Genomic DNA, 72089 nt, shown 5'->3' with positions numbered 1-72089 from the left:
ATAAGCCTGGCTTGGGTTGGACTTGCAGGAAGTAACATCACAGCTCTTCCAGGAAGAGCTCCAGATTATCTCATCTGCTGATACAAGCCACATTGCCTTGCCACAAAGGTGAGGCAATGCACAGAAACCATCTTCCCCTGGCATATAACAGCTGAATCACTTGTCGACCTTTTCCTGAGAGTAAACAGTACACTGTTGATCTGATATCTGGCTTGAGGCATTCTCTTGTTGGGCATTATACCTGCCTTGATACCAAAGCAACAGGTCTATTTTCTGTTGATATTGCTGGGTACTTATAACAGTAATATTTAATAATATCAATCAGCTGAACTACTTCCTTCTCCTTAGAAAAGACTGGGAATCAACAAGAATATGACTGTATCAAGAGCCATGATCTAGTTAATCTAGCAGCAAGTAAACTGATAAACTGGTAACCCTCTAGAAAACTATGATTCACCTCGTCCTTGTTTTATGCTTTTATAAAGCTAATGTAAAATTAATAGTATATGCTAATCCTGTTTGCAAAAACTTTTTACAAAACCTAGTGAAATGACAGTAAAGTTTACATAAAACAAAAATAAAGCAACAGTTCAGGTTTTAAATTAAATACCACATGATTAACTTAGCTACAATATGTAATAATCTCATCTGTTACAATAGATCTCTCACCCTAACAATCTGACTCACTCTATAATCTGAGATAAGACTTTGGATTTCACATTATAATTCTCACGCTGTGATTATATTACTAAGAAGAGTTCATACAAATATTTTCTTTTATTAACCCCCAGGTTCCTCAATGGGATATCATAACACTTGGCTAACATTTGCAAATCACCAGCATAAATCAAACCTCTCAGTCAAGAATCACAACTCTACCACTGTTCTCCCCCTTTGGAGGTGTAACCACACACTCTTTTTAACTCAAGGGCAAGTATAAAACACATGCAAGACCAGAAGGAATGAAAATGCTGATTCTGTGGTCATTTAAAAAATATGTTATGATTCTTTTTACTGTGTAAAAATAACTTGTCTTGGCATGCACTAACAGCCTCAGTACTTTTGTGGTTCATATGTTCTCTGCAATGGCATGTTGTTCCTCTAATTAAGAGCTGATATTATCTTCATTTCACCATTTCTCCTATCTGATTTAGTTAGAATGTGTATATACTGCGTGCTCAGAAAATTTATTTCAGAGGGTGCTAAATGACTACACATGGAGCGGTGAAACATATTCTGAGGTCCATTTTTCTGCTTTCCTTTTAGACTTCACCACTTTTTGTTACACAGGTGTAAAGATTTAACTCATCTTGCCTCAACTGATAAGGAGTGTCCTGATTCCACAGTAACCCGTGGGATAGTTTCATCCTGTAAAGTTTCCTTTTAGCAGCAGTTCTCAGGCTCAATCCCTCCAAAGTGTGTCTAGTTCTGTTACAGCTGCAAATATCAACTGTATGCAGTGGGCATCACTTTCCTAGGCCGAACCATATTTCTTGTAATAAAGAATAGTCCATTTGTACTGTTTCAAGGGTTTGTGATGAGATACAATTTACCAGGCACAGTGGTACTCTTAGCTGATTTAGGCCTTTCCTATGCCTCTAACTTTCACCACGCTTGTATCATACACTAAATTGAGAGAATAATACAGCTTCTGCAGGTATATATGTTTTGTAGTCTCCTGATCTTGCAGTCCCTTATAGCTGCTAGGTGGTGAACACAGGAAAGCTGGAAGGTGGACTATATGTTGTCTCAGCCTCTGAAGTTAGGTCTACATTGCAGGGCTAAAAAGAAGTTCAGGTTTGCTTTCTGCCCTCATTGCTGGCATCAGCACAGTTGTTGCTGTCCTGTTTTCACAGTACTTGGTGAGTCTAGATAAAACAGTTAAACCACTCACTATTTTATTATTTTTTCCCTTTTTAATCCTAGAAATCATAGGATATTCATTACATTTACAAATGAGAATTTAGTTCAAAGTATGTGGCATTGAACAACATCCACAAATTCAGAAAACCATTTATTCAATAACAAATATTTCACTGTAGGATGAAAAGGAATATAAAGGCAATATCAAGCTGGGAGGATAAAAAATTATGTTGCCAGGCATTTTGAGAGAATCAGATGAGAATAGAAGCTATTGAAAGGGACAAGTCTTGCCAGAAATACTTCAAAGTGAAAGGAAGAAAAGCCTCTAAGGGCAAAGGAAGCTCACTCTGTGAGATGATGGTTTCACACCTAATTGAAGGTTGACAGCAAGGAGGGTGCATTTAGCACCTTTATCCATTTACAAGTGATTGGAGTGAAAGTAAAAATAGAAGAAAATTTCTCTGTCATTGAAGGACATAACCCTCTGAACCAAATACCACAAAACATGCTTATGAAGGATAAGTTTTAATTTATTGAAGAGATACAGAAGCTGGTTCAGAGATGACCAGACAAATGTACCTGTCATTGACACCTGATTTCTTCAAATGGCTGATTGTCATTGCTAGGGTCATCATCTCTTGAATCACTAACTGTTTCAAACTGTATCTCATAGAATCATAGGATGGTTAGGGTTGGAAGAGACCTTTAAAGGTCATCTAGTCCAACCCGCCTACAAGAAGCAGGAATATTTCCAACTAGATCAGGTAGCTCAGAGTCCCATCCAACCTGGCCTGGAATGTTTCCAGAGATGGGGCATCTACCACCAATCTGGGCAACCTGTTCCATCACACTCATTGTATTTTTTTTTTCTTCCTTATATCAAGTCTGAATCTACCTCCTTCTAGTTCAAAACCATTACCCCTCATCCTATCACAACAGGTCCTGCTAAAGAGTTTCCCCTTGTCTTTCTTATAAGCCCTCTTTAGGTACTGGAAGATGACAATAAGGTCTCTCCAAAGCCTTCCTTCTCTAGGCTGAACAGCCCGAGATCTCTTAGCCTGTCCTCATAGGAGAGGTGCTCCAGTCCTCTGATCATCCTCCTGGCCCTCCTCGGGACTCGCTCCAACAGGCCCATGTCCTTCTTGTGTTGGTGGCTCCAGAGCTGGACACAGTACTCCAAGTTGGGTCTCATGAGAGTGGAGTAGAGGGGGAGAATCACCTCCCTCGACCTGCTGACCATACTTTTGATGCAGCCCAGGATGTGGTTGGCTTTCTAGGCTGCAAGCACCCATTGCCAGCTCATGTTGACCTTCTCGTCCACCAGCACTCCCAAGTCTTTCTCCTCAGAGCTGGTCTCCATCCTTTCTTCACCCAGCCTGTATTTGTGCCTGGGATTGCCCCGACCCATGTGCAGGACCTTGCACTTGGCCTTGTTGAAACTCATGAGGTTTGTGTTCGCCCACCTCTCCAGCCTGTCAAGGTCCCTCTGGATGGCATGCCTTCCCTCCAGCATGTCAACTGTACCACACAGCGAACTTACTGAGGGTGCACTTGACCCCACTGTCCATGTCACTGACAAAGATGATGTTAAATATGGTCATTGGCAATACTGACCCCTGAGGAACGCCATTCTTCACCAGTCGCCTGGACATTGAGACCACAACTCTTTGAGTGTGGCCTTCCAGCCAATTGATTCTCCACCATGTGGTCCATCCATCAAATCCATTTTTCTCCAATTTAGAGACAAGGATGTAATGCGGGACAGTGTCAAAAGCTTTGCACAAGTCCAGGTAGATGATATCCATTGCTCGTCCCTTGTCCACCGATGCTTTCACCCCATCATAGAAGGCCACCAAATTGGTCAGGCATGATCTGCCCTTGGTGAAGCCATGTTGGCTGTCACCAATCACCTCCTTGTATTCCATGTGCCTTAGCATGGCTTCCAGGAGAATCTGCTCCATGACCTTGCCAGGCACAGAGGTGAGACTGACTGGCCTGTAGTTTCCTGGGTCTTTCTTGTGGGAAGTGATGTTACCCCTCTTCCAGTCAGCAGGAACCTCACCAGACTGCCATGACTTCTCAAATAAGATGGATAGTGGCTTGGCAACTTCATCCGTGAGTTCCCTCAGAACTCACAGATGCATCTCATCAGGTCCCATAGACTTGTGCACCTTTAGGTTCCTTAGATGGTCCCCAACTTGCTCTTCTGATACTCACTTCTTATTTTCTGATAGACTATTGTACAGTGGGGCCTCTTCAGCACACTTCACCTCTTCTTCTGGTGACATTCCAAAAATCTTTGCCTTCTGGCCAGTCTGTAATTACTTCTAAGATTCCTGGGCAATTGGGGTTTCCTTTTTGAGCCCGCTGTGTGATCAATGCAACACTTACTCCACACAGTATCTGTTGCATGATATGTAGAAAGGACCCTTCCTTTGAACATCCAGCCCAGCACTGGCAGTTGGGGTGCCAGGAAGAGCTGTGCTTCGGTATCAACGACTTACAAAACAGCTTGAACTCCTTCATATGCTGCCAATATTTCTTTCTCAGTTGGAGTATAGTAGGCCTTGAATCCTCTATATCTCTGGCTCCAAAAGCCTATGGGTCAACCTCAAGTCTCTCCTGATGTTCTCTGCCAGAGACTCCAGGTAGGGCCATTCTCCCCAGCTGCAGTATAGAGCACATTTTTAACATCTTGTCCTGTCCAGGCTGGCCTAAAGGTTACTACATGAGCAATCTCCCATTTTATTTGTTCAAAGGCTTGTCGTTGCTCAGGGCCCCGCTTAAAATAGTTCCTCTTCCAGGTCATTTCATAGAGAGGGTTTACAACCATACTATAATTCAGAATATGCATTCTCCAGAAATCCACAACAGCCAAGAAAATTTTCTTCTTGTATTTTTTTTTGTTAGTTGATGGAGATATAGCTGTTATTTTGTTGACCATCCATTGAAATGTGACAACGTCCATCTTGCCATTTTATTCCTAAAAACTGGATCTCTTGTGCAGGTCCCTTGACTTTACTTTGTTTTATGACAAAACCAGCTTTCAGAAGGATTTGGATTGTTTTCTCTTCTTTGCAAAAAACTTCTGCTGCTATGTTGCCCAATACAATGATGTCGTCAATGTATTGTACATGTTTTGGAGCAGTGCAGAAGGTCCTTCTAGGCTACTGTCCCAGCATCAGAGCAACCAGGTGACAAGTTGCTCACCTTGATTATGGCTGAAATCTTTTTGCATATCTCACAGGTGATCTAGTGAGGCCCCTTTGTGCCCCACGTTGGGTGACAAGAAGATTGTGCTGGTTTAGCCCGAGTCACCACACGGTTTCTCACTCACCCTCCCCCTCCCCAGTGGGATGGGGGAGAGAACTGGGAAGAAAGGAAAACTCATGAGTTGAGTTTACTAGAATAGCAAAGGAAAATTATGATAACAACAAAATATAAGGATACTAAAATGTACAAAATGAACAATGCGTGATTTCTCACCACCTGATGTCCCAATGACTGATGCAGCCCATCCTGAGCACCGATCACTGAAATGAAACTGAGCAGCAAGCAAAAAAGCGAGAGGGAGACAGCAAGGGAGAGAGATGCACCCCTCAGGTAACAGCCACTTATATACTGAGCATGATATTCATGGCACTCTTTGGCCTATTTTCATCTATTATTCTGGCTATATCCCTCCCAGCTTCCTCCACCTGCACATTAGCGAGACCTGGAAAGCCAGACAGTGTCCTTGGTCTCATTAGCAACAACTCATAACATCGGAGTGTTTATCTACATTCTTCACATATGAAATCCAAAACACACTAGCTACTGAGAGGATAATTAACTCCATCCCTGCCAAAACCAGGACAGTTCTACCACAAAATTCCTAAAAATACACTTTCTAAACATTTAATCAACTCAGCCACCACTGGCAACTCATTTAGGGGCCAAAATCAATTATTTAAACAAAGCTTAACTCATATTTCCAGTGAGTGCTTAGCCTCATGATGGAAAGAAAGAGAGGATTCACTGTTATATATAACTGACCATTTCATTATGGAAAGTGTAGTTGAACTGAAATAATTTACACTGATTTTCTTTTCCCTGGAACTAAGCACCCTTTCCTTATTTTACAGCATGTTCAAAGAAATCAGTGAAACACTATTTATCTAATATTGTTATAATATAGATAATAGTATATAATTTATATATCTAACATCACATTTAATTTTAAACTGTGCTGTTTACAGCTGAGCTGTGACATGCAGTTTCAGAAGAGGAGCTCACCACGGTGGCTTCTCAGCTTCACCAATCATCCCAGCATACTTCACAAATCACAATACAGCAGATGTCCCATCATCACAGTATTTTCAAAAGTATACTAGAACTCCTGATATGCTCTTTCCCTCTTTTCCTTGGTAAACATTGAAATATCATTTAGATTTTTTCATTAATCCACTACCATGGATTTGCTTCTGCCAGTTTCTGTCAGTCAGGTGAATTAGCCAGGTTTGCTATAATATCCATAATAAACCATTCACTGAAAAATCAATGAAGGTCAGGAGATGCTAAAAGGGTATTCAAAACAGCATCCTCTGGGTTCATTATAATTTAAATTTCCCTGGGGGCGGGGGGGGGGGGAAGAAGGAAAGATAGATATTTCCACAGTAAAGTTTTAAGGTAACAAGATAAACTCATCTCCTGAGGTACATGAACCATCCATTTAAAATTCATTCCTGTGTAAGTGTACAAGCAACTATAACAGGTTTACCAGAAATTATGTTATTTCAAGACCTTGACCATTTTAATAGTGTTCTAAAACATTGTTACCAGTTCAGTTGAAATAAGCCATGAGAAAGAACCCCTTAAAATTATAAGATGGAAACATTAAAAGAAAAGGGAAAATAATGCAGATAAAATATACCATTTATCCTTCATAAAAAAAAATAAAGGAATCATCCAATGAAACTGGAAGAGAAACAGAAAACCATACAAAAATGTTAAAATACTTTCAGACAGAACATCTAATTAGGTTATGAAACTCACTGCCACAAGATGTCATGAAGGCCAGAAAGCTGAAGTCTTCTAATATGCAGGGCTTTAAGAACTCCATTTTAACCTTTAAGACTAAAGGAGAGAATACTTAAATATAAAGGAAACTAATCATTCCAACACTTTCTAAAAAAGAAGTTCATATATGTTTTATAGTGTCCTATCCCTAAAAAAGGAATCACTGATCAAATCTGCTTTTACTCAGAGTGTTGTCCCTGCTTCATATACTCATGAAGCATTGTGGGCTCAGATGCCTTAAAAGAGGTTTGCTCTTTTGTTCTGAAATATAAAAGAAGAAACTAGTTTCTAACATCTTCCAGCAGAACAAAAAATTGTCTGCATCAAAAGCCTATAGAAAAAAAGAAAAGATTTAATAGGAAAGAAATTATGTTGAAATATTAGGAAAAAAAAATAAGTAGCCTTAATTCAAAATTTTAAGACTATTTTCCTACTGCAGGCCATGCTGTAAATCTAGAGTGTTTTTGAAAATTTAGTCCTGAACAGATGTACCCCTATTTATTGCTTCTGATTACTGTACCCTAGCTCACTAACAAACTCGTAAGTATACAGCTCTGCCAGAATGTTGACTTACATACCTACAAACTTTGCACGATGAGTAGGGAAACACTGCTATCTCAAAGAGTCCAAAGCAGACCACATGATAAACTGAGGGCATTTCAATTCAGAAGGCATATCGTTCTGACCATCTCCAGAAAATATTTACCTCCTCCCTTTTAGGGCTTGTACTCCTATTAGCTAGGTGGGTTTCTCCACTTCCTTTAGAATGATAGGAAGACATAACAGCAGTCTGAGCCCATAGCCAGCCAGTGGGAGAGCTTTGGTTAATGTGCTCTGCAGTGTAGAAACATCCTGACAGTTCTGGCTACGCTTGAGTATGTTAATTTTATGGCACCGTTTGGCTTCTGGGGGATTTCTTGACTAACAGGTGCATCATTATACACATCAACAATTCACTGTCTAAGTAGAACAATAATACAATGCACATTATGATGCTATAACTGACATAAAAAATGAACTCTCTAAAGAAGTACAATAGATTGTCACTTTGCTTGTACAAGTTTGAACCGACAGTTTTCAGAGTTAGAAATTTTCTTGTATGTTATTGCAAAGATCTGTGGGCTGGTTTGCCCTGATGAATTGCGTAAAACAAAGAAAAGAAAGAAGTGTGACTCCTCATCAAGAAGAACAACCAAACAATGCCTGTCAGACATTTGTCTAAGTTGTCCTCTGTTTTAATTTACATTATACTATCACATGCTTCATCAGAAAATGTCAGGGGACTTCAATTTTACAAAGTTATTTATGACATCCATGCTTTTCCAACCACATTACTCTTTCTTCCAGGTAACAAGCTAGTTGTACTGCCAGTTGGGAAAAATAATCAGATGAACAAGCCTGCAAAGAAATACTGCCTCCCTCCCCTACAAGGAACTCTTTAGGATTAAGGCTATATTTTGTCAAAATTCCAGTGTTCCAGATGGACAGTGTTTGTCTACAGCTCCTCTCAAGAATATTTTTCTAAAAAAAAAAAATAATTTGCATCCATCTTCTTTTGATACAAACCTAGATGTACCAGACAGTGGGGAAAGAGCTGTCCTTTTAAGTTCATCCAACTATTAAAATTTAAAAAAAAAAAAGGTGTTAACTAGTTTATATAAAATGAACAAGTTTGTATAAAGTTATTTTCCAATTCAAAACAATCTTAAAAGTGGCCTTGTTAAGTCTTTCTGAGAAGTTCATCTTCTCCCTCTTAATTTTCTTTTATGCTTACAATTTACTAAATACTCTTCTGAGTGTTCTGGCTTGATCAAAATGTAGTAATCCAGATTTGCACAAAGCCTCCATCTTAATTTAGTCCATCCAGGAGAAGTTTAGCTTAGATGTGAATTAACCTTCAATCTTCACTGCATTTCCTTCCTGATAATTGAAAAGATTGTCTAGACCTTTCACATCCCTTGTTCAAACTTCCCCAGTATTTAAAATTCATTCTTCATGAATCCCGTCATTTAAGTGCCAATTCCTAAATCAGTACTATGAGACAGAAGGAAATAAAGTGAAAGTGAGTGTTACTGGGGAGTCTCAGAATTAACTTACTACCAGAAAAAAAAAAAAACATTCTGCTACACATCCCTTTTCAAAATGAGGATCATGATACATATTCATGCAAAATACCAACACAAAAAAGCCAGCACCGTAGGTAGCTAGTAAAGGCTGCTCATTAAACATTAATTGTATTTGTCTTTCTTTAAAGACAAGTACATTTTTTTTTGGTAATTAAATTTAACATGAATCTACAAACTATTGAATCAGCATGTTCGAAAAAAAGGACAACATTTCACTCCACTTGACTGTTTTGGCCACATCCTCATGCCCAGTGAGGGACTAAAGAGGGAGACCCAGTGTTGTTCTTCTTTGACTGAGACTTCTAGGCCCATTCCTCTAACTCTGTGGTGAGTTGACCTTGGCTGGATGCCAGGTGTCCACCAAAGCTGCTCTAAAATTCCTCCTTCTCCTCCTTTCTCTTAGCTTTTATTGCTAAGCAGATATCATATGGTATGGAATATCCCTTTGGTTAGTTTGGGTGAGCTGTCCTCTCTATGTACCCTCCCAAGATCTTGCCCACCTCCAGCCTACTGGTGAGGGGTAAATGTCAGAGACATAGCCTTGGTGCTGTGCGAACGCTGCTCGCGAGTTGTCAAAACACTGGTGTGTTATTGACACTTTTTAGCTACCAATACAAAGCACAGAACTATGAGGGTTACTATGGGAAAAATTAACTCCATCTCAGACAGACCCAATGCAAATTTGTAAAAAGAAGTACCAGCTACCAGGCCACATGATATGGATAAATTTATCTGCATTTGTTTTTGCAGTTTTGATGTTCTGAAATACTTTGCACAGAACAGAAATATGTAAAGCTAAGAAGAAATAATAGCGCTACTTATCTCAATGACAAAATGTAATTCTTTCTAATACTAGACATTTTAAACTCTTAATTATAATTAATTGTCTGTAATAATTTCTGTTTATTTTATTTGAGTAGCTAAGAACAACAATGCCTAACTATAACGTTAGTGTATTCAAAACCTTCATAAAAGTTCAGCAGATTTTTAATTGTTACATAGCAAAGATTATATAAATTTAAAAGTGTTTCAGCATGACTAAAGCCTCAGTGCTACCAAATCCCATATATATATTAAGTTAGCCAGCTCAGGAGAGATGCCTTGCAGAACCCAAACAGTTCCTTAAAAAAAAAAAAAAAAAAAAAAATCCCTTGACTTTTTTCAGTTATTTTCTAATTAAATTCCAAGGGAATTTGCCTGGATAAATATGAGCGAGAGTTAAGAATTTTGGTATTTGAATGACAAAATCCTAAACTGTTGACTGGTATTTTCATCCACCGTAATTACACACATTGCAAAAAGCAACCAGTACTGCTCGAGAAGAATTAGAATAGAACAGAATAGAACACAATAGAATAGAACAGAACAGAATATGTCAGTTGGAAGGGACATACAATGATCATGCAGTCCAACTGCCTGACCAATTCAGAGCTGACCAAAATTTAAAGTATGTTATTAAGGACATTGTCCAAATGCCTCTTAAACACTGACAGGTTTGGGATATCGACCACTTCTCTAGAAAGTCTCAGTAAAGAAATCCTTTCTAATGTTCAGTCTACGTCTCCCCTTGCACAGCTTTGAACCATTCCCATGCATCCTGTTACCAGATCCCAGGGAGAAGAGCTCAGCACCTCACTCTCCATTTCTCCTCCTTACAAAGCTGTAGAGAGCAATGAGGTCGCCCCTCAGCCACCTTCTATCCAAACTAGAAGAAAACCAAAGTCCTTAACTGCTCTTCTTAGGACATTCCTTCCAGCCCTTTCACCAGCTTTGTTGCCCTCCTCTGGATGCATTCAAGGGCCTTAACATCCTTTTTTAATTGTGGGGCCCAGAACTGCAGGCAATGTCCAAAGTGACGATGCACCAACACAGAATACAGTGGGATAATCATTTCATTTGACTGGCTGGTTATGCGTTATTTAATGTACCCCAGGATGCGAGTTGCCCTCTTGGCTGCCAGGGCACACTGCTGACTCATAATAAGCCTGCTGTCAACCAGCACCTCCAGATCCCTTTCTGCAGGGCTGCTCTCCAGCCACTCCTTTCCCAATTTATATTTGTGCCCAGCATTACTCTGTCCCAGCTGCACAGTCCAGTCTTCATCTCATTAAATTTCATCCCATTAATCATTGCCCAGTGCTACAGTCTATCTACGTCCCTCTGCAAGGCATCCTCTCCCTCAGGAGAGTCAACAGCACCTCCTAGTTTGGTATCATCAGCAAACTTGCTAATGATACATTCAACTTGGGCATCCAGATCGTTGATAAATATATTGAACAGAACTGGGACTAGAATTTAACCCTGAGGAACACTACTGGTCACCAGCCAGATGTAGTCCCATTCACTACAACCCTTTGACCTCTGCCCTTCATCCAGAGCACCGTAAAACTGCTTATCCCACAGTTGGACAACTTGTCCAGAAGGATGCTGTGAGGGACAGTATCAAAAGCCCTACTAAAATCCAGAAAAACTACATCCACCACCTTCCCTTCATCCACTAGGCAGATGATCTTATAATAGAAGGATATCAAATCAGTTAAACAGGACTTTCCCTTTGTGAACTAATGTTGACTGTGCCTGATGATTGCATTATTCTTTAAATGCCTTTCAACAGTAACCAGTATGGTCTTCTCTATAATTTTAACAGGAGCTGAGGTAAGACTAACAGGTCTGTAGTTCTCTGGGTCTTCCCTTACATTGTTTTTGTAGACTGGAATAACATTGGCTAGCTTCTAGTCAGCAAGAACCTCCCTAGACTCTCAAGACCTTTGGTAGATGGTAGAGAGGGGTCCTGTCATAACATCTGCTAGTTCCTTCTTTACTCTGGGATGAATCCCATCAGGCCTCATGGACTGTGAACTTTCAGCTGATAGAGCTGGTCCCTTACGATTTCAGTGTCCACAAAAAGATAGAGTGCGGGACTCTGTTCCCACACTCATGGTCCTTCAACTCATAGGACTGGGTAGCCCAAAGTCTATCAGTATTATTAAAGACTGAGGCAAAAAAAAAGCATTGAATGCCTCTGCTTTTTCCTCATCCCTAGGTATCCTTGGTGTTCCTTTGCCTTGTGTAGCCATATACAGATGAGGAAAGTTGGGGATAAATTACTTCTAACATGAAGGCAGCACAAAATTCTGGGTATTGAAATTCATGGCTTCACAATTTGAACAAAAAAAAAACCCCAAAACTCTTTACAAATTGCTCTGCAAAAGCACTTACCTCTTGCGAACAATGAAAAAGAAAAACAGAAGATTTCACTTTCAGGTCTAGCAAATCTGGCTCTGATGACCTGCCCCAAAAGTGGCACCATTATCTGTCTCAATCTTCCAGGCTACTGTGCTTGATTATCCTTCCAACAAAAGCAAAAGGAAAACCTTACAGCTTCTTCTAGTTCTGCCCTTCCCTTCTGACCTCCAGTTGGCCAATGCACACATTACTGTTGGGACTCTGCAGTGCGTTTCAGCCACACACATTCTCAGTGCCCCCTACCATGCCCCCCTCCTCTGCCTCTGCTTACAAATTACAGGCTCCACAGTCTGTTGTCCTACACACTGGAGGTCAGTACTAGCTATCAGAGAACACCTGTGTACCAGAGAGAAGATATTAGGATAATGCCTTCAATTAAATGATCAAGGTCATCTCAGCCACTCATTCAGCCACATGGTTACGACAGCTGTTATGAATATGTTCTGCAGGCTGATACTCCCTGCTGCTGTGGACTGACGATCTGCTATGTGATTGTCCTACATTTATTGATTGAGTGCTGCTTCCTCTCATCCATTACAAAGAGTGTGTCTGCTGTTCCACCCCGAGTTCCACGACAAATGCGAGCTACAGCACTAGAGCAGGTATATGCACCATTCTTAGCCTAATTCACAACTAAAATTTAATTTAACAGAGGTGAGGCGTACAATATAACTGAAAAGGATGCTTATGGACAGCCTGCAGGCTGGAAAAACTACTTACATTTTGTCCTGAACTAAAATTACAGCACTACCAAGAACCCAAAACTATAGCATAACAGTACTTTACGTGCCTCAAATACACCTTTCAGATAACCAGTAACAGAATCATAGAATAGTTTGGATTGGAAGAGACCCTTAAAGGTCATCTAGTCCAACCTTCCTGCAAGAAGCAGGGATATCTCCAACTAAATCAGGTTGCTCAGAGCCCTCCAGGCTGAACAGCCCCAACTCTCTCAATCTGTCTTCATAGGAGAGGTGCTCCAGCCTTCTGATCACCTTCAGGGCCCTCCTCTGGACTCACCTCAACAGGTCCATGTCCTTATGTTGGGAACTCCAGAGCTGGACACAGTACTGCAGGTGGAGTCTTGCCAGAGCAGAGTAGAGGGGCACAATCACCTCCCTCAGCCTGCTGGCCATGCTTCTTTTGATGCAGCTTTGGATGTGGTTGGCTTTCTGGGCTGCAAGCGCACGTTGTTGGCTCATACTGAGCTTCTCATCCACCAGTACCCCCAAGTCCTTCTCCTCAGGGCTGCTCTCAATTCATTCTCCACCCAGCCCCAACCTGTGTACAGGACCTTGCACTTGGCCTTGATGAATTTCAATTTTCTTATGTAGCAACCCCTTATTCAATAATCCAGTAAGTGTGGCTGTGTCTATTTCACAGAGGTGCAAGACATCTAACCTGGGTGGTAAGGCCACAAATAACACTCATATGTTTCAAGTTCACTGCTTGAACCCTTGCTGTAACCATGCTCATGCTCATTAAAACAACGTTTATCAAATTCTAGACCCATTTAAGAAAGCAAGGAGCAGTTTATAGCCTAGTTTAAAAAGAATTCTTAGACTATATGGAATGTACTTATAAATGGTGATAGTAAAGCAGCAGCAATAATGAAATTTGCAGTGGTTTACTAGAAACCTGACAATCATTTACCCATACTTCTAGTTTCTAAGAAGCTCAGCCAAAGAGCAGCGCTCATTTGTGCTGGGCCCTGTAGCAACACACATCTGAGGTAATTTTGCTCCCAAAACTTTTACAATCTAAATAAGAGACAAGAACCAGCAGATGAATACAGGCAGCCAAGCAGGAATAAAAAGGACATAACAAGAAAACGAGCATCTGCACCTGCTTCTTTACATATCTAAACTGTTGCATTCGAGGAACATCCTGAAATTTCCAAGATCCTCACATGTATGTTTCTTTACATAAACTCCAGCTGTTCTTGCAGATAGCCTGTGTGGCCATCGGTTAGGTGACATTTTCATGACATAAGGAACCAAGACAGCCATATTGTTTTGAAACAATTATCAAACCTGTCTGGCAGCTGAAATGAAGAAGGTGCTAACTAGGTCTGCCTACAAATGCCAAGTATGTTAAACAATGATGCAGATGGCAAAAAGTCTTCTCGTCATCCAAGTGTGCACGCAAGCACTGAGATTGGTGGTACAGCTTTGATGGAAGACTGCCAAATAAAAAGTGTAGGTTGGTATACAGCCAAAGAAATGCTGATCACTCTTTCAAAAGTTATCATCCTCTACAAAAGACTTGCTACTTTCTGCAAGGATGCAAAGAGCTATCCTTCACAATGGAAAAAAAAATATTTAAATTGTGGGGGATTTAACATAAAAGAGGAGCTGTTGTTAAGCTACAACAGTGAATGACAATTTTGAAATACCTGTGCCAGTTTCTCTTTTATCTAATAGCACACTTTGATCTTTTAATGAAAGAGTAAGTAGAAAAATTAAGGTATAAAAAAACCCCTAGTTTTAAGGCTTAGGTAAGTAGGCAAGACTAACACATCTGTTCAATATTCATGCCCCCTAGGAAACCATTACCTTGAAATCATTACCTTTATTTATTCTCTGGTCTCATGGATCCTGTAAACTTTTAATGAAATAATACATAAAAGTGGGTTCCATTCAGCAACAAATGCTCATTAATTGTTTGCTAATGCAACACATTTTTTTTTCCATTTGCTCTCCTGGCATTATTATAATGAAGAACAATTGCTTTATAAAGAAAGTTGTGCAAATACTGTAAATCAAGAGTTCTTTAACATTCTACTAACTTGCCCTGCAGTGAACTTTTTTTTTTTTTTTGTTAATTAACTGTCTACTGTTTGTCATTCCAATTAAATACAGTAGGGCAATTACTTAAAGTGTTACATGAAAAGCTACTAAAAAAACCTCAAAAAAAAAGATGAAGGGAAAAAAAAAGCCTTTAAAGGAATTGGACCCCCCAAAAACATAAATCCCTTTGAAAGATTAGTAAAAGCTCCACAAAAGTTAGTAGACAAAAAGCAACAATCCAAAACAAAGGAGATAATACATCAGCACTGTAGCAGTAAATAAATAAATAAAAATTAATAATATAATAAAAAAAAACAAACAAAAAACAAACAGGTAAACTCACCTGTTCTGTCTTCACATAAGTGAGAAGGAAGTGAATAGATTTTCTTACTGTTCACAGTGGAAGTATGCAGGCTTTGCTTACCTGCGCTTCTAGCTACAGTACCGATAAAGACAGGCAGACTGTGCAAAGCACTTGACAGTGTCCCACATGACATCCTTGTCTCTAAACTTGAGAGACGTGGATTGGTGGACAGACCACTCAGTGGATAAGGAATTGGCTGGATGGTCACACTCAAAGAGCTGTGGTCAAGGGCTCAATGTCCAAGTGGAGACCAGTGACGAGTGGCGTTCCTTAGGGATCAGTATTGAGACTGTTTAACACCTTTATCAGTGATATGGACAGTGGGATTGAGTGCACCCTCAGCAAGTTTGCCAATGACACCAAGCTGTGTGGTGCAGTCAACATGCTGGAGGGATGGGATGCCATCCCCCCAGAGGGACCTTGACAGGAGAGGTGGGCCAATGCAAACCTCATGAGTTTCAACAAGGCCAAGTGCAAGGTCCTGCACATGGGTCGGGGCAATCTCAAGCACAAATACAGGCTGGGTGGGGAATGGATTGACAGCAGCCTTGAGAAGAAGGACTTGGGGGTACTGGTGGACGAGAAGCTCAACATGACCCAATGATGTGCACTTGCAGCTCAGAAAGCCAACTGCATCCCAGGCTGCATTAAAAGTGGCATGGCCAGCAGCTCGAGGGAGGTGATTCTGACCCTCTATTTCACTTTCATGAGACCCCACCTGCAGTACTGTGTCCAGCTCTGGAGCCCTCAACATAAGAAAGACATGGACCAGTTGGAAAAGGTCCAGAGGAGGGCCACAAAGATGATCAGAGGGCTGGAGCACCTCTCCTATGAAGAAAAACTGAGAGAGTGGGGTCTGTTCAGCCTGGAGAAGAGAAGCCTCCAAGGAGACCTTATAGTGGCCTTCCAGTACCTAAATTGGGCTTATAAGAAAGACGATGAAAAACTCTTCAGCAGGGTCTGTTGTGATAGGACAAGGGGTAGTGGTTTTAAACTAGAAGGAGGTAGATTCAGACTTGATGTAAGGAAAAAAAATTTTACAATGAGCGTGGTAGAACACTGGAACAGGTTACCCAGAGAGGCCGTAGATGTCCCATCCATGGAAACATTCCAGGCCAGGTTGGACAGGGCTCTGAGCAACCTGTGCTGGTTGCACAGCTGATCTAGCTGGAGATGTCCCTACTCCTTGCAAGGAGGTTGGACTAGATGACCTTTAAAGGTCCCTTCTAACCCTAACTATTCTATGATTCGAAAAAATCTGGTATATGGTAGAAATTTATTGACCTAATTCTCTCAATGAAATCTAGACTGACCTCTCCAGAGTCACCCACAAAACTCATCTTCTGTGTACTCTTCCACTTACACTCATCCCATCTCTTCCAGACATTTAGATTTTACCTGCAAGATCTATGGTAAAGTAGACCACCTTCAATAAATCCTAACAAGAACAGGTATATACCTAAATTCAAATGACATATATTCAAAGCACAGCATGCATCTATTTCTGGTCCTGAGCTGTAATTTTATTATTCTGGAGCTTAACATACTTATTTAATTAACTATCTAAACAACACAAGGTAGCTTGACATAATATTATGGGAAAAAAATAGAGTTTGTTACTTCATGATGCAAAGGAGCACAGCACTATGACTCTAACAAACAAACATCTGATTTATTTAACATTTTGCCAGAAGCTCACTTTTGATCTCCAGGGATACACCAATATTGGACATGGCTGCATGAGCTTTATTTTCTTACCAGCTAATTTCATTCAGAAGAGAGAAAATATTTCTGTAGCACTTTGGTGGTGCATTTGTGAAGAAATCCTATCACAGAAGAAGTAAAGATTATAGTGCAGATGAGTAAAAGAAATATTCATGACCATCAGATTTATTACATAGTTACCACACTGTCCACAGAAACATACACACAGCAAAAGCACTGAAAAATTGTCTTGGATGAGTTCAGAGGACTTCTAGCTTGCTTGCCTTCTTGCTTCAACAAAGCAATTCAGAGACTTTGGGATGGGACAATGCACTATCTCTTTAAAAATTAATTCTAAGTATAGAGTGTTAGCAAAATGGAAAAATCAGAGCATGTCAGTAAGAAAACTCAATGTGATCAATCTCATTTTAAAAAATTGTAAATTTTGACCAGAATAAGTTTGGATGCTTTCACATAGCAATTACCAGGCTTTATATTTTAGTAAGACTCATGCTATTTTTGTCATTAAAGAAAAATGAGACAAATCCAAGTCATGCATGTTCATTAAAAAGGATTTATTAAATAGATGTTATTTTTGCAGATTGTTTTCTGTCAGGAGCCACAGTCTATATTCTTGGGGAATACATGGAGTTCAATGATGCGCTCTTTTGTGGAACTCACTGACATTTAAGCTCACAAAGCATTCTCTCTGAAAAACACAAAAGCATTCAGAGAAGCTATAGAAAGAGATGTTACAGAGGAGACTAAGTCAATTGAAAAATCAACTTTTGAGTAGATGCGTGTTTCTTTACAGAAAACCACAGAATTCAATATGAATAAAGTTAAGGGAAGTGGAATGAAACAGATTTTTATACTAACGGTGATGGGTCTCTAATTAATTCCATATTAAGTGACAGGAAAATAAATAAAAAAAAAGCAATAAAGGTAGGGTTCAGCTCTGCACAAGGCAGGGAAATCCCCTAGGTGCAGAAAAATTTTTGTGCATAGGCGTGGCTGCTTTAATAGAAATATTGTCATACTAGATCAAACTTGAACTAAAAAAAAATAAAGATTCTACAAAATGGATGAGCTTGACATGTATTTTTGAGTTGACTTTGCTTTTGTGCATTTTATAGATCATCTGTTCTCTAATATGGGTCTCCTCCTCTTCTGTGCTAGATCGCAACCCTATATTTTATCCTACTCTTTCCTTCTCCAGAAGTAACTAAAATATCTGGGCTCATACATATCCTCACAACTGAGTCTTGGCTAAAAGTCCAAATGGAAGGCACGTTGGACATCTATAAAGGGGACCGTGCCCCTGGGAGCTCCAGGACACCCTCTCCCTCACAGAAACAACAGCAGAATGACATGAATCACAACAACACACTTCCTGAAAAAAAATAAAGTTATAGACAAAAAAGCTGAACTTAACATCTATTTAGTAATCAAATCAACAAGAGATGTTACAGGTCCCCAGGTTGTATGAGTATATTTGAAGGAATGGCCAGCCCACCTTTACTTAATAGCCAAGCTACCATAGTAAAGCATCTACAAACACTTTCTGCCCTGAATCAGAGACTGACCCAGACTTTCAACGAGATCACCACAGTCAACTACATTTTTCAGCATCTGCTTGACTGAAGAGTTTTGCTTGGTATCTAGGTTAACACTGACCGTGTGCTTGCCTCAAACCTAGCTTATACACTCATCTCCAGAGCCCTCACCCAAAAGACGCAAGCTGAGGGAAGGGTCTGGGGGCGGGTCTCCCTCCTCTCAGGTCAATACAAATGCTTCAGCCTTGGAACATGGTGGGATTTAATACTGCCATTAATAGTATTTCTAGACTAATTATCTGAAGCTGTTCACCTTGGACTCTTTTTTTTTTTTTTTTTTTTTTTTTTTACAACTCCCAGGTGGAGGCATTAATTCTACACAGTAGGGTTTTTTTTTTTGGTGGCACAGTTAGCTGAGGAAGATCGCACCACCGGGACTGGTTTGGTGCCCCAGCAGTGCCGTACGTTGGGGCAGCAGTCATGTAGCCCTGTGTGGAGGTCTGCTGGGAATAGAGTCCCTGGGGAAGGAACCTCCTGGGCTGGCCTCTCCAAAAGGTAACGTGCCAAGCAACCACATCTTCTGGCACCCGATTTTCCCAATACTCTTAATGAAGACTTAAAAACCTTTTTTTTTGGAATTTCAGGACCAAAACCAAATACCCTTCATTGAGGTGAAGTCATTTCAAAGTCAGCACTGTTGAGTTCTGTCAGACATGGGTTTAGGCACCTAAGACCATTTTTTTCCCCTAATGTTTTTATGTGCTGTGCCATAAGCTTTTAGTAAGAATTCTGGTATGTTTTTGCGTTCTGTAGACAGCACTATAGAAAATATTTCCTTTACAGACACTTACTAAACTTTCCATTTGTATTTATCACAGCACTTGTATTTAAATTCTTTCTGTAGCTCACCATGCACACTGGCTGAGAGAAGAGTGTTGCTATTCTTTGTATTATATATCTAGTGATATTTTAATTGCACATACCTTGTGAAAGTTGCTAATCTGACAGTCCCTGGAGCCTTGACACAGCAAGGGTAGGAAAGAGACTGTTGTAGTGCAGTCTTCCAAAATTGCACCATTAACATGTTCCAGATCGACCTACAGGACCAGCCTCTTAAGGCAAAAAAAAGTTTAATTCTACCTCTGTGGTTATTCACAGCCTCATTTGTTCAATGAAATTTACTGCCAAAAGTACCATATATGTTTGGTTTGTTGAGGTTTTTTTCCTCCTTTAGTTCTGAGAATTCTTTACAGGAATAAATCCAAATGTTGATTCTTCCAAATCTTGAGCTCCAAAAATGTTTAGGTAAAGAGCAGAGTTATACAGGTTATTACTGCTTCTGAAGTAGAGAGAAAAAAATGGACTACCTCCATTAAATTAAATGTAGCAAATCCATACAAACCACAATATCTTCAATGTTGATTAATATTGATTATTAGTCACTGTGGATTTGCAGTGAATTAGAAACCTGCAAAAAATAATACCCTATTTTAATAATAACAAGAATGTGAATATGCAACACCTTTCAATTAATTTCTTAAAAACAGCTTTTGCATTGAAATTAATGGAAGATACACTTGGTAAAGACTAACTAAATATGAAGGACCTTATGACATGGTTCATCAGGACTACTATTGTTTAGCAAGTGTTATTTCATTTAATGTCTAGTGCAATTGAAATGTTACCTTCACTCTAAGAATCACTTTTTGAAATGTATTATTAATTTGAAAGGGAGAGTCAAGGTGTAATTTTCCCTTCCATAATATGACTGAAGATCCCAGAAATAATACCTACAAAAGACCTTACGTGGGAAGATGAATTAGCTATCGTTCAGTCAGGCTCAGGAGGTAAGGCTGAAAACATCTATAAAGAGCAGCATCAAAAAAGGTGGGTGAATATTTCAGAACTGACAGCATGAAGGAACAGCTGAGGCCCAATTAAAATTAAAAAAAAAGGGTGTGAAAGGGGACATGAAGTTTGGGAAAGTGAAAAGAAAGGGATAAGATAAATGTGGGGCACAGGCTGAAACTAAGACTCAAACATCAGAAGCATTAACCAAAACCATCAGATTTTGTGAAAGCGTGGGTTCAAGTTATTAACATGCAAGAAGTGTTTTCCATTAATTCAGCTACCACACTTCCTGCATAAACATCTCTGTAACATGAATACCAGTCATTTCCTATTAACAAGAGATTATAAACCCCAAACTACCCCGTTCCAAGAAGAAGTAAGGTTCTGAAGCTGTTTCCAGCATTGAACTGTGAGAGCAAAGAACTTGCCCAAGAGATACAAGTCAAGTCTGCGGTAGGAATTTTGGGGGTTTTGAAACTGTATAAACAGCAAAAACTGAGACTATTCAATCAATAATTGTTAGCATTATAAATAATACTTCAAATTAATTCCACACCTGAAGCTTCCTCTGATATCCCAGGAGGAACGAAAAGGGATTTTTACTTCTTTTAATACATATTTTATCTCCAGGTCATGGCTGTTTTGCATAGTTTTTCATTTTCCACCAGTGCGTGAATGAGTGCCACAGGACATAATGGTTACTGGTTTGCCCAGCAATTTTAAATTCTTGGAAATGCAGATGAGATTCTTTTACTCATATGTGACTTTAAAGTAATGTCACTCAGCATCCAGCAGAAATATTTCACTTATGTGACATTATTAAATACTGTAAAATAACACATGGCCTGTTTCCTTGGGTCCCCTGGGCATTTTTTTTTTAAGAAATATCTTCCAGGGATCTAGAGTACTTATTGTGATGACTCCCTGGTTTCTTCCTGACACATACAATAGCTGTGGCTTGGGGCAGGGTGACAGTATAAGTCAATAGCTTATTTGAAGGTCTTGGGTATGGAATAGAAGTTCCATAAATCAAATCTAGTTGGACATTTATTGTGTCTCTTGCTCTAACGGAGGACTAGACTCAGTGGCACAGAGCCTTCCAGGCCTACAGTTTTCTTATATCAACCTTTCATTAAAAGAGGGATCACAATTCAAGAGGAATCGACACAAGTATTTTATTCAGAGAAATGTTGTGTTAGGAATTAAAAGAAACAAAGTATCTTAACAAACACGTGTCTATTTGGTAGTTACAGGAGATTAATAGAGAGTTCTTTACAGCATTTTTTTTCTTCTATCATGAAAATAATTAAAGGTAAGTAAATTCTTTTTGAAATAACATAATATTTTGTTTAAACAGTAAAAATCTCTGTCGTTCCTCTGAGATCCTCAAACAAATTCATTGAAACTGCTACATCATAATATTGCCTCTCATTAAGCATGTTTAGTATGTTAGAGAGAAACTTAATTTTCAGAGCTTGAAGGTCTGGCTTATAAGGAAAGATTCTTAGACCTAAAAGCCTGCTCCAAAACCCAGAAAAGTCAATAAAAAGATTCCTCCTCACTCAGTTAGACAAAACTCTTAGTGTACATACATACATGAGCCAAAAAAACCATACATATATTGTGTAACAGGGAAAAGAACCAAAAAGATAACTTCATCATTTATTCTAGCTTTATTATAAGTACATTCCCTGAAAGTAGAATCTGTTAAATCAGAGAGTTGATAGATGTCAATCTATTAATGATAATTCACATAGTGCTACAAAAAAAAAAACACACTGAACACTGATATTTTTTATTTAAATGAATAATGCCACACAAGCAGTCTAAATGAAACCAGACAATCTTTAAACAGATTGTCTGAGATTCAGGTGTTGCTCCAACAGCCATTTTCTTCACTGACAGAAATACTTTCAAAAGGACACTTGATAGCCATTTCTGACTTTTCACATTCATTATGAGCCTAAAGTGATCGGACAAAACTGATGACGTCAGTAGAGAAATATTACTTTCTGGACTAGATTTGTAGACAATACTACAAACTACAGATACTACAGAACTGATTTTGAAATGTCATTTCTATTAAGAAATTTGTTTATAGCTTTCTACATAATTTTAAAATAAGTTTGTCAATTCATACTTCTCAAACTTCTTTGCACTGAAACTACTGAAGCTAAAAGTTTCCTCTTAAAAGAACTCTTATGTGTTCTGCCCATGAGAAACCACTGACTTTGGACTACTGGAAAAATATTTTTTGGCCCTATTTACATCAGAGCATGAGACCATTCCCTTCCTCTGAACTCTGTACCAAAGTCTTAAATGAAAGCAAATGAGAGCAAAGGAGAAGTGCTGAAAAGAGAAAAAGCTGCATAAATTAGCAGAGGGTGGAAAAAAAATTTCCTTATTTGAAATCTGTGCATAAATGCTGAATTACAGAAGAAACCAGTCTTCTGGTTTATTCTATTTAAATGACTTCTTGCAAGTGATGCTTCCTTACCTTTATTTTTCACAGTGTGAAATGCATCCATAAAGTCTTGTAAAGACTTCTATAAAACAGGCAACAAACCTTCAGCTTCAGGTCTTCAAGAAAATTGAAACACCTCTAAGTTCTGAAAATAGCAACAAAAGGTAGACAGTTTTAACAATTTCTCTTTTTTCTTCTGGCAGGTAAGAACATACAAATGTTTGCAAATTTCTTGAAAAACCATAAGGTCCCTCAGCACTGGCCACTGCCTTTCTAGAGTAACTGCAAGACACTTGACAATCAGTGATAATATTGCTTATTGCAATACATTTTGTCTAACAAAACAAGGAAATAATAACAAAAGTGAAAACAAATGATGTATTACCCAGTGCATTAGCATCCAGAAACTTACTGATATTTCAAATAGGATCATACAATAATTCAGCTTGGAAGAGACCTCTGGAGGTCTCAAGTCCAACTTCCTGCTGAGGGCAAGGCCAGCTATGAGATTAGACTAGGTTGTTCAAGGCTTTATCCAGTTTGGTCTTGAAAACCTCCAAGGTTGGAGAGAACACAATGTCTCTGGGAAACTTCTTCCAATGTTTCACTCTCTTCCTATGGAAAAAGGTTTTCTTTACTGAAACATGAGAACCTCTCATGTTTGCTGTCTATCAAGACTCCCAGGTTCTTTTCAGCTGCTCTTCAGCCAGCCAGTCTCTAGACTGTATTGGTGCAAGGAATTATTTCTTCCCAAATAAAGGACTTGACTTTTGTCCTTGATGAATTTCACAAAGTTCCTGATAGCCCATTCTTCCAGCTTGTCTTTCTCTGGATAGCAGCCTTGCCCTCTAGAATATAGAATACAGTCACTGGCAGCACTGGCAGGGAGTATACTCAGTATTTACCATAAGTGCTATCCAAAACGTGTAGAAGTCATTCAATAGACAAAAAAAAAAAAAAAAAAAAAAAAAAAAAAAAGGATGACACATGGTGCTGATCCATTTATTCTGTGGAATGCTCCTTCATGGCTCACAAAGGGACAAACATTGCTCCATTTGTCTCTGACTTCATTAGAGGAGCATTTGCAAAACTTTTGCTTCCTCACTTTCTAGTTGAAGAGTTTGGTAATGTTCTGGAAGCACATACAGCATATTCAGTAACTACTTGGGGAATTGTAGCAATCCCTTATTGAGCACAATGTCAAAGACAATCCTTCACATACTGTAAAAGAGACAGCATACTTTCATCCAAAACAGCTACGTCTTACATGACATGAAGTTTTTGTCTTTTCAAATAACCATTTTCTATGACAAAAAGCCAGGAGTTAAGGAGACAGATCAGAAGTAAAATTATGCATCCCCTTGAATATTTTTTGTATTGAAACAATTAAAAGCTTCTTTGTAAACTAAATAGAACTTTCAAAAATGCCTATAATACACTGGTTCACACAATCTGCTAGTCATGGCAACCCTACAACAACAATCTGGCATGGCCAGTTCTATGATGTTGATGGTAATGAAGCATTAAAAAGAAATTAAGACATGCCTCGTTTTTTAACATAGAGAAAGATTTCATTTTTAAGCTTGATGAGGCTGTTTTTCATAAAAAGTGGTCAGGGAAAATATGGAGTTTTTTTTTCTAAAAGTGGATGAAAAATCCACTGATGGTGTTCACTTAATTCCATTTGCTGCCATCTCAGATGTATGGGGAGACTCGTGACAAAACAGAATACCTATAATTAATAGAGAAGAGAAATCAAAGATGGGGGATGAGTGCAGCAGAGCCTGTCCTGGTGGTATGACAAATGGAGAAGATTGATTTGGGAAATCAGCCGCATGTAGTCCAAAGGAAGGGCAAACTTGCATCCCAATATGCTTTGAATGGTAAGCTTCTAGTTCAGTTCCTCATTAATGCATAACTTGAGCACATACAATTGCATAATTTTTACAATTACAGTAGTGCTTGCATCAGCCAGTGGCTGCCAAAGGATGATCAATAGTCAAAACACAGGGGTGGGTGCACCCATGTCAATAGATACTCAATCTTTCCAGAGCAGAACAGGTCAGAAGCTCAAGTAATTAGTCATTCTGCCTGCCACAAGCTCTATTAAGCCTACATTTAATACCTGGAGGCAGTGAAATGTAAACAGGGGTTATACAAGAATCATGGATCACAGCACAGTTCTCTGGGGGGAAAAAGGAAAGTCGATCTCACTTGCATTACTCTGATAATTGATTATTGCATTTATTAACAGTAGGTTTAGAGAAATATTTTTTTTCTAGTATTCTCTCTTTTTCCCTTAAAGAATCTTAACTGATTAGCAGGTTGCAGAAAAAGCAGTCTCCAATACATCTTCTTAATTCTTAAACACATTTCTTTTTGCTACAAATGTAAAATTATACTGCATAGCTTTATATTTTTGTGTGTGTCTGTCCTAGAGATCAATCTTTGTAAATTAGAAGTAGAATCAGGTAAGGCTTTTTTAGTAACACTACAGACCACAGTGGAATGTCAAGGATGTGTAATACAGTTTCTCCTAAAAGATGCAAGTAGCCACAGTATGGTTCAATGAGGTTTTATGACTTTCATTATTCTCACAATGCTCACTCTTACGTTAAAATGCCTTGGATTTCACAAATCTACTGATTTTTGATAAATTCCTTCTCCTCTTTCCGGTTAAGAGCTGTTTAATTAGATATTTAAAAATTATCCTTGAGGAGCAGCAAACTAGAATGATATTTGCCAAGCCACTGGCCATTGTATTTGAGAAGTCGTGGCATTCTGGTGAGGTCCCCAATGACTGGAAGAGAGGGAACATAACCCCAATTTTTAAAAAGGGGAATAAGGAAGACCCAGGTAACTACAGGCCGGTCAGCTTCACCTCTGTGCCTGGCAAGGTCATGGAGCAGATTCTCCTGAAAACCATGCTAAGGCACATGGAGAGCAAGGAGGTGGTTGGTGACAGCCAACATGGCTTCACCAAGGGCAGATCGTGCCTGACCAATTTGGTGGCCTTCTATGATGGGGTGACAGCATCAGTGGACAAGGAACAAGCAACGGATATCATCTACCTGGACTTGTGCAAAGCTTTTGACACTGTCTCGCATGACATCCTTCTCTCTAAACTAGAGAGACATGGGTTTGATGGACAGACCACTCAGTGGATAAGGAGTTGTCTGGATGGCCACACTCAGAGAGTGGTGGTTAACAGCTCAATGTCCATGTGGAGATCGGTCACGAGTGGCGTCCCTCAAGGGTCCGTGTTGAGCCCAGCCCTGTTCAACATAGAATCATAGAATCATAGAATGGTTAGGGTTGGAAGGGACCTTCAAAGGTCATCTAGTCCAACCCCCCTGCAAGGAGCAGGGACATCCCTGACTAGGTCAGGTTGCTCAGAGCCTCATCCAGCCTGGCCTTGAACGCTTCCAGAGATGGGGCCTCCACCACCTTTCTGGGCAACCTGTTCCAGTGTTCTATAACTTGCATAGTAAAAAATTTTTTCCTAATTTCTAATCTAAATCTACCACCCTCTATTTTAAAACCATTACCTCTCGTCCTATTGCAACAGGTCCTACTAAACAGCTTTCCCCATCTTTCTTGTAGGCCCCCTTTAGGTACTGGAAGGCTGCTACAAGGTCTCCCCGGAGCCTTCTCTTCTCCAGGCTGAACAGCCCCAACTCTCTCAGCCTGTCCTCATAAGAGAGGTGCTCCAGCCCTTTTATCATCATCCAGCCCTTATCTATCATCTTAGGTTCAACAAGACCAAATGCCGAGTCCTGCACTTCAGCCACAACAACCCCAGGCAGCGCTATAGGCTTGGGGTGGAGTGGCTGGAGGAAACGAACCTGGGGGTACTGATTGATGCTCGGCTGAGCATGAGCCGACAGTGTGCCCGGGTGGCCAAGAAGGCCAACGGCATCCTGGCTTGCATCAAAAACAGTGTTACTAGCAGGAACAGGGAGGTAATTGTCCCCCTGTACTCGGCACTGGTGAGGCCGCACCTCGAGTACTGTGTTCAGTTTTGGGCCCCTCACTGCAAGAGAGACATTGAGGCCCTGGAACGCGTTCAGAGGAGGGCTACGAAGCTGGTGAGGGGTCTGGAGCACAGGCCTTATGAGGAGCGGCTGAGGGAGCTGGGATTGTTCAGTCTGGAGAAGAGGAGGCTCAGGGGAGACCTTATAGCTCTCTATCACTTTCTGAAGGGAAGTTGTAGTGAGCTAGGGGTCGGGCTTTTCTCTCGTGTAGACAGTGATAGAACTAGAGGCAATGGTTTCAAGCTGCGCCAGAGGAGATTCAGGCTGGACATTAGGAAATATTACTTCTCGGAAAGGGTAGTCAGGCACTGGAATGCACTGCCCAGGGAGGTGGTGGAGTCACCGACCATGGGGGTGTTCAAGAAACGTTTGGATGTTGTGTTGAGAGATATGATTTAGCTGAGAAGTATTGGTGATGGTTGGACTGGATGATCTTTTAGGTCTTTTCCAATCTTGATAATAATTCTGTGAAATTCTGTGAAATTCTGGCCCTCCTCTGGACCTTCTCCAACTGGTCCATGTCCCTCTTGTGTTGGGGGCTCCAGAACTGGACACAGTACTCCAGGTGGGGTCTCACCAGGGCAGAGTAGAGGGGGAGAATCACCTCCCTCCACCTGCTGGCCACGCTCCTCTTGATGCAGCCCAGGATGCGGTTGTCCTTCTGGGCCGCAAGGGTGCATTGCCTGCTCATGTTAAGCTTCTCATCCACCAGCACTCCCAAGTCCTTCTCCTCAGGGCTGCTCTCCATCCATTCCCCGCCCAGCCTGTGTTTGTGCCTGGGATTGCCATGACCCAGGTGCAGGACCTTGCATTTGGCCTGGCTGAACTTCATGAGGTTGGCACGGGCCCACCTCTCCAGCCTGTCAAGGTCCCTCTGGATGGCATCCCTCCCTTCCAGCGTGTCGATGGCACCACACAACTTGGTGTCATAGGCGAACTTGCTGAGGGTGCTCTCTATCCCACTGTCCATATTGCCGACAAAGATGTTGAACAGGGCCAGGCCCAGCACGGACCCTTGAGGGACGCCACTCGTGAGCGGTCTTCACATGGACATTGAGCCGTTGACCACCACTCTCTGAGTGCAGCCATCCAGACAACTCCTTATCCACCGAGTGGTCTGTCCATCAAACCCATGTCTCTCTAGTTTAGAGAGAAGGATGTCGTGTGGGACAGTGTCAAAAGCTTTGCACAAGTCCAGGTAGATGATGTCAGGTGCTCGTCCCTTGTCCACCGATGTCGTCACCCCGTCATAGAAGGCCACCAGATTGGTCAGGCACGATCTGCCCTTGGTGAAGCCATGTTGGCTGTCACCAACCACCTCCTTGCTCTCCATGTGCCTTAGCATGGTTTCCAGGAGAATCTGCTCCATGACCTTTCCAGGCACAGAGGTGAGGCTGACATCTTTGTTGGCGACATGGACAGTGGGATAGAGAGCACCCTCAGCAAGTTCACCTATGACACCAAGCTGTGTGGTGCCATCGACACGCTGGAAGGGAGGGATGCCATCCAGAGGGACCTTGACAGGCTGGAGAGGTGGGCCCATGCAAACCTCATGAAGTTCAACCAGGCCAAGTGCAAGGTCCTGCACCTGGGTCGTGCTAATCCCAAGCACAAACACAGGCTGGGCGGAGAATGGATCGAGAGCAGCCCTGAGGAGAAGGACTTGGGAGTGCTGGTGGATGAGAAGCTCAACATGGGCCAGCAATGCGCCCTTGCGGCCCAGAAGGCCAACCGCATCCTGGGTTGCATCAAAAGAAGCGTGGCCAGCAGGTCGAGGGAGGTGATTCTCCCCTTCTACTCTGCCCTGGTGAGACCCCACCTGGAGTACTGTGTCCAGTTCTGGAGCCCCCAACATAAGAAAGACATGGACCAGTTGGAGAGGGTCCAGAGGAGGACCATGAAGATGATCATAGGGCTGGAGCACCTCACCTGTGAGGACAGGCTGAGAGAGTTGGGGCTGTTCAGCCTGGAGAAGAGGAGGCTCCAGGGAGACCTTATAGAGGTCTTCCAGTACCTCAAGGGGGCCTACAAGAAAGATAGGGAAAGGCAGTTCAGTAGGGCCTGTTGCAATAGGACAAAGGGTAATGGTTTTAAAATAGAGGGAGGAAGATTTAGATTAGATATTAGGAAAAAATTTTTTACAGTGAGGGTTGTAGAACACTGGAACAGGTTGCCCAGAAAGGTGGTGGAGGCCCCATCCCTGGAAACGTTCAAGGCCAGGCTGGATGAGGCTCTGAGCAGCCTGATCTAGTCAGGGACGTCCCTGCTCCTTGCAGGGTGGTTGGACTAGATGACCTTTGAAGGTCCCTTCCAACCCTAACCATTCTATGATTCTATGATATTTGTCCTTTAACTCCAGAAAAGGAGGGTGTTTCCTTACATTTCTACTAAAGTTGCACAACCAGGCAAAAGCCCTGGCTTCTACAACTTGATTCTTTATGCTGAATTAGGCCAGAAAACAATGTGAGAGTCAAGAGTGCTTCATGGGAGTAAGTAAGGTACTCATAAAGATTCAGCGACACTGGGCACCCTGGCAAATAGCTGTATCTGTGTTTGAGATTGCCCCAACCCATATGCAAGACCTTGCACTTGGCCTTGTTGAACTTCATGAGATTTTCATGGGCCTATCTCTCAAGTCCCATAAGGTCCCTCTGGATGGCATCCCTTCCCTCTAGAGTATCAACCACACCACTCAGCTTGGTGTCATCCATAAACTTGCTGAAGGCACACTCAATCCCACTGTCCGTGTCCTTGACAAAGATGTTAAATAATATTGGTCCCAATATGGACCCTTGAGGGTCCCCGCTCGTCACTGGTCTCTGCCCAGACATTGACCGCAATTCTTTGAGTGTGAGCATCCAGCCAATTACTCGTCCACTAAGTAGTCCATCCATCAAGTCCATGTCTCTCTGGTTTAGAGACAAGGATGTTGTCTGGGACACTATCAAATGCTTTGCACATGTCCAGGTAGATGACATTATTCGCTCTTCCTTTATCCACCAATGCTGTGTTATATCTATGTATACCACATCAACATAACTTGCTGATTTTCTGCACAGAGTTATTTTTACTGCCATATTACTCAAAATAATTTGTTTTAAAGTTAGGGACCCTACTGGTCCTTTCTACACACTGCACTGTAACACACAACATGCCTGATCTGAGGCAAAAACTTTGTGTCAATATTTAAAAGCACTGGCATAAGCATAAGTATCCCTGTAGAGGCCAATAAATATCAAGACATCACAACTTGTGAATGACTTCCTGGGGAAGGAAAGAGTGATCTGTCTTTCAAGGTGGTATAACAATTTGCTGAAAGTACACTGAGACCTACGAGACTGAGTCATAAGGGTTTGTTCAAAAGCCAAGGTAAAAGGATCAACAGAAATTACTCTTTCTGCAGTTCAGAACTAAGACTTAAGTCTGAATGAGCCCCAATTATGTTTATGGTGTTATTAAAGCCAATATACCTCTCCAAATAAAAATGCATCTTGTGTAAATGCGTCCTAAGTACTAAAACCACATTTATCAAAGAGCAACACTCAGAAAGAGCTTTTACTTCTGAAAGGGGGTGTGTGTTGCCTTTCTGGCACATCTGTCTATAATAGTGTTGCCTACTTCTAACTTGCATAAATAAACTCCTAGCCTGCTTTGTGTCAAGGAATATTTCAGGATAACCAATATAGGAATACACGATCCCTACAGCTGTGGAAACCCTTAAGAGCAGGAAATCTAGGCATTCCTAGAATTCCAGTATCCCAATCCACTTCTGTAAGGTTTCAAAAAAATTTTAGGATGCACCCTCACACAGGTCCATCCTAACAGATGCAGATATATAAAAGAAGTACCTTCTCTTGACCATTGTCAATCAGATAAGCTCTCATGCATCAGCCCGTTGCTGCACAAAGTTGAAGCACATTCAAAACCTGTAGACCTACAAGGGTGTTTACAATAATTCTAATCTTTGGTGCCGCTCTCCATGCGTCTGGTAGGGAGTGAGGCTCCAAGTCAAGCTTTCAATTCCATTAGGCACCCAGGAGTCTTAAAGTTAGATGCTTTGGTTTTTATACCATATTTTAGTTTCTCCTTTTTTTTTGGAAATCTCACACTGTCTTTACGCAAGTCCTAAAATTTGAAATATTTCTGTTTACCTTAGAAGATCAATTTCTTTACTAAAGGCCTCCAAATTTTGCTTCTGACAGTAGAATATGATAGCAATACAGTAGTCTTGAGAATGCAGTTTCCACCTCTTACAAAACACCTGTATTCTTGGAGGAAGCACCATCTGAATTCATACTCCACAAAGTTGTATATTCAAATCTCAGGAGTGTTTCCTGTAGGTTTCAGGTATAAGTTTTCACCGGGATATGCTTATAAAACATTGAGATAGCTCAGTAGAAGACTGGAAGACTTTACAGCTCTGCAAATCCATTCCAGAAATCATACTTCATTCACCTGACTGAATAGAGTACTGACGTATAAGGCTCAAGCCTCAACACAAGACTGGTAGCAATGCTCATCCAAGGAACAGCATAATAAGAACTATTCATTTTGAATTAGTAGTATAAATACAGAAATTATCTTTGTAACATAAGAGGTCACAGCACAGTTTAAGTTCAGCTTGTAATTGTTTAAGAATTAGCTGTTCCAGGATGTGGAAATACACATTCACTATCACAGAGTGCTTTGAAACTCACGTAAAGGACTTCAGTTAACTACATGCTCTACAACGCAACCAGGAGACATCCATCTATGTTATGACAAAGCTGGCATTTAAAAACATAGCTGAAAATCTTAATAAATGCAAAAGTGCTGCTGACAGTTTATGAAAAGTCATTTTCAAACATACTCAAGAGGCTAAGGAACTCCAGAGACTAAGGACAGAGCTTATGCTTGAGCATCTTGCCCAATATCACACAGAGCTCTCAACAGCTTTGAGAGGTGAACACAGATCTTCCAAGATCCCTTTCCTGGTGCTTTAATGACAAGAACATCCCTCTTCTTTATTGCTGCTCCAAGCTGTCATTTCTTCCTCTTGGTTTACAACACATTTTGAGCAAATTATGTCTCAAAACATATATTTTCACTAGATTAGTTGCCACCACATTGTGTCTTACAAATATTGTATATGAAAATATATGAAAATAAAGATAAAGGGTAATAACATGTAGCAAATATATAAAGATGAATATTCCCTTTCCCTACCCTCCCATGCAGTCATCCTTTCATCTTCATACTGACCTGATACACAGGTCCATTAGTTTCTATGCAATATTAAGACACATGTCATTATTCATTTGATTCACTTGACTGCCCTCTTGAAACTATGTTGTTAGTATTTGAGTATTAATTCCATTTCCAAGAGTTCTACCTGTGCTTTCTTCCCTTACTTGGACACATCATTAACTAATAAATGACTATGGATAACAGGTTTATATTTAAGCACTTAGGGATGCAGATGCCTGAATCTATTCACTAGGAAAGCCTACTTTTTCATTCACTTAGTATGCACAAAATATATCAGTATTGATTTCATGACTTTAAATTTATTTCTATTCAGTTCGAAGAAGTATGAAGCATCTGGTTAGACAGCAGGCATATAGAAAAATGATGCAGTTACAAGGGCCACAATATACTTTTTAGTTTTAAATTAATCATTTCACAAGTAGTAAATAAAGTTTTAAGCAAAACAGAAGATACTGTATTAGAAGGAACACTGTAAGTGTCTACCACTGGAATACCATCAATTTTAGCTCTCCTACTGCTCACACAATGAACAGAATCAGGCCCTGGATCTCAGAAATAGGCCAACGAAGTCAAAATCTTATTTGTGTCTTAGTACATTTCATTTTACAAAGTTCTTGAAGAGCAACTTCTCTGAAAACATCAGTTATTCACAATTTCAAAGGGAGTGAAATACTGAAAGTTTCAGATTATTGGTATCATTTCACTGGCAATGACAGGAGTGGCAGAGCTGAAAAGCAAGCTGGAATATTCGATGTCAAGGCACAAAAATAATTAAATAAAAACTAGGGCATGTTTGGAACTCTATGCGAACAATTCCAAGGCAGTAAAGTCTTGTATCAGTTAGAGGTTACAGAACAAACCAATTAGATATTCAAATTGCAGACTAGATACTGAAAAATAGAACAATTAATACTTCATTTTCTCTTTACTAAATGCAGTCATGGCTTGCCAATCTTAATTTCAAGCCCAAATGATTTTAGAACCATAACAGGAGAGTCTGTAATGGGTTTGATTTGTTTATACTTTAACAGTTAAATGTTTTTTATTATTATTTTCAGATTAATTAAATTTATTTTGCTGATATTTTGGCAAGGGTGCAGAAATATTTAGAATAACAAGCTGTCCCAGAAAAAAAAAAAAAGGGTCAATGCATTTCCTTATGCTACGTGCAAACAAATTGCCACAGGTGAAAACTTTGGGGTTTTTTTGCAACAGTGGAATGAATGGATCAGTAACACATTATATTAAAAATAGTCAAAACACAGTGAGCAGTAATCTAGAGACTGTAGAAAATCTCTTTTGTGTTATACTGCTTAAACCAGACTTCACCCAGATGCTCGGTTGTGAGTAGTGCTGCATAGTAATGTATAAGTCCTAAAGCAGCTTTAAAGCCTCTGGGCTCCCAGGCCAGTAGGCAGCATACAGTACCATATTCTCCTGTACTCAGAGGTCCCAGTTCAGCTCAAAGTTGCAAGACAGGAGGATGCCCTGGCCACATCTTCTTTTCTGTGAGGACAGATAGGATGGGTAAGGATGGACAGAGAGCAAAAGTACAAGGCCACCCCACAGTGATTATGAAAGCACAGTAAGCAGAGGCAATTACGAGACCTGCAGCAAAAACATAGCTTTAATCCTAAGCAACACACAAAAATAGGTGTGTCAAGGGACCATGTGGTCCAAATTTTTCAGAGGATGTGGAAGCACTGTAATGTCTATGCAGAAATGTGTTTTTCCTTTGCCCTCGGTTTACTATTTTCATTCATTACAACCGCATTGTCAAGTTTCACACGCTGCACCTGTAGAAAACATTTGATTTTTTTTTTTTTTAGTATAAACCAAATATTGCTTTATCATCCATACAGGGTATAACCTGGGTTGGTTTTAAAAAAAAAAAAATTCTACAAAGCAGAATGGTATTAATCTATCTGTCTTCTCCTGAGCCTGAGGAGACAGTTGCTCTGTAGGAAGAAGTTAAAAGAAATTCTCCACCTTTTTTTTTCCCTCTCCAAAACACTGTTTTCATAAATCTCTCTGCATAATAACATTTTTCTAACCACTGAGATAAAACACACACATAAAGTAGTACTACTGCTTGACAGACTTTTTTCTTTTCCCTCAAATATAAACATAGGTATATGTGGGATTTACTACAGTAATAAAAAGAACACTTAATTTTACCACTGCTTTCATTATGTATTCCTGGGCACAACAGAATAAGAAGGAAATGGATATAGCTCCAGAACACAGAAAAATTGTTTTATTTATCAAAACTTCATTTCGCCTTTACTCATGTGAAACTTTCACTGACATGAGAAGTTTTACTTAACCGGGCTACATAAAAGCCAAGGACAGGTTTCAATATTTTGTCCTGGATTAAAGGCATTACCTATAAGGAGCACCCTATAATTCAAGTCAATTTACATAATAGCCAGATTCAGCTGCATACTTCACAAATATGAGACATGCCCCCTGATCCACACAGCTTGCAATATGAAGGAAGATATATGCACCAAAATCTTACAAATGTATCGAAATTGTGATTACAGATGTAAGAGTTTGCTGTATGAATGACTTAAAGCTGCTGATATCTGCCCCCTGCCAAACAGTATGTATGCACAGTACAACGTTTAAAATGTTGCTATTTTCCTTCACTTTTTCTTTCTTTTTTTTTTTTTTTTTGGTTGAAAGCTTATGGAAATTTCTTTGCTGATAGTGAGAAGGATTAGTGCTTTTGTGCCAGCAATCTTCAACAAAATCATCTGCTAAGTGTAACCTTTTAACAAATTTTAATAAAGACTCTTGTAATCAATGATATCTTGACTAATGTGACTGTAAGAAGATCCATTTCATTAAAAAAGAGCTAAGTCAAATTGACATTTCATTTTCTACTCAGTGTCACCACTCCTTTTTTTAAAACATCACTATCCAGATAGCTCCTGCTTATCACTCTGCTTCAGATGCTTATAAAGGTTGGCTACAAACCTGGAAAAAAAAAGAACCCTTACAACTCCAGGAAGGGTTCTGTATCTTAGACAAGTTTTTTAATGAGCAATCATTAAACAAAAGTTCTGCTAGAAATATGATAAATATGTCACTAACGGAAAAAAAAAAAACCTCTTTATTTCCTTTGAATTATTTTTTTTCCAAAGATTAAAGTGATCTGACACTACATATATTTTAAGAATGCTTTCCATTAAAGAGATCAGACATGTTAGGGACAGATTTCCAAGAAAGTATAAGGCCCCAAAAATCACTTTGGGTGCTAAAAGCCATAATTTAGGAAACCTGACTTTTGAAAATCTACTGTCTCTTTCCCTTTTAAAGTCCCAGTATTATCAGTACTTCAGCCACAGAGTAGTACTTAGTAATTCCTCAGGCATGCACAACCTAGACTTTTGACACAATTTAACAGTACAGTACCATAGTGCAAATCACATATAATCCCACACAAAGCACCTGAGAAAGTCATGTCTCCTTTCACATCCAGAAATCTAATGATTTGAGTCTTCACCTGGTAGACAGAAGGCCAATATACTGATTCATTTTTCTGATTAATCTGTGGCAGAAGTCTGAGCTCAAGCCTGTGCTTAATTATGAGTCTGCATGGTGCACAGAGGAAAAGCTCTCTCATGATCTACCTATGAAGCTGTTCTGTTCTGTAAGAAACACTTAGCTACTCAGGGGGCAATAGAGAAAGCAAAAGGAAAATTCTGCAGCCTGGTTGTCAGGGTATTCACTAGAGAGACTCAAGCCCTAATCCCTATTCTGATTAATATTTAAGGATCATCTCTCTTCTTGAGGCTTGTCTACTTGGTATAAAATTCTTAAATATTAATTTGAACTGGGCTGAGTATCCAAGTATCTCAAGTGCCCTTAACACCAATTGCAGAATTATTACCTCTTCAGGCCACTAAGTAGCTGACTGTTTACCTGAAGCAGAATATCCCCAACAAGAAGGGCTGAACGACACTGTTCCTAAAGCTTTTATGGCCCAAAAGCTACAACAGTTTAAGAAATCACATGCTTAATCCCTCTGTTATAACCTAGCAAAAAATGTTAATTTTGGTATCTTACAGTGTAAGCGAATATTCCAGTTAGATATAAGAATAGTATTTTCTCCTTTTGATTTTTTTTCAGGGAACTATCTTGATCTAAGTGTTACCTACATCAAGAAAAAAAAATATGTACAAAAAATAACATGAGGGAAATGACACTTATTTAGCTTAGTTTTATTCAAAGACAGGAGGCCCCAAGTCACATCTTTTCTCAGCCTTTTTTCACAGTTCCCTATGTCCATTGTCATACATGCTGCCAATAATTCTGCCTGCTGGAAATGCAATTGTCTAGGCAATAACACTTGTTCATGCTTGACCAACGTGATAACGTTCTGCTGCAATGACTGGCTTCACAGATAAAGGGAGAGCAGTGGATATTGTCTACCTCAGCTTCAGTAAGGCTTCTGACATTGTCTTGCATTACATCCTCACACAGAAGCTGATGAGTATTGGCTGGATGAGTCCATACTGAGTGAGGTGGACTGAAAACTGGCTGAATGGCTGGGCCTAGAGGGTGGTGATCAATAACATGAATTCTAGTTGGAGGCCAGTAACTAGCAATGTACCTTAGCAGCCAATACTGTGTCTGATCCCATTTACATCTTCATTAATGATCTGGATGATGAGGGATATTGTACCCTCAGAAAGTTTTCTGATAGTAGAATACTGGAAGAAGTGGTTGATACACCAGAAGGTTGTGCCCCAATCCAGAGGGACCACGACAGGATGGAGAAATGAGCTGACAGGTATTTCATGAAATTCAACAAGTAGAAGTGCAAAGTCCTGCACCTGGGGAGGAACAACCTCTTGCACGAGTACATGCTGGGGGCCACTCAGCTGCAAAGCAGCTTCGCAGAATATGACCTCTATTTCCTTCAGTGAATCATCTGTTCACCAAGCTGGTCTCACATTGTGAGATGCAGAAGACTGGCCTCTCTACAGAGAATTGCAGAGGGAGGAACTTGAGCAACTTAAAGGATACTCTTGGATCTTAAAGAGCAATAAATAATTAAAATGATGGGTGAAGTACATTTACCTTGAAGAATAATTCTTAAAAGTGAAAGATTTGGGAGAACAGAAATATACTAGAGTTGCTGAAGGGTGCTTGTCAGAGGACATTCAAAGCCAAATTCAGGCTGACTTTAAAGATCCAAATAATCAGTCTTTATCTCCATGAAGTAATGTCCTTATTCCATCAGCACTAATTAAATGAATAGGACATCTTGGATGGTGAGGTCATGGCCAGGCTGGAATCAAGTACATTCTGCTTACAAATGCTCAAAATCATTATTCCACCTTAACTTCATGGTCTTTTCTGCGTATACGCACATCTGAAGAGATCGCATGTACATTCTCTAATCCTGCATTTGGCTATCTGTGTCTAAGTCACAAAAGGGATTGTAAGGCTGTATTTAGCCTGCCTCCTTCCTAGCTAGGCTTGACTTGAGCCTTCAGCTCCAAGAACCAACCCTGGTGCATTCCTTTTGCCTTGTGGGGAAATCCTCGTTCTGAGCTAGGGCACATCTTTCTGCAGTTTCCCAGACTGGAGAGTCGGTCTGTTGGATTGTCAGGCAGAGCAGGAGGACTTCAGTCCTGTGCGTACAGGACACCTCAGTACAGTCTGGTTAATTACAGGAAGGGGATTTCTATTCCAGTGAGCCTAAATTACAGCAAGGAAGATAAGTGAGAAAACAGAGGAACTAAAATAGACTATCCCAGTGAGGAACAGAGGAACAGAAGGAGAATGACCTGTAATGAAGTTTTGTATCCTCAGAACTGCAGATTTTTAATCACAAGAAAAAAGAGATAGAATAGTTTAAAAGGGTCCTAAATCTTATTTGGTGTTAAGCAGAGAAAGTTTTCAGCAACACAGGTATGCATGTGCAGCTGTAAGCTTGCTCTCTAAGTGTCTTCTCCCTGGATATAAAATGTTCCTACAGCAAGAGGCGAAGTGAGGAGTAGAGAGGAATCTGACAAATTTAATGTGACAGCACTGGTGAGATCCTATCCTGCCCGATGAGGCTGCTGTCAGTGAGATGTTTTTAAAATCACCTGGATAGCTCCAGCCCACACCTGGGCAAAATAATTTTGCTGTCAGTTCCATGCCACATGTCTTTCAGCATGTAACAACATTCTCTACTTTTTCCTATTTTGGCAGATTAATTCAAGCCTACAAATGTGCTCTATTTGGTCCTTACATTTCAGTGCTGCAGGGAATACCACCCAGAAATGTTAACAGAAGCACTCAAGGACTGGGAAATACAAGAACCACATCAAAGACACTTTTGTGGATATCTTCAGCTGTTACTGCTCAGGCAGCACAAAGATCCGGGAAGAAGGTGCAGCCATGTTGAAAAGTCCATGTGAAAGTAGATAAGGAGCAGAACTTGTGATCTTTACAATCTGCAGAAATGCATTTTTTTTTTCCTATCTTTTCTTTCTTTTTCCTAAGTGAAATGGGAATCATCTGCCATGCAGAGGTTTGCAGGTCTTCATAGTTCCATTTATAATTCAGTGCTCATTATATATTGACTGCTTAAGGAGGAATTTTAACCCTGTTAAATACTTCACTGCCCTGTTAAATTGGCAGTGAGCCACAAATACAAAGGATTTACTGGGTTTTTTTGTCCTATACAAATATGAATAAAGAAATAAATAAAAATCTGTCCCTCTCTAATTTAACACTTCTCATCGGAAGACCAAATAGGAGAAATTTATTAGGGCAAACACTATTTGTAGAATGTATTAATAATACAATCATTGGCCTTGTCTAAGAAAATGAATCATGGAAGGTGTTCCTAAATTTGAAAAAGCAACTGTAATAAATTATTTAAAATTTAATGCACCTGATCTAGGGGGAAATTAATTTATCCTTAATAGAAAAAAATCCAAAGCTTTCATTGTATTTCTAGGCAAGGTAAAGAATGAATAGTCCTGAAACGGAAGTAATTATGAATCATTTGCCACAATGTTTAAATGAGAAATGGAATGGAATTTAAGAAAAGAAAAAAATTGACTGAGACTTTGTTTCATTAGTGGAATGTATCTAAGATTTATGTATTAGAAATAAACACATTTATCTGAAACAGGATTGTTTTTGTGTTAAACAAATAAGAACCTTTAAAAGCTTTTCATAAAAGCAACAACAAGGAGTCTATTCTTACCTGTTGCTCATTACCGTCATGAAACTAAAAGTACAATGGGCTCAGTCAGGGCTCAGGAACCCATTGTCCCAAACACTGGACAAGCATTTCAAACAGACACCACTTTACATACAGTTCAGCACCCTACACCATACATCAAGATCAAATTCAGCAAAGCACTGGAACCTAGCTTAATTTTGAATATGCATACCAGTATCTCCCAATTAATCAGAGCACAAGCCTAATTCCACTTTATCTCACTCTGTTTCTTTGTCTGATTCCAGCCTAAGTCTGTTTTGATTTCTATGCCTTCACAGAGAGGTTGTGTGTATTTATGACCCACATGAAGACCTATAATAAATTATTCCTTTCAGGTTCAAAGATACATACCCACATTTTTAAAAACCGACTTAGCTATTTAAGAGCTCAAGTCATTTGCTCTAAAGCATACCAGATCATTTAGAAATTAAGTATATTCACTTTTCTTTCTGCTATAGTCCTGCTATAACTACATAACTCAGGATAGCAATATAGTTAATGCATGATAATTATCATTATTACAATTAGTAGGACCCAGAGACATATAGCTCTAATCTTCTGAAATTTCTCATGTTTATTCCTTCTCTGAGAAGTCCCTAAATTGGCATTGCAGATTTCCATCTAATTCCCAGAACAACATTTTTTATCTCCTTATGCAATATGTATTTTCATATATATATATTTACTTAACATCTCAAACTTATTTCAGTTTCTCATTTGTAAAATATATTCACAGACTTAAGACACTATTCTAGAAGTCCTAAAATTAATTAAATTTAAAGAAAAATAATTGCAATTATTATTCAAATTAATCTAATAGAAGTAGCATTTAATCTAATAGAAGTAGAACAGCAACAAATCATCTCAATCAAGGTCCTAAACTCTTTCTAGAAACCTCATCCTGTAGTGGTCTTCTTGCAGTATTCCATTAAGGTCATCACAATGAGGGTCTTTTCAGTTAAAAGAGGAATGACTTCCAAAGACAATAGACTCCTATGGAGATGGCTCTACTGTCTTTTCCTATACTCAGAGAGCAATCCAGTTCCAACTGCTACGTTCGTTTCATCTGTGCCACAATACACTGGGATTCTGAAAAGAAAATCACTACCACACTCAAAACCTTATCCACTAAAATTATTGGCCAAAAATCTCAGCTACTCCAGTACTTTATTTTATTTCATTGACTCACATGTCACTTTCTACTATGTCAGAAATACTTTGTTCTCGCGTACACAGGACAGCTAATTCTGGGATATGAAGTCTTTTACAGTTGAACTGTGCAAAGCCACTATTTACCATCTAGCTGAGAACCCATATATAAGCCAATGCCCTATATATACAAAATTGTCTCCCCAATTTGCAATTTCCTTTCCTTCGAAGGCTGCTTGTTCAGATAGAAGCGAATTGACTCAGCAATGGACATCTGCCAGGAGAAGGAAATCATTCTTCCTAATCATTCAGTAAACCAAATAAGAACTCAGCTAAAGATTTTCTAGTGAGAAGAAGGGGAAGATGATGCATCTAAGTGCAGATAGATAAATTCTAGCAGGAAGGTAGAGGCAGATTAAAACCAATCAGATGCAACTTGCTGCACATAGAAGTGACACTAAAAAATTACATAAGCATATTTGTCACTCCTCCAGGAAAAGCATCCCAACAATTACCACAAAAGCTTAAGGGTCTACATAAGAAAACTTTTAGGCTGTACTAACAGATGCTTAGAGACTGTTTCTGTAATTGGGGTAGCAACTGAAGTTTCATATATATGCAAAATACAGTATTTCTTAGTGTGAGGAAAATGGCTTATAGTTTGGGGAGGCTTTTGCCTCCTGCACTTAAAAATTTTCTTACAGCATGCTTGCCATTTGCTTCATTCCTTCTTGATGGCTCAATTGTACTCTATCCATCCTCCAATACACCTGACGGAACATCACAGTTCTTGCCACTGTTCCTTGTGAACTGTTGGTTAAGTGTCACTGGGCCCTCATTGATTTATAGATAATTTAAATTATTGAAGCATTCTTTTACTTGCTTCTTATTAAGTCTGTTTCCTTATATTCCCAGACCCTCATTCACATTTATCTCACTTAGCAGACTCCCATCTTCTTCCTTATCTCTCTTTATGTTGAAGACTGAAATAAAGTAGATGCTGAGAATGTCATCTATCTTCATGCAATCTATTATTTAGATTCTTCATTTTAAAAAGACTGAATGACTCGGGATTTTTAATTGGATAAAACTTTTGCTGCTTGGTTGCTAGGTCATGTCCATTATAGGTCACCAACCACTGAAAGTTGACCTCTGCATAATAAGTCAGTGATTTCAGGTGTTCACAAAAAGATGATGGAGGAATAACTTCTATTATTGTCACCAACTCAGATTTCATACAGCTCAGTGCAGATCAAAAGTGTTCTGCTCAGTCAGACGTCTCATTGAAAGTTTGAACTGAATTTATGACCATTCCAAGATCAGCTGAATAAAAACTTACCACACAGATGCAACTAACTGTGTTTTTGGGAGGAATGGGTCTTGCTAAATGGAAAAAAAATTAAACAAATTTGCAAAACAGCGTGAGGAATACTGAGACAGTTATGTGAGTATTTAAACCAGTATCATTCATGTTGTATTTTTTTTTAATATAAAGAATTTTAATTACAATAGCTGAAAGTCTGAAATCTTTGACCTAACCCTTTTGTACTAATTTTTACTGAAAGTATAAACAGTTCTGACTGCAATACTATGCAACACCATGACAACTATCACCGAACGCCAAAGTCCTTCATACCCATAGAAGAAGTCTATACAGGGAACATCAGATAAAGTTGGGCAGGTAATTACAGGAAGACAGATGCTGTGAGGAAGGATCACAAGAGGGGAGTGCTCTACAGAAGAACACATAACGAGCTTGGCAGAGACAGAACCCAGAAAGCCTGTTCCAGTTTTAAGTACACCTGTATTTCCATTATGATCTTTCAGAAGCTCAGTTTTGTTCCTGAATTTTCAACTAGATACTGTCCCTGCCAAGAACTATACCACTGAAATTCAAATATATTTGTTGTATAACCCTTACATTACATTAAACAACTTTGTTTCTCAACACAGCAACAGTGTGTTCTTACTGTTCTTGTCTATTTGAAAGCAGAGTAACCTTAACCTTAATAGTATATTTAAAAATACAGAATCGGAGATCCAATAGTCTTCTTAATCACAAAAAATACTGGGAGGACTATATGAATTTTCTGGGATGGAGTAATCTTCATGAGTATCAATACATTATGTTTTATGTGCCTGCATATTTCTATCAGTGTGCTGATTTTCTGTAGTGGGGTGGGCTACGGTGGCAGCTTCTGCAAGAAGCTGCTAGAAGTTTCCCCTTTGTCCAGTGGACCTGGCCATGTCTAGGGCAGACCTGCCGCTGGCCAGGTCCAAGCCAACTAATGGAATGTTCCCTGATAACGTCTCTATGATAACATATTTAAGAACGTGAAAATACAAAAAAAAAAAAAAAAGGGAAGAAGTAGAAGTGTGGGTAGATAGGGTGGGGCACAAGCTTTGTTGTCCTTGCAGCCCTCACCCTCTGGCCTCCCACCAAGCACTTGTCAGGGCCCAACTTGGCCTGGACGAGTTGAGAGAAGTGAAGAGAGGAGATGTGAAGAGAACCTGAGAGGCATCTGCCGAGCCGACTGTGAAGAATTTCTTGTGAGAGGAACGGCTGCAGATGGCAAGGTCAGTGAAGAAGGAGGGGGAGGAGTAAAGTTGCTTCTGACAAGATTCCCCTGCAGCCCGTGGTGCAGCCCATGGTGAGGCCGGCTATCCCCCTGCAGTCCATGGAGGCCCACGGAGGAGCAGAGATCCACCTGCAGCCTGGGGAGGACCCCATACCACGGCAGGTGGATGCCCGAAGGAAGCTGTGGCCTGGGGAGGGCCTGCTCTGGGGCAGCCTTTCCCTGAGGGACTGCACTTTGTGGAAAAATGACCCATGCCAGAGCAGTTTGTGAAGAACTGCAGCCTGTGGGAGGGACCTCATGCTGGAGCAGGGGAGGAATATGAGGAGTTCTTCCCCCGACAAGGAAGGTGCGGCAGAAAGCAGCACAATCCCCATTCCCTATTCTTGCCCTGTGCCACTCGGGGTGCAGGGAAGGAGGTAAAGATAATTGAAATTAAGTTAAGCCTGGTAAGAGGGGAGGTGTGGCAGGAAGTTGGTTTTTTTCTCTTTCTCATTATCCTGCTTTGCTTTTATTAATAATAAATAAATAGTTTTCCCCAAGTCGACTCTGTTTTGCCCATAATGGTTACTTCAATGATCTCTCCCTGTCCTTACCTCAAACCTCGAGCCTTTTTGTTATATTATCTCTCCTCTATTCCCTCAGAGGATGGGGAGAGTGAGTGAGAGACTGCATAGCTTGGTCCCAAGTGGGGCTAAACCATGACATTCAGCCAAAAGAAACTGTATGTATTCTTCAAAAATAAACAGAATTATTCACATGACACTATTTTGGGATGGCAGTAGTTTTCTGGATAACAGCTAAACAAAGTACTTATTTTACAATGTTAACAGTCTTTTTCTCAGCTCTTACGTTTATGCAGATCCCCTTTTCTGATTCTAAGGCATTAAAAGTTATTTTTTTTGAGCATTCTGTGAGGTTTTCATTAAAAAAATAAAGAATAGATTATGAATACAAAGTTGAAGATGAAAGCTGATATCACAGAAAATGGCAATACAAAATTTAATTCTCCCTACCTGTTTCTTTCATTATTTGATAAATTCACAATGACAAATTGTTCTGTTGGGTTAAAGTATCTATGTATACATATGTACAGATGTGTTGACTGAGGGCCTGATCATCTAATAAGAGCCAATATACAGTTGTTCCAGTTTTTTATATGTGTATGTTCACTGTAACATATACATGCGTGCATGTGTGTGCATGTGTCAGAGTCAACAGTAACACATTAACATCTTCAGGGAACTTGATGTGTAATCAACAGTTGCACATAGATAGGTTTTTTCCCTTAATTTCTAGTATGAAAACCTCTTATTTATTCACCTGTTAAAAAGAGACGTCTAGCATTGAATAAGAAAATGCATCTGATGTTGAGGCATGTGGCTAGAAGGGTAGATACATGATGATGAAAGTGCATTCTATAAGAGGTAAGTAGAGTAAGAAATAGATAACGTACTCAGTATGTACTGACTTCTGTAACAGAAGAGCAGAACAGTATCCAGTCAACAGATGGGGCCAGACTACTAATACTAAAAATTAGTGTACTATCATTGTAATTGCCACTCTATCCTTAAGGCAGGAAGTGGAGGTAATAAATATTTTTTTAATTTGAACTGAGGTCTGATCCTTACAGAAGAAATATGGAATTTCATATAGGTTGCTTTTAACAAAATGTTGCATTACTTCTGCTAATAAAAGATCTAGACTTTAATTATAATAACTTGCTCCTATACAGGGCTTTAATATTAATGTTTTCTCTAGTATGTTACAAAAATCATAATCTTCACGGCCAAGATAGGGAACAAGGCATAGAAATATGAACTTCCATAGCCATTGTCACGCAGTGATGACAGAACAATAAAAGCTCCCTAGACCTGCACTCTCTTCACTAAACAACACTTCTCTCTTAGAAAAATTGCTAGTTTCATACTCATCAATTTTAAACTACAAGGAAGATGGTGATTTTTAAAAGTGTATCTTATGGGAAAAAAATAACCCTCAGAACAGGAACATAAATATACACAAAAGACAGCCTGGAGCAATTAATCCATCACCCGTGTATAATGTCTGATTGAGAAGGCAGCATTAGCACTTTTCTAGATGCAGGTACAAGACATTTATCCACTGGAAAATCAGTCTTCAGTACTTGTTCTTCACAGGATGTTATGATAACACCAGGAGGATGCCCTGCACTGTTTGAGAAAGCAATGAGCGATGGAAGCTTTCAATTATCTCAGTCTTTGTAAAATTATAATATTTTACAAGGTTTACAGAAAATAAAAGTAGAAAGGATTTGGGTGAGATCAGAAGCAGTGGCATAGTGAAAATGTGAAACCAAGGCTGTGACTGGTTCTGGTTGTCACACTTCCCATGACAGTCTTTGTCTCATAATCCTGGCTAGAGTTCTAATGTAGATAATTACATTCTTTTTAGCTAAAATTCTCCCTTCAGTTGGCTGAGATATTTTTCTTTCTTTCTTTCTAATATGAACCGCATGCAGAGTTAAACTGGGCAGTGTTAAGCAGCTGCTGCATTTCATTCCAGGCAGGTTGCCATTGATAAATCAAGTTCTATGACATTAAGGGCCACTGAACTGAGAAGCAGAGGTGAGCACCCAGAGTGAATATCTAAACCCAGTGAATCAATAGCAAAACTTCCCTCAGTATCAGTTAAAGTAGGATTTCATAATTAGCTATTGCTATATACTTTGATCAAGTCACTGAATTTCTGTTTCCATTTCTTACCTTATCTACTTAATCCCTCTGGTACAAAAACTTCTCCTTATGTTGTGTTAATATACTAGTACAGCCAAGTCTTGATCTCAAATGTCCATCAAGGCACAAACAGATAGCGCATATTCCACTAAATTACCAAGCCCACAAAAACTCTTAACTTAATATGTGCTTGCACACTGTGACCCACTGAATATTTTGCCAGAGAAGCAATCCTTCAGGGTTCTTAGTCCTGCTCTGGACTTTCAAAAAGGCAGAAACACACATAGCCAGTTTCTACCAGTAGCTGCTTGAAGTTAACTGACAAGACGCCATCAAAATCAGAATGATCCAGAGACAGAATTGATGCAAAGAGGCTTGCACTGACAGAAGAAATCAAAGGGAACTCCATCTGTTTGGATGCACCTGCCAAATGGACAATGTCCACTTTCTAAAGACTGTGCTCTTTGGCCAGAGAGCGAGCAGCACATCAAGAGGCAAACCATGCAGGGTATATTTGGATGATATAACCAAACGGACAGCAGGTAGCTGAACATGCTGATGTGCAAAGCAAAACACAAAACCAAAAGACAAAGGCCAGCCTCCACAGTAATTAAGCTATGGAAGAGAGGAAGAACCACAAGGAGAAAATAAGCATATTTAGTTAGACCCTTATTTAGCATTTATAATAGTGGGATACTATTTCAGGGAACCTTAATTACCATTGAAAGAAGCTTGTAATCACAGAGGGACTGGGCTAATTTGAGTGCTTGCCACTCCTCAAAAATTTTTTTCCTTTTTTCCAGTGAAAAAAATGTTCAGGGACGTGGAGCAAAGTCCCCTGGGTTAACACTAAATGCCCCAGGGCTGTAAAACCACAACTGGATTTCAAATTATCCATTTTACAAATTACAAGCAGTTCTAAAATCACTAAACCTTTGACGTAGGTGGAACACCAAGTCCCAAACTCTTAATTCCAAGTATTAACAAAACAGCTTCACTGACTAGGCTTAGTTGAGAAAATGCAGAAGGAAATTTATAAACCTAGTAGAAAAAGACTGGAGGTGAATGGAGCAGCACTGTTGCATTTGGTTTGAAGTCAAACAGGTTGCTAAAGTTGGGGTTTTTTACACCCTTTCAGGCTTTAAATTGCAGCTACTGCTGTAAATGACTGCCCAAAAAGGAAACTTTCTGAATTAGTTTGGATTGCTAATTTTATACTTTATTTATCCTCCTTTGATTTTCCTCTTTACTCCTTATTCATAAACCATTACTTCTGCCTAAAATGTTTCAAATTCTACTAAGAACACTTCTACAAGTGTTTTTCAGCCTCACTTTATAAATCTATTTGGAATCATCATGTATTGAGAATCATAGGATATTTAGGCTTGGAACAAACCTTTAAAGGTCATTTAGTCCAACCCCCCTGCAAAAACCATCTCCAACTAGATCAGGTTGCTCAGAGCCCTGTCCAACCTGGCCTTGAATGTTTCCAGGGATGGGGCATCTACCACCTCTCTAGGCAATCTATGCATGAGGAGCTCAACATTATCCAGCAATATGTGCTCGCAGCCCAGAAAGTCAGCTGCATCAAAAGAAGTGTGGCCAGCAGGTCAAGGGAGGTCCAGCCCCGGAGCCCCCAACATAAGAAGGACACGGACTCCTGTTGGAGTTCATAGGAGGGCCATGAAGACTATCAGAGGGCTGGAGCACCTCTGCTATGAGGACAGGCTGAGAGAATTGGGATTGTTCAGCCTGCAGAAGAGAAGGGTCCAGGGACAACTTATAGCGGTCTTCCAGTACCTAAAGGGGGCTTACAAGAAAGACGTGGAGAAACTTTTTAGCAGGGTCTGTTGTGATAGGAGAAGGGGCAATGGTTTTAAACTAGGAGGAGGTAGTTTTAGACTAGATATAAGGAAGAAATTTTTTACAATGAGGGTGGTGAAACACTGGCACATGTTAATCCCATGCTTATATTTGCTCTTAGTGCGTACTTACCTCACCACTGGTATTTTTCTCCCTCACTATAAACTTGGTTTGTTATTTGTAAAGGAATTTAAAAAAAAAAAAAAAAGCACATCATAAAATGTGGAAAGCTATTCTGATGAACCATACAGTACTAATGTAATTATCCAAGGAAAAACCTAAGTAAGCAAGACTGCATCACCACAGAGGAAAATGAGCTTCAATGTTATCATCTTCACAAAAATAAGTTTGTGGAATTTTGCGAAAAATATTAGTTTAACTATACTATAGACACGTAGTGAACAGTCTCTAGTGTCAAAAAAACCTCATTTGACATATGAAAGGTTGTTGAAGGGACAGTTTCCCTTAGGCTATTATTTGAAGAAAAGCAAGAAACAAAGGCTTTCTTGCTTCCAGGTGTTTAAATGAGCTCAGAATTACTCTAAACACAGTATTCTGTCTTCCTCAGAGCCCATGTTAACTACACAGCTCTGTGTGACACTAATTACTATGCCAAAAAGCATCAATAATGACAGTCAGATATAATATACCATGTAGAATCTCAGATGGTGCTTAGGAGTTTGTTTAATTTCTCAGTCAGAGAGGGCTCTGTTTTTGATCATGGTTACCTGGAGTGGCAGAGGCACTGCTTCTGCTTGTGCAGAGCATCCCTTCAGACAGAGGCTTCCTTGCCCTGGGCGACCACAGGGAGATGGAGAGTCCTAGGAGTGGTTACTGGAGGGCATAGCCAGATTTATGCAGTCCCTTACACAACCTTCAAGATAACTCCAAAAATATTTTCCATTGTTCACCTGGAACTGCTAATACTTATTTTAAAACAGTATGGATTGTTTTTCATCTACCCTAAATAGAAAGACCTCTTTGTTGAATGTCATCTCAGCCATTCACAGGGAAAGGAGTTAAGACTCCTTAGAGACTCCTAGAACTAAGTCACAACATGTGGGTCTGAATTTACAACATCGCAAACGTCCTGTTAATTTTATCTGTATTTTCCTTCCATTCATTGAAGGGATAAAGAACCAGGCTAAAATCTCATCTAAGAACTATTTGGGGATGTAAGCCCTGTATTTTCAGCTTACTTCCACCTAAATTTTTACAATGAGGGTGGTGGAACACTAGAACGGGTTGCCCAGAAAGGTGGTGGACGCCCCATCCCTGGAAACATTCAAGGCCAGGTTGGATGAAGCTCTAAGCAACCTGATCTGTTTGAAGACATCCCTGGTCTTTGCAGCAGGGTTGGACTAGATGACCTTTAAAGGTCCCTTCCAACCCTAACTGTTCTATGATTCTAAATTGTGAAAAACTCATTCTTAAGGATGGGCAAGTGCATTCAGAAAAGCTGCAGCACTCCAAATGAATCTTTGTATACTTCGTGTCCCTTGTTTGTGTACCAGGAATTTGTGCTATTATTTAATTTGCAGGCAGTCTTCCAAATGTTCTAGCCTTCTCTCTCAAAACTTCTGGAAGTTTTGAAAACCAGTTTGGCAACATATCTCTAGTAAAGCTTCAAGAAGGGATAAGTAATTATTTTCCTGCTTCTTTGGATGATCAGCAGAAGCCCAGAAGCATGAGGCTAGTGTAATACACTGCCAAAAAAACCCCACGATTATCAGGTAGCGACTAAACCTCTTACTTCTCGTTGTGATGAAAATATTGCAAAAAGCAAAGACTGATATCCCTTTCTCCTGACTCTTTGGTATTGGAATGAATCATCAGCTTTCTCAAATTCTACAGTCATCTAAGATATGAATCTTGTAAAATCATGGAGTTGCTTCTCATGAAAATTTTGGTGTGACTAATGATCTCTTCGGCATGTTCCAAAATCATCCTCATAAAGCACTGGCACTTCCCAAGATCCACATTTCACTGCAGTCTGTTTAAAGAGATGTGCACATACTACGATCTACAAGAAATGTTGCCATCACATTCACTGATAACAGGTTTCCTATGCCCACTTCTCAATCGCAGCATTTTTCTGGAGTAGTACTTATAGTAACTGGCTCACAAGGGCTGCTAAAATATGTTGATTCAAATATAATAAATCTGAAACTTTCAAAGCAGAGAAGTTCATCAGTCTCAGCTTTTTGTCAGTCTAGGATAGCTATGTTAAGTCCTGAGAATGAAATTTCATTGTAAAAATTAAGCTGGAATTAGTATTTTACTAGCTTGCACCCTCTCGGTAGGAACTAGGCACAAATTAATGCTGCTCCTTTGTACATCACTATGCCTAGATGTTAGAAGTCTAAAAGCCACACGGATAACATCCATGGATAATGGACTGCCCAAAGGCAAAAGAAAAATGCCAAAGTCAAAATGACAAGACTGACTGAAAGATGTAGGACATTATGTTTTGATGCTCATATGAACTTCACTGTAAAAACACCATAGCCTGAGACTGAATCAGTGTTGTTAGTAGGCAAATATGCATTAAGGAACTTGCATAAAATGTGAAATTTTCTATAATTCTTGCCATAAGGAGAAGAACTGGAGAAAAATAAAACCTTTGAGCAATGCACTTAACAAAGCAGCCTAGTATCTTCAACAGATTCATACAGCTGATGTAGTTAACTTCATACAGAGTCAAGGTAATATCCATCTTCAATTAGAAACCCAGTCTGAGTATGAAGTAAATTTTACAGTTTGCTTGCTTCCTGCCTCTGCTTTCTCTGCTTCCTTAAAAAGAATCTTTAAAAGAGTGTATAGAGCAGTCTGTCCTTCTGTTTTTATTAAAATGCATTTTACAAAACATTTGTGTGTTTTGTAGGAAGAATAATGCACATTTTTATTCACCACCAACATTGAACAACCCATTACTCCTTACATTTTAAAAAGGGAAAAAAAAAAAAAAGCTAAACCATCCGCCAGGGAGATTTATTCCTGATTCAGCTCATAAAGAATTGGGGGTTTTATCCCTCAAAAGGCTATACAATGAACCTTCAGAAGAATCTATTTAAAATAAAATTGGGAGTGCAAAAGCTGCACTTAATGATTCATATAGGAATATGAAATAGGAGAAAGAAGAAACACCATTTTCTGACACCACACTGCTGATTTGTCCAGAAAAAAAAAAAAAAAAAGAATGCAAAACAATAACTTTTTCCAGAAAATATAATTGGGAGAATTTAGCAGAGTAATTCTGAAGCCAGGTGCTTAGAACAAGACACTACATTCTCCTTGGCTTCTTGAAGATATTAAAACTGTCTAGATTGTCTCATCTGATGAGGATTTTACATTGTCTGTAAATGATAAACATCATCTGAGGAGCTTTGGCATGGAAGATATTTCATTGTTACTTAGTATATTCCATACCACTGCTGCTAATCACAGTGTCTTTCCCTTTTTAGTAGACCATCAAGGTGTAGTCCATTAATACACAAGACATAGTCAAGTTTTAAGAACATACTGCACTTACTCCTAGATCTACATGATTTATTTTTGGACATTTTAGTATGTGTCTGTGTAGATTCTGGCAAGCACAACATGTTAAAATTCTGTTTAAAGACTGTTAACGGACAGGTATTAAAACATAAAAATAAAATCTTTGATACAATTCAATGGAGTCAAAAGGCTTTCTTAAATTGCTTTACAATTTAGAATAGAAACTTCATTAATCAAAAACATACCAGTGTGAGATCAATTAAAGAGAATGTGGTGGTGGGAGCAGTAATTTGCTGTGACATAAATTTAGTCCCTGCCTAAATAAAATGCTACCACTGTAGTCAAGAAGTGCAAAAGGAAATAATGCAGGAAAACTTAATGGCAACCAGGTAGACACAGAAATTCACAGATCTGTTCCCAGGTGTTGTGGAACCTTACACTAAGTTCAGAAGGCTTCACATGTTCCACCTTAAATATAAATGCAAACTTGAAGCATATGGTGAAGATAAACATGATATGCACCACTGGTTAGTATTCACAACTGCTAACTTTTTAAAATATAAAAAAATCTCATGTTTTGAGAACAGAATGTTGGTTAGGCATTTTGCATAAGTGGCAAATATTCACTCCATTTTTCCCATTTACTGAAATAACACATCACATTATTAGAATATATTAGAATAATATATGTTAGAATTATAATGTTATTCTATAAAATTAGAATAATAACATTAGAATATTAGAACAATGTTATATAAACATTATCTATAATATACTGTTTTATAAATGTTATTCTAACATGCAAAAATAAATAAATAAAACATTATCAAATCTAATTACATTTTAAAAAATTGATTAACAAGGAGCAACACAGCTGTGAAAATGAGATGAAATTTCAGTAACTGAAATAAAATGTAATTTTAAATTAATTCATTAAATTAATGTGAAGAATAAATACTATTTGATTTCATAAACAGCTCTAAAAAGATGGCTATCTGGTTGGTTATAAACCCTAATGAAGACTTCGTACCAAACTTAATCAAATCCAGGACTTGAGATAGATCAAATATTTTTTACCTCAAGAAAAGACACTATGTATCATCTAAATCTTCGGAGCTACACTATTAACAGCTCATTCCAGTTGCATCTGCACTACACTCCAGCACGAGTGAATTCGGTGTGCCAGTCATTTAATATCAATTTACTCCTAGGCCTACACAGACCTTGACACCCACAATATCAAAAGCCCTAATTATTTGAGAGGCAAAATGAAACAAGAATCTTTGAAAATGCAAGTAATTTAGAAGTCCAAATTCAACACAAAAACCTCATCAACTCCAATATTTCTAATTGATGATGAGAGGGCTGGAGCACCTCTCCTGTGAGGACAAGGCTGAGAGAGTTGGGGCTGTTCAGCCTGGAGAAGAGGAGGCTCCAGGGAGACCTTATGGCAGCCTTCCGGTACCTAAAAGGGGTCTACAGGAAAGACGGAGATAAACTTTTCAGTAGGGTCTGTTGCAATAGGACAAGTGGTAATGGTTTTAAAATAGAGGGAGGTAGATTTAGACTGGATATTTGGAAAAAAATTTTTACAATGAGGATGGTAGAACACCAGAACAGGTTGCCTAGAGAGGTGGCAGATGCCTCATCCCTGGAATCGTTCAAGGCCAGGCTGGATGAGGCTCTGAGCAACCTGATCTAGTCAGGGATATCCCTGCTCCTTGCAGGGGGGTTGGACTAGATGACCTTTGAAGGTCCCTTCCAACCCTAACCATTCTATGATTCTAATGGGCTTAATATACACAAAACCAGTGCTTTGTCTACTCTTATGGCCTCTTCACTAAGGATCTTTTGAAAGTCTCTGTGGAAAAGGAAGATATGTCTCATTATTTTAGAGCTCCAGTTGCTGAATTTTGCTTCACATTTTATATGTATTTAGTCGCAATTACATGGTTTCCTGGCCCTTTGGCCCTCAGTTATGTCTGGGATGACTCACCAAAAAATTACTGCAAGGCATGTAATTTTCAAGTCAAATTACCAAATTAGTGCCCTGCATATCTTAAATTGCTCTCCTCTGGATGAACATATTGTTAGAAATCCTCTACTAGAAATGGAAGGGCTTTAGTTTCCTGGGAGGTTACAGAAGCCTGCAAGAAGAAACTGTACAAGGCTATGACATAAGAATTTGAAGTATAGCTGAGGTAGCCAAGCTTCTGTGAATATCTCTGGAGCACTCAGTTTGTCCATGATCAGCCCAACACATTTTCATACTTCCATGCTGCCCACAGCATTTATATTCAAACTGCCCCACATGAAACTCCAATTCAGTGTGTCATTCCAATGGCTCACTCCAGATTTGAGCCAGAAAACATGACTGATCCTGAGTATCAAGTTGAACCTGGACATTGATGCTTACAGAGTTGGACAAGGAACTGACAGGTAATTAGTTTTCTTCTAGTAAAGCACTAGAAAACCCTTTTAAAGTAGAAAGACACTGTTAAAAAAATATAGTATTTATTGGATAGCAGGATGACTTGTCTTTATTAATCTGATAAACTCAAGTATCTCTTTTGTTGTTGCAAAAAGACATCTTAGCTTTACTCCTTGTATCTTGCTTTTGCAATTCTGTCAACCATCTCAAAATTCTTCAGACAAATAAAAAAAAGTGAAAGATCTGCTTTTGAACCCGCAGCCATGACTTGCCTTGTTTGAGGAAAACCTTAATTAAGTTAGCATTTAAGATATTCAGTGTCTCTAGGCACATTTTAAGAGCACCTACTCTTTCTCTTCTCCCAGAATGCAGAATATGAGTCCATATCTGAACTTCTGACACGGTCTTTTGAAGAACTCCTGAGATACCTCAGGCAGCTTACAGGGATTTTGATAATCGAAGCTTGGAGGAACAGTAAGCTTCTTTGATATTTCCAATGCAGATGCCTCAAAACAGCCAGTCACTCAACATTAATTCAGCAGCAACATAAATTATACACCTGTACATCACATGCTGACATGTCAATCCACAAAATAAAACATGACATTCACAAAATGAATTATGAATCATGTAGCTTATTTTTGAAATTTTTATCCTGAGAAACAAAAGCTGCATTAAAAGTTCACAATATGAGTCCATATGAGAAATTCCTCTTAAATAAATATAAGCTCTGAATTAACATTACATACAATTACTCCTTTATAATATTTCCATTTATTTCTTTCTTTCACTTCCTTCCCAAGAAAAGAGGATGTGTTGTTGGGCTTTACCTAGTTTATGCTATTAACTATTTATCCAGTAGCTATGGCGTGTTCCAAAATTATACATCTTCAAAATTATACAATGGGAATATAATTTCCTCACCAATTAGGTTGAAGGGTAGATCCTTCTGTTTGGGATGTCTGCCTTTTCAGTAAATCAAACTTGCACTGACCTACTAATTTGTGGGGGCTTCCTTTAATTTTTTTAAGAAGTCGTATCCCCTGTTATGCAATTGTGCAATATCTATTATTTGTGTCTGTCTAGGATTGTTTCTTACATTTTACATTCTGAATTTCTTTTTGATTTCTTTAAATCTCTTGCCCATGACTACCGAGTCATTGCATTAAATATCTTATGCTTCTTGCCTACAATATTTTGCCTTTCAAAATCTGTGATCTTCCTCAGGAATAATGCTTGACTTTACACCTGAATCTAGAGTATCTTTTGATCTTCTGCATCTCCTATTCACAGCCGATGCAGCACATGGACAATACAATCTGCTATTGCCTTCGGAGCCTAGGGAAACATTCAGTTCAGCAAGATCTTGAAATTCCTAAGTTTTAGGTGTGCTGTTCAGCCTACAGAAAAGAGAGTTCATGAGACAAACTCAGTATGCATGGTACTCTCAAACATCTCTCAAAGATGCAAGGTGAGTTAATCCAGTATTTTGTTCAGTGCAATATCTTATTATGAAAAACACAGAAGAAAAATGGCACACTTTGGTTTTAAAAATAAATCTAGCAGCAAAGCTCTTCAAAGTTTATGCAGCACCAAGTGAGACTGTAAGCAAGCTTAAAAGATGGGATGGAGAGTCACAGCTGGAGTTAAAAAACAAACAAACAAAAAACCCTACAACCTATCTGAATCATCTCTTGCCCAACTTCTTACAGGTGCATACCATGAAAAGTGCAGCACTACAGCACTACAGTAAATATCCACCTACATATTCAATTTGTTTGGGAGAGATTTTTTCCTCCCTCTAATATTAAAAATCATATTACAAAGTCTTTATTTTCTTTAACATGTTTTAAAAAATATATTTTTTTTTTCTTCTAACACTTATCTCTGCACAGCAACAACTACCTCTGTTAAGGTACAAAAACCTTACTGATGGCTAAAACATTCATTTATTTCATAATGCAATTAAACACTACACATATTGAATACAATAAAAAAAAAAAGCCCTAATCTGCTGGCAATTTATGTCCATCCTTTAATATAGGAATATGTGAGCAGTCCCAATTAACTCATTATTATTACTTATTTTAAAGTAATTGAGAATATCATATATTTAAAATACAGAAGCCTCTACAAGGTTTTACACAATTAGGTAATACTACTGATGTTTCTGCTTTGGATGTTAAATTTTGTTGAAAAAAAATCCATGTCTGTTTCTTAATACAAAACCTCATAAGCAGCAAGGGTCAGATTTGTGCCACAGAAACTGAGTACCAACTTACAGATTGCAGTGGGAGTCTTGATCCAGTAAAAATCCTCACCCAGAAATGCCATACAGAAAAAAAAACAAAACAGAAAACAAAAAACAACATATTGATAAAGAAGAAACTGATGCAGTCATCTCCTTTAGCCCATTATTGATTTATGTTTTGGTTTATTTCCTGAAGTAAACATCTAACTAGAACAAAACTTAATGTTTGTTCATTTCCATGCATGAAGGATAAGAGGCATATATAAGAGATATTACATCTCTGTAAAAAAAAAAAATAGTCCAAGAAGCAATTAGATAATTTATCTTCACTACTGTGGACCATAACAGCTTTGTCATTTACCTTGCTCTGCATGGCTCACCGAAGCTTATTTTTCTGCCACCTCATAGGAGAGTAATATTGACTTCTGAGTTCTTTCTGTTTTTTCCTGACTAGGTAAATTCCAGCTCATTAATGCCAGTTATCTCACTTTGAACAAGGAAGATGGGCTTTGGAAAGGGTAAAGACTTTTTTACACTATGTTACTCTTTCAGTTTTAAAAATAAACCCTGACTGTACGAGACGTGCCTTCCTGTGTGGCCTGAGTTCATTTGTGGCACATTCTTGCCATGCATTGCAGAGTCAGGACTTTCCTAGGCAGAAAACAGGTCATTTTCAACAAAGAATCAAAATTCCATTCAAGATTTATGACAGAGAAGGACTTCTTAGCTACAGAGTTTCACATAACCCAGCTTTTTTTTTTTTTTTGTCTGAGCTGGGGGAGTAGAGGGTGAATGGAATTTTTGGCAGCTGAGTTCTTTTGACTAGCTGCTCAGCAAAAGTTAACTTTCTTGTCCCATGGGATGAACAACCACCTCAGCCAGAAATACAGCAAGTAGAGCATTGGAAGGATTTTCTGTTCTCCAGTTTGTCCCTGGAATAACGATTAATATGAATATTACAAGCAATGGATCCTATGGCCATCTCTACAGTCTCCATGAGTTTTAATAACTGACTTAATGAGCAATCACACTGCTATTCGAACTTTATCCATGACACATCGGTCTATGAGCTTGTGAAACTTTTAAGACGCTGCATTCCAACCTCTCCATGTTCACCCTCCAGCTTATAGAAGATGGTCCCCAACACACGGCTGTGAACTAAAGCCACAATAGGAACATTAGTGGCTGTTTTCCCTGTGAATTTGCTTAGGATTAGCAGCTGTAAGACATCTGGGTGCCAAAGCCACAGGCAGCAAAAAATTTTCATGTTAAGTAAGAATAAACAGTGAAGCAGACAGGGTGCTCCAGGTGCTTTTTTCACCACTTTCCTGATTTCTGTTCTATCAAGCAGCTTGTCATCACAAAGATGAAGGAAATGCTGTGCGGCACACTGCAGTACTATAGGACAAGAGTGATTTATTAAGAGATAAAAGCATTCAGATTTTGAGTGGTATCTTATTTTGATAATCATGGACAAATAGGTTATTGCACTTCCTTGCCCAGCAAAAATTTAAGTTTCAAAACACAGGCATAATGTTGCAGATCAGCAAAGCTTACGTGAACAATTTTGTTTTGTTTTCTCTTTTTATTTAGCATTGAAATGCTACCATATACTGCAAAGCAAACAGAACACTGAAATAGCTTTTTATTGCATAGTATAAATCACACAATTGTAATTTCAAATTAAACACAGGCAACAGAAAATACAGGATGCACACGGCTGAAAAACATTGTTACGGGACTATACTGGGTCAAGTATGCATAGCACTTACTTCAGGCAAATTCCCAGATAGATCTTTGATTGTTATATCAACTATTTAGAAAGTTTCATGTGTACCTCATGTTTTTTTGCACCACTTGTTAAACATCTAAGCCTGCAAACACCAGTCTTTTCTTATTGTCTCTATATAACACACAACAACTGTATTTAAATAACTCTTTAAAACACTGAAGTTTTTTGATGTGCAACTAAGGATTAAGAAGGAGAAACACACATCACCACAAAAAAAAAAAAAAAAAACCCACAAAAAAAACCACAAAAAACCAAGATGAATAGACAAGCCCGAAATCAGAAAAAAAAAACAAAACAAAACAAACAGTTTTCTATGAAGGACTGATAAGACCACAATTCAGAGAGTCAAAAATATTAACAGGGAACATTAAGTTGCTTTTTTAAAAGTGCTGCTCCTAGGTCATTATACAATGCAGTTCTGTTCCTTCTGCAGCTACTGAAACCACACCAAAAGACACAAAAAAGACCATTCTAGTTCAATGGCTGCTAATAAACCCAGAGAGTCAGCGTGCATGGGACAACATGGGCTAAAGCATAAATATAGTGCAAGATAACAGCAAATGGATGCCAAAGAATCACTAGCAGAATGGATGATGCAAGCCCAGAAAAAAAAAAAAGTAACTTTACAAGAATAGGTTTGAGAGATGATGGTCTTGAGTACAAAGATGAAACATGACAATAAGGTGCTAAGAGACTATTGCATCTCAGTTTACCTTGGTGCAAGCACTCTTACAAGGAGCAGCTTCACTCTTACAAGGAGCAGCTTTTCTTAATCAATAATGCTTGCTCTTTTATTGCTACCTGCTAGTTAGACCAGGACATCACATCACTTGTTCACAATGCTACTTTTTACCATTTTACCAGGTGAAACTCAGTCTTGGTGTTCATTCTAAACTAGGAGTATTCCCTTTACATGGAAAACTTCTAAAAAATCCTAACGCCTTAGGGAAAGTTATGCTATAGATTCAGAAAGACAAGGTTTATTTGAGAAATAGGATGAAGCCTGAAGTACATTGTTTCATCATCTTTAAAACAGAATATAACATTCATTTCCAAAGAAAAAGGAAGACAGGTTTCATTGAACTGGAAGTGGTGTGTATACAGCAAAAGAGAGGACTCAAAGAGAAGACACCAGGTCACAGAGTATGGATAGCATACATCATTTCCATTATCTCTAAAAAGCAAAATTTTCTGAACATAAAAGGACTGGAAGTCATTATTATTTTGTATATAAATATTTCAGATAATCTTCTGACAAGCTTGGCTTTTTCACAGTGCAACACTTCCCCTCATACCACTGAGAAGAGAGTTCCATATACACCTCTGCCAGCTCCACATCTCCCCAGTGGTATGAAAGAGAGAAAGTCTGTAAGAGAAGTAAAAAAATTCAACTGATGGCTCTTTGGGAAACAGTCCTAGGAGATTCCAGCATGAAGTTAAATGTGGTTGTGAGACGTGGAGCTGGGAATGAACTACAGAAGCTCCATTACTTCTTAATTTATGTCCAAAATTCTGCCTAAGACTATGATACATCTGTTTTCCAATAAAATCTTGTTTTCACACTAGAGCTTTGTTGAGAAAGATAAATTAATTTTATGGAAGATTGATATTTTACGATTTCATTTTGTCCTAATTAGCTTAAACCAATTGCTGGCATAACTGACACGGAACCTGTAAAGGGAATTATTAACAAAATCTGGGGACTGTCTGAAGCCATTCCAGGATACCTGTGAAATCATGTCTTTCAAACAATTAGAAAAAGTTATTGCAGCCAAGCAGTTTTGCTGAGCAAAAACGAATACATAAGCAACAAAGAATAAAAAAAAAATTACTTCATAGAGAAACAGAAAAAACAAGTGTAAGAGACTGTGTTGAATGTTTGTCTCAATATTGTCGAAACGTCAAACCATCACTTAAGCAATGGAACATCAGTTAAACCATAGGCCCATTATCTTGCAAGCCAATTCCTGCTCTCTTGCAAGCCAGTTAAACCACAGGACTAGAGGCTTCCTGTTTTAAGGACAATGAATATGCAATGAGACGAACGATAAAAGGACAGAAACAACCAATATCACAAAAGGAACCATCATTGGCACCAACATTGGACAGAATGTTCTCCCACCAAGTGAACTGGACTGTTGGGATGCTGCAGCTCCGTGGTGGTAGCTATTGCAATTGAAACTCTTTTCCCTCTTTCCTTTCTTTCTCTCTTTTCTCTTGCATTTGCGAACTTGTTGTTGGGTAAATAAAGTTACCTGGAGCTTTACTCCATTTTGAGTCTTAATTCTGTTCCTGAGAATACAAGCAAAACCATGCTTCAGCATGTGAGAGGTTGGTCCAGCCGTCCCTAGCCTCCTGGACTTGTCTGAGGTCGGATAGAATGCAAGGGGTCCTTCCTCTCATCCGAAATCAGAACATGACAATAGGTTAACAATGGACCATACAAATAAAAATAAATCTATGTGAGTAATAAAGGAGGTTAAAGAACTCATGAAATACCAGTACTCAACAAATTTGATGTATCAAAAGACATTTTTAAAATTATTAAGAATAAAAAAGTCTACTTTGGCCATGAGTAGAATAACTGCTTGGAGTGAATGTTAACATTTTCAATAATTCAGGAGCTGATAGTTCTCTTTTGTATTTGAAGCAAAGTCGGAGTCTGTATCCAGTTCATACTCTGCCGTGGAAAGGACAAAAATATTACTGTCTGTAACTGCACTTGATAAGAGAGATTTTAAAAATAAAAAAGAGGGGTTTTTACACAAAACAGGCAAAAATCAAGAATCATGGATGATTTCTCATCAATAGATATAATGGTTGTAGCTAAGGAGCTTTATATATCACCAATGTTTTTTTTAAGGAATCCTGGAAAACTGAGGCAGTTCCAGAGAACTAGAGGAATGCCCTTCTTAAAAGGTGTAAGAATATTATTAAGCAATGAATCAGTTTTGTCTCATAGAAATAAGTCCAATCAAACACAGGTGGCTTTTGTTAAGGGTTACTAAGCAAAGGATTATGGAACCAGGATTACTGATTTGATTGCTAATATACACTTTGTTGAAAGTGTATATTCTACAAGCCATTTGATTCAACATTACACGAATCTCTATTTTAAAAACTTATTTTACATGGAGTTACAGAATATCTATCAAAACGGATTAAACACCAAGTCATTGACAGATTTTAAGAACCTGTTAATGGGAAGATACTGCATAACCTGACAGGCTATATCTGTAGTACTTGAATACCTGTGTTTATGCTGAAATGTGCATATCACAAAGTGCACACCAGTTTGTCCACTGTGATTCCTTAGTACTTTTTTTTTTTTTTTGCAGGAGCACACTCCATCATTTTAGCTATCTCGCATACCTCTGTCCCTCATCCCCAGACCCTTCTTGCATACATATTCCCAATCATGCTACTTTCTATTAGTCCTACTGAGTTCAGTGCAGAATTTCATTTGGCCATCTACACCCCCGAGAAAGGATTAGACAAAATGGTCTGAGCAACTCAAAATCCATCTTCAACAGAGGAAATAACAGCCATCCTGAATTTCTGTGGATGTCAAACTAGGCTCCAGCAGTCACAGCATCCAACATAACATCTGGTAAATATCCTTTCATGTAAGCTAACATTCTGGTGAAAGTATATTAGAAGCTCCTGTTGTGCCACTTTAGTCTACAGATATGGGAAAAGAAACATAGAGCAAAAGTGTTCTCTGAAAAAGAATATACCTTTCAAAACATGTACTACAATATGATACTCTCTTCTTGCAGCAGGAGCACTCTTGCCAAAGCATTTGCTCAAGTGAACATCGTTGGCTACTCCCAATTCTTATACATCACTAGAAGATCAGGATGAAAATGAGGTAATTATTATCATTGTTCTGAACAGTAAGTATCCCAAAGCCATAAGTACCATAGACAACTTGGCCTCAACAAGTTTGCATGACACACTATCTAGATCTGTGGTGATTTTAGAGTAAATTCGTATTCCCTTCAATGCCCATCTTTGAGGATTCCACCTATAGCAACAAAGAAATGAATTCCTCCATTATATCTTGAATGACTGAATTTAGTTTATTAATAATCCATTAGATATCTTTCTTTTTTCACAACTTTAGACTATTTGAAGAGTGGACACACAAGCATGCTTTTCTTATCAATTATAGCAACCTTAGTAGCAATTGAGAGCCATTTGCATCATGAATAATGGCACCTATATCCTCTTGATAGACTCCAAATCACTACTCAGGAGTACTGTGACACTGAAATCCTGTGAGTAGTGGTTTAAGTGCAGGTCTACAAGATGTTATACACCTCTCCATCTACTTACTGTCTATCCCTCCAGTTCTCCCACTCAACCTTCGCAGTCTCAACACCATGACATATCTAGCAGGCATACCTAGCATATCAGAAGATATCTTGCATATTTCCTCTCTATCTCAGGGTTGCCTAGCTAAATCCCTCGCCTAGGAATTCACAAGGACATGAACTTGACAGAACTGTCTGACAGAACCTAGTTGCTACCTGGTTTGAATGTCCAGAAACTAAAAAGGATGAAAAAGTAAAAGCGAGACACAAATCATGACCCAAAAATTTGAAAATATTTTCCACAAGTTAATTGGCTGATTGACAGGAGGTTGAGAAGTACACATGGGAACTTCCACATGTAGAAGATACCCGACAGGTTAGGAGAGGAGATAAATGACATGTATTTTCTTGGGTAAGATCCCTCTTGCAGAAAAATAAATTGAAACAAAAGTTGCATACGTCTCTCCCTTGCCTGTTTCCCACCTCTGATAACAGCAGATATAACGACCCATTTGTGCAAGACAATTCTCAGCCCCCAGAAGCCCAGGGTATCAGAATGGCTAAACCCAGGAAAGATAGTGCAAAATGTGCAATGAAGAAACCCAAGATACACAGGAAAACTGGAGATTCCTTGGGAAAATTAAGTTTTCCTGAAGTCTCAAGAGAACAAAGACATAAGTCTTTGGATTTACATCTGTCCCCATATTGGCTTTAGTTGCTGACTACACTAATATCAGATAAAAACACAATCAGACTCCAAAGCTCTAAATTTATTTTTTTCTTCCAGACTCAACTGTGTTCAGTATTAAAGGTGTTTTTCTACTACTGTAACCTTGAAATATCATTCTATTTCAGTAAAATCTTTATTAGAAGGGAGTCATTACTGATATTCAAGTTCAGACTTAATTGGTGTTTCTGTCAGAAATCCCAACTTTCCAAGGTCCCTGGGACATTTCAGATTGCATCAAGCTCTGATCCATAATATTCAAAGAGCTTTCAGAAACAAATTCAAGGTGTTTTTTTTTTTTTTCACAGGGTATCTTTTTTTCATTTTGTATTGCTCACTGTAAGTGACTGAAATCTGAGAACGCACTTTCAAGTGCCAAGGTTTAAGAAAATAGCAGTTAGACGTGGTCTCAGGGGCTATTATGCCAGAAAAGAATAAGGAAGGAATATATGAAAGGAAAAAAAAAAATTAGAAGTGGGAATAAGAATTCTTATTAATAGAAAGATTAAAAATCATCATCTAAAATGTCTCAGACATATTTAAGATATATCCACTGATTTGTATGTAATTCAGTACATTCTTATTATCTTTTTTTATTGCTTTATTATCAGATTTATATTTCTAAATGTTATCCTTTTTTTTAAGTGTTCTCTTTGCAATGGTCAAAGATAAAAGCATGGGAGACAAATTCAATTTCTTCTAAGATATGTTGTTACACATGTTGAAACAAACAATCAACTTGTACTAATCTACCTACAATCCAAAGGGTCAAACCTGGTAATGGCTATGATTTGTCATAATATTCAAAACAATAGGCATTCACAGCGGGTATACAAAAGATTGAGAGAGCTTATACTGGTAAGAAAAATCTATCCTGACTGAACTTTCATTTCTTTATATGTAGTTGCGTTTTCTACAGTCTAAGTCTCATTACGTCTTTCCTTTTGAGATCTAGGAAGAAATAACAGTTCACTCCTTTCTCTGAGAGTAGTCATAAGGGAAGATTAGAGGGATGTCTGAAAAGAGGTAGGAAAACTGGTTGTACATAATTCTAGAGCGGAAATTCACAAAAAAAAAATAGATGCAATGGGGTCTAAAGAGCAGAGGTCTACTGTTATTAGACACTTTGTAGAGGTGTGTTGGGTTTGTGTGGGGATGAGGGGCTACAGTGGCAGCTTCTGAAAGAAGTTGCTAGAAGTTTCCCCTTTGTCCAGAGGACCTGTACGGCTCCACGGTGGACCCATGCTGGCCAGACCAGTTGGTAGTGGTGATAGCATCTCTGTGGTATGGTATTTAAGAAAGGGAAACTTAGAGGGAAAAAAAAAAAAACAACCCAGATGTGTGAGTAGAAAGGGGGAGGCTTGGGTCTTGCAAGCCTCACCCTCTGGCCTCTCGCCAGGCAGCTGTCTGGGCCTGGCCTGGCTGAGAGAGGAGGGAAGAGACGAGGAGAAAGAATAAGAGAATATAAGAAGCATCTTCCTGAATCTGATTGTGAGGAATTGCTTGTAAAAGAAGCAGCTGCAGATGCCAAGGTCAGTGAAGAAGGAGAGGGAGGAATAAAGTTGCTCCTGACAAGATTCCCTTGCAGACTGTGGTAAAGACTATGGTGAAGCGGGCTGTTCCCCTGCAGCCCATGAAGGTCCACAGAGGAGCAGAGATCCACTTGCAGCCCGTGGAGGACCCATCCTGGGGCAGGTGGATCCCTGAAGGAGGCTGGGGCCCATGGAGGGCCAGCACTGGGGCGGCTGTTCCTGAGGGACTGCACCCCATGGAAAAGGATCCCACACTGGAGCAGTTCATGAAGGACTGTAGCCCATGGGAGGGACGAAAACAGGGGAGGAATGTAAGGAGGAAGGAGTGTGATGAACTGACCACAACCTCCATTCCCTATTCCCCCTGTGCTGCTCTGGGGTAGGAGGTAGAGATAGTCTGGAAAGAAGTTAAACCAGGGAAGAGGGGAGGGGTGGAGGGAAAATGTTCTTAAGACCTGGTTTTCTCTTACATTATCCTACTTCAGTTGTAGTGTTTATAAATTGAATTAGTTTCCTCAAGTCAAGTCTGTTTCGCCTGTGACAGTAACTTGAATCTCTCCCGGTCCTTATCTCGAACTTCAAGCCTTTTGTTGTATTATCTCTCCCCGATTCCCACAGATGATGAGGAGGGCGAGTGAGTGACTGCATAAGGCTTAGTTCTGAGTGGGGCTAAACTACAACAAGAGGAAACATCCATAGGGAATATCCAGTCATGAGGCTACAAAAGAGAGTTTTCGATATGTAAAGTTTATTAACAGCATGAGTCTCCATCAAGTCTGTACATGGTAAGAACAAGGGACCTTGAAACTAGCTCTTGATTAGGTCTCCCATTAATCAAATACTGGCTCTGACTTGGTATGAAAACAGATCTAAAAATAACTGAAAGCGATTCTATAGCACAGTGGGGAGGGATCTGGCACCCAAAACTTTATGCCTCAAGCTGACTGAAATGGCTAGGTAGATCATATTGGCAGAAAAATGCCCTTTTTTTATTAAAAAAAAAAAGTAGATCAGAAGAAAAAAAAAAAACAGCACATATTCCTCTGTTTTCTGCCTAATATATTCCTGCAAAGTACAAAAGTCATCATTATTGTGATGCTGATAAATAGCACTTCCTAGTACAGAAGGTCCTTCTCTTTTTGAGAGACCACATGATGAAGGAAGCCAAACCCTTGTAGCCAGAAAGGCCACTCCACAATAATCGCTTTGCCCATCAAACACAAGGCTGTCAGTTGCACTGAGGATCATCTGCAGCCTGATTAATACAAATGCAGCTAGCATTTGCCTTCTTGTAATTGTCTTTTTCATTGCCTTTATCTCATTGTTCAATGATTTTTTTTTTTCTGCAATTCATGCTGCTGGTGAGATGTCAACACATATCAAAAGACATTTGTGAAACATATCAGAGTTTTGGCAGCTTGCACTCTCTCCTTGGGTTAAAAAATATAGAATTTGTTTATTTAAATTTACTAAAATTCACAGCACCTATCATTAGGATGACAGGTGTTGTGAAAGGCCACTGTATGTTTAGCTTCTCTAAGCTTTGGAAAGTTTTCCAGTAGGAGATATATAATAATAAACTTGATCAGTGAAATATTATGACAGCAGGCATTTTTTTAACTGCAGTTAATTTTATCTGCAAATGGATTCTGGAAAACATCGTGTTTATTTTTTTAACCATCATAAAATGTACAATATTTCAGTGGTAATCAGTCCAGTTGGGCAAATCAATTAGAATAGATTAGCACTGATTTAAAAAACAAAAGTTTGGTGAAAACAGCACCAGAATATTGCTCTTATCACTGCTTCTACTTCACAAGTAGACAAAAAAAAAAAAAAATTCTTACCACTAGGATGAGAGCTGCTCCACAGAGAATATAAACAAGCTGCTTTTGCTTCAATACACTTAATTACTTCTCTGTTATGTACCATGGGATTTTTTTTTCCTTGCATTTGAAAAAATCACTCACACCTTCACCAGGCTAAAGAAATTAAAAACCACCACGCTATTTATCATGCTAATTAATTATGTTTGAATGTTAGACAGACTATGTTGTTAGTGATAAAATAATAACCCATATGAGATGTAAAATCAAAACCCTGAGCACTTGTGGTCATTAAAGATCCAGAGCTGCTTTGTGGATAGACACTTGCCTACTTGAAATTTTCCTGCAGTTTCAGCTGAATTAATTTGTTAGCCAGCCAACCACAAAGCACGTATTTAAATACAAGCAGATAAGTAGAGCTGTGATCACCTGTATCTCTAACATCATGTACATCTTTCTGTGTCAGGATATTTCTTCCTTTTGAAAAATTGCCATATTACTGTGTTAATATACTCATTAGCATTTCCACAGTGACTGGCTGATGCCAAGCAGAATATCCCTCTAAATTTGATCTGTCATAAAGCAAATCTCCAGTCCAATGTGAAAGTATCTCATATTAAGTATCAACATATATTCTGTCTGTGCTTATACTGAGCAAGAGTATTGCTGCTTTAGCATCTGCTGTGAAAGTAAGCTGTACACAAAGACTAATAAGCTCTATGTATACACGCAGAAAGTGATCTGATACCTGTTAGATAAGGATAAGTCACAAATACTTGTCATCAGTTGTTGAAATTATTACGGATAATATATAAGCATTTTGCCGGCAATGAAATAAAGCATAAAAAAAAAGTACTTTTAGAGTTTTAGAGTCTTTTTTTTTTCTTCCTCCCACATACACAGATATACTTTGTGTTTCTTACTTGCACACTTCAACATGGGAAAAAAGAATGACTTAACAAACCAAAAGTTGGATGAATGTCCCTAAAGGAAAACGTTGACCCATAATAGATAGACAACTCATCAGATTCTTCTTCAGAATTCTTTGCAATACTTTTTTTTTTTTTTAACTCTACTATCTGTTAGTTTCAACTCATAATAATAGTTTTTTTTGTATTGGAAGAGACAGAGAATAACCATTCTCCGTTGCTCTGGATTTTATAAACCTTCACGTTCCCTCAATCATTACTTTCTGAGCCTGAGGCACACTAGTTTGTTTAATTAATCCTCAAACAAAAATCATTTAACATATTTGATCATTCCTATTCCCTTTCTGCAGAACTTTCTCATTTCTTCTTTCTTCAGATAGAGAAATGAATACTCTACATGTTTCTGAAAACATAGGAGGACTGCATACTGATACAATGACATTTATTTCTTTATTCCTTTCCAAAAAAAACCCCACTTTTAGACTTTTTTTTTTTCTCTATTCCTTTCCCAATAACATTTTTAAATTAATATTATTTTTCTTCTTTCGGCTCCAAAGTGGGTAAATGAAACAATATCTCACTCTTAGACATTAGTGTACAGTACATAAGAACCTGTGAAAAAGTTAGTGGAGTCAGAAGTTTACACAGAATTTAGCCAATTTAGCTCACTACCTTTGAATCTTGTTCAAAGCATCTAAGATATATTTTTCTTAATCATTTCTAATAGAGCCCAGTTATGAGCAACATACCATGCATACTAAATGAATGTAATGTATCAGTTATACCATGATCATTTTCAGGTGGTGTTCTTGCTTCTACTAGCATGCAATTCCAACTATTTTTACGTAAGCTGTATTATGGAGATAACTTCTTCCACATTTAATTTCCTCAAGATTCACCACAGATTTTGAGGGAATGCTGCTAAGATTAAGCAGATACACCGAGTACTGGACAGCGTAATTCAAACATAAAAATCCTTTGACACTCTTAATTGTCCGTACTACAGAACAAACTTTCATCTGACATGTGATTTAAACAAAGCTGTGAATTTTACTCTTCTCTAGTAAAATGAGCAGCTGAGCACAGCAGAATCACTCTCAGGTAACACTGGATAAATTAGAGGAACAATGCTATGGATGTTATGAGGTATACCCCTAGCAAAAGGGCAGCCATTTCCTCAAATGAAAAAGCAAGTGTTTCTGATTGTGCCAGGTGGAAAACATGGTCTCACCTCAGCGTAATGATCCCAGTGAGAGAGGGTCACTGTGCTCCACATGTCCACATGGTCCGCTGCATGCCAGTATCCACTCAGATCTGAATTATCACACAGGTTAATATCAGAAAGGAAAGGATCACTCCCTGTCAACGTTGAAAGAAGAGTCATGGAACAAGAAGAAATAGTATCCTAAGCAATCACTGCAGCCTACTAAAGCAACCGGCATTGGCAGAAGTGGTTTGACTCAGATTTCTCTCAGTGGGAGGCAGAGAGTTACTGTTTTCTTCCCAGCCTTCCAGAAAGAAACAGCAGTGAAATTTGTGTTTGTAGACCAGTGAACCCCCAGACACTATACAACATAACTTTAGGTATTTAATAATAATTCACAAATCACTCTCCCTAGCACAAAGATAGCAGTGAATCTTTTTCAAAAGGCTGTTGGAGCACAGGCACCAAGCCACAATCGGCACAGTTGGACTGACTGGACTAACCTGCAGACATGTAAGAACATTGCCTATTCCCACTAAAACTCATAAGGGAACACAACTTGCTTCAGATTCTCTGCAACAGCAGTGGGCAACCAACAAATCCTTGCATAAAAGCACATGCTTAAAATATACAGCAAAACAAACATCTTTAGAGATCAGTAAACTACTTATTGGCGAAAAAGTGTAGCCTGTAAAAGCAGAACTGCAGCATTTTCCTGCTGTTATGAAGAAGCTAAAAACATCACAAGTCAGCAGCACACAATTTTATTGTTTAGTGTAATCTTGAACAAAGTGACCTGATGTCAAGATAACCACGGAAAATGAGGAAAGCACTTACAGTCCAGTACAAAGTGGATACAGTGACAGGGCCATCAGCTCTTAAGATCTTACAAGAGAGATACTTCAGTTAGAGGTTAAGCCGTTAAAACAGATACATGAAAATCCATTTGTTAAGATGTAAAACAAAGTCAGTAGAGGCTGATAAAATCTTGTAGGTAGAAAAATAAATTATAAAATAAGCAAATAATAAATTGATTAGCGTTAGGTCAAGACCTCAGCCTAATGCTACAAAGGTACTTTTTATCATAGGAAAAAATAATCTTTTGGAGCAATGCAAAAAAAAAAAAAAGTACTTATGCAGTATTTTGTTACTGAACTTACACACTTGTACCCTAAAACTATCTTTGGTGATGATTCCTTTCTGCTGTGGAAGTTCATGCACATGGCAAGGAAAAACCTGTGCTTTGAGAACACTCAGGAGCAAGGCAACTAATGGCCAGCAAAATTAAGTGGTCTGCCTAGATCACTCTGTAAGAGGCAAACTCAGGATTGAACTTCAACCTCCTTAATGCCAGGCTAGTCGTTTAACCAGAACACCACCCTGTCTGTCAAATAAGGTAATAAATAGAAGTCTGGTGGATTATTGCAACTAGGAAATCATATTGTCCATAGTTTGCCTAATGTGTTGAAGTGAAAATGGCTGCCAGTGACAAAATACATAGATGCTGCTTAAAAAACCCTACTCAGCAGTTAACTCACAGCAATTTGTAATACATACAGTTCCTCAAGAGTAACATGCTACTTACTGGTCATTTGGAGACTTTATCTTTCTTTTGTTATAGAAAGGGATTATGAAACATAGTGAGAAGCAAAAACAGCAATAAAAAACAGTGCTAAAAGCTCTTCACTTGCTCAAAAAAAAACAAAACCACAAAACATGAAGTGCTTTATGAGAGTTACAGAAGGGAGAAGTGATATTCAACACCAGGAAAAAAAAAAATCACCCTTAAAGAGAGCTATTACTTGGACAGCTATAATTTATTTCAGACGTGCATGCAGAAAGCATTGTGGACTATCAGCTACTGGTAGGTCATGCAATATTTCCACAGGTAAAATTTTAAATTTTATTACCAACATTTTTCATCAATTAAACCAACCTCCAAATCTGCCCCTCAAAGAAAAAGAAAGAAAAACACCAAAAGCCCTCTCAAGGTTCCATCTGTAAAAAAATCTCTATTTCACATCATACCCCTGAAAAAAACAGTCTGCAGTGAAATCATAGGCCCTGTAAAGCCAACAGCAAAACTAAATTACTTGTTTGATGGCAGGCTTTCACTTAAGGCTTCAGTGAACTACTACTCAAATGCAAACACAATACTCCTGCGGGCATGTTACCTCTCATTTGCAATTCCAGGTGCAAGGGACTTTTATTAAACCTTTCAGCAGCATGTATCAATTTGTTTTAGTATATGCTTGTATGCTGACAAGTGGTATTGGGGCCAGTATTAAGTTTACAGTGCTCCAGGCATTACTCTGACATCAATAATGACTTATTGCTAGAGAGGACTCTGAGCCCTGGAAGTCTAAGCCAGGATCCAAGCTCTGTACAGCACTCAGACCCAGGACCCTGCTTAAGGCCCAAGCTCCTAGGAAGACACTAATCTTGCCTCTAGCTCAACAGCCATATCAGCGAGGACCCCTTCCTACTCAAATTCTGTCAAGACTGGATCACAGCCCCAGCTACCGTTAGTCAACCAGATTCTTTCTCACATTCAATGGCCTTCCAATGCCATTTTCAAGGTAGACTTTTTTATAAAGTAGCACAGTCTCCACATTTGTATTAACATCAGTCTGGACAAGTGTTAGCTATTTACTTCAGTGCACTTTATGATTACTGGTACTATAAAAATGCTATAAATGTCTCAGAAAATCAAAGTTTTTTATCATATATCTCTATCCACTATGAAGTTTTGCAGATAACAGTTTGGGATAGTAAAGAGTAAATATGGACATGTAAGAAAAATGTGGTTCTATGTAAATACTGCTTAAAATTTCAGCCACTTGGTTTGGTTGAAATTTTATTTCTATAGTAAGTGTCTTTAAATTAATAGAAAGTTATTTAAATTGTAGCTACATCAGTAGTTTTGAGGTTTATGTTTTTAATGCCAGGTATTATTTTAACTTATATCAGAGTTAATCTCAGGAATGTTACATTAAGTTCTTTGGCTCCCTCTATTTAGTCATAAATAATAAAATAATTTTTATCATCAAATAATAAAATAATAATAATAATAATAAAATAAATTTTATCATCATACTTACATTACTCTCAGAGTTAACTAATATTGGTTTTTGAAGAGAAAAAGCTTCTATTCATCCCCCATATTTAATTCTGACAGTGCCAACACACAATCTTTTTCAGAGTCAGTGTCAAGCCTAATCTGGAAGAAATAGCAAGAGGTTTAAAGGACTATTTACAGTCTTTTTATCTTTCTACTTCTCTCCCTATGCTGCTAATGATAGTGTAAAACATACTAGTGGTTTTGTGAACACAAAGCTATCTGTTAGCAAACTGAGAGCAGCCTTTACCCTGGCCCTAAAATGGTAGCAGTATTCTGTGTTGAATTGATTCAGATTGAGCTAGATTAAAGTGGAATGTAGCAAAAACCAGTAGCACATGTTTTTCCAGTCCACCAAATGAACCATTCATTTAAGCTCTCCATTAAACATTTATTATCTAACATTTGTAACTTATAATTTTATTAGCCATAGAAAATGGTGTCCAATGAAAAGGCTGTAGTTACTCTTTATATAAGGTTTATGCTTTGTTTTTAGGGGGAAAATTATATTTCAAAGCTTTTATGCCATAATTCTCTTTCTGATTTTGCAAAGAGGAATGTACTTATAAAGCTTCTATTAAATTTTGAATAATTTTTTTCCATATGTAAAAAACATTTCACTGG

The sequence above is a fragment of the Chlamydotis macqueenii genome, chromosome 5 (genome assembly GCF_036417535.1).
Source record: "Chlamydotis macqueenii isolate bChlMac1 chromosome 5, bChlMac1.mat, whole genome shotgun sequence".
Taxonomy (NCBI): Eukaryota; Metazoa; Chordata; class Aves; order Otidiformes; family Otididae; genus Chlamydotis; species Chlamydotis macqueenii.
Note: the sequence above shows the minus strand (reverse complement) of the source record.